The 68997-nt window shown below is 43.2% G+C and overlaps 8 protein-coding genes across 14 annotated transcripts; 3 read left to right on the top strand and 5 right to left on the bottom strand.

Annotated features, from left to right (window-relative positions):
* LOC8082145 (ribokinase) lies at positions 7782-10751 on the top strand. The gene is made up of 5 exons (XM_002468410.2): positions 7782-8265; positions 8779-9026; positions 9160-9451; positions 9860-10012; positions 10126-10751. Exons 1-5 carry the CDS (start codon positions 7897-7899, stop codon positions 10507-10509), a joined length of 1446 nt encoding a protein of 481 aa, XP_002468455.1. The 5' UTR covers positions 7782-7896; the 3' UTR covers positions 10510-10751.
* Positions 10973-14864, bottom strand: LOC8082144 (probable myosin-binding protein 4). 2 transcript variants are annotated; one of them, XM_002465767.2, is made up of 4 exons: positions 14536-14864; positions 13108-14418; positions 11612-13031; positions 10973-11291 (listed from the first exon to the last, which is right to left on the bottom strand). In XM_002465767.2, the coding sequence occupies exons 2-3, from the start codon at positions 14081-14083 to the stop codon at positions 11635-11637; spliced, it is 2373 nt and encodes a 790-aa protein (XP_002465812.1). In that variant the 5' UTR covers positions 14084-14418; positions 14536-14864; the 3' UTR covers positions 10973-11291; positions 11612-11634. The 2 variants fall into 2 exon arrangements, with proteins under 2 accessions (XP_002465812.1, XP_021307262.1); XM_021451587.1 differs by having other exon boundaries at positions 11612-12980.
* LOC8082142 (DNA topoisomerase 3-alpha) lies at positions 23009-32273 on the bottom strand. The gene is made up of 24 exons (XM_021455761.1): positions 31889-32273; positions 30493-30671; positions 30340-30412; positions 29907-30029; positions 29713-29834; positions 29567-29639; positions 29348-29464; positions 29137-29220; positions 28526-28705; positions 28283-28411; positions 26847-26921; positions 26450-26539; positions 26205-26309; positions 25679-25713; positions 25467-25596; positions 25242-25294; positions 25070-25166; positions 24934-24972; positions 24726-24804; positions 24547-24618; positions 24321-24404; positions 23975-24133; positions 23773-23887; positions 23009-23421 (listed from the first exon to the last, which is right to left on the bottom strand). Exons 1-24 carry the CDS (start codon positions 32183-32185, stop codon positions 23190-23192), a joined length of 2742 nt encoding a protein of 913 aa, XP_021311436.1. The 5' UTR covers positions 32186-32273; the 3' UTR covers positions 23009-23189.
* LOC8059842 (pentatricopeptide repeat-containing protein At5g01110) lies at positions 34996-39270 on the bottom strand. Of its 5 annotated transcripts, none has more exons than XM_021458810.1 (4): positions 37067-39270; positions 36628-36796; positions 36294-36360; positions 34996-35676 (listed from the first exon to the last, which is right to left on the bottom strand). In XM_021458810.1, exon 1 carries the CDS (start codon positions 39158-39160, stop codon positions 37211-37213), a length of 1950 nt encoding a protein of 649 aa, XP_021314485.1. In that variant the 5' UTR covers positions 39161-39270; the 3' UTR covers positions 34996-35676; positions 36294-36360; positions 36628-36796; positions 37067-37210. The 5 variants fall into 5 exon arrangements, with proteins under 5 accessions (XP_021314485.1, XP_021314483.1, XP_021314489.1 ...); XM_021458808.1 differs by having other exon boundaries at positions 36294-36408; positions 37109-39270; XM_021458814.1 differs by having other exon boundaries at positions 34996-35491; positions 36294-36408; positions 37109-39270.
* Positions 40099-44703, top strand: LOC8059841. Its single transcript, XM_021458817.1, has 4 exons — positions 40099-42316; positions 42854-42985; positions 43432-43802; positions 43887-44703. The coding sequence occupies exon 1, from the start codon at positions 40324-40326 to the stop codon at positions 41131-41133; it is 810 nt and encodes a 269-aa protein (XP_021314492.1). The 5' UTR covers positions 40099-40323; the 3' UTR covers positions 41134-42316; positions 42854-42985; positions 43432-43802; positions 43887-44703.
* LOC8082141 (protein CHROMATIN REMODELING 35) lies at positions 44904-51462 on the top strand. Its single transcript, XM_021458798.1, has 7 exons — positions 44904-45311; positions 46320-46944; positions 47136-47228; positions 47725-47913; positions 48291-48461; positions 49195-50951; positions 51063-51462. The coding sequence occupies exons 2-7, from the start codon at positions 46321-46323 to the stop codon at positions 51064-51066; spliced, it is 2838 nt and encodes a 945-aa protein (XP_021314473.1). The 5' UTR covers positions 44904-45311; position 46320; the 3' UTR covers positions 51067-51462.
* On the bottom strand, positions 51982-55798 carry LOC8082140 (BEL1-like homeodomain protein 7). 2 transcript variants are annotated; one of them, XM_021451985.1, is made up of 7 exons: positions 55519-55798; positions 55363-55410; positions 55068-55135; positions 53868-54707; positions 53342-53721; positions 53193-53253; positions 51982-53085 (listed from the first exon to the last, which is right to left on the bottom strand). In XM_021451985.1, exons 4-7 carry the CDS (start codon positions 54564-54566, stop codon positions 52453-52455), a joined length of 1773 nt encoding a protein of 590 aa, XP_021307660.1. In that variant the 5' UTR covers positions 54567-54707; positions 55068-55135; positions 55363-55410; positions 55519-55798; the 3' UTR covers positions 51982-52452. The 2 variants fall into 2 exon arrangements, with proteins under 2 accessions (XP_021307660.1, XP_002465808.1); XM_002465763.2 differs by lacking the exon at positions 55363-55410 and having other exon boundaries at positions 55519-55797.
* Positions 62622-68625, bottom strand: LOC8082139 (beta-galactosidase 5). The gene is made up of 19 exons (XM_002465762.2): positions 68458-68625; positions 67967-68062; positions 67764-67876; positions 67562-67628; positions 67377-67469; positions 66883-67026; positions 66338-66426; positions 66059-66164; positions 65873-65960; positions 65565-65683; positions 65317-65478; positions 65015-65193; positions 64698-64810; positions 64500-64609; positions 64307-64417; positions 64118-64231; positions 63838-64040; positions 63359-63692; positions 62622-63255 (listed from the first exon to the last, which is right to left on the bottom strand). The coding sequence occupies exons 1-19, from the start codon at positions 68623-68625 to the stop codon at positions 63136-63138; spliced, it is 2529 nt and encodes an 842-aa protein (XP_002465807.1). The 3' UTR covers positions 62622-63135.

Raw genomic sequence — 68997 nt, 5'->3', positions numbered from 1 at the left:
CACCGGGTCCCTTGAGGACCTGCATGATCAGCGCCTCTGATATCCCTCGGCCACCCCCTCCTGCGGCCGCAACCTGCAGCAACGGCCTCGCCGCAAGGATCACGTTGCAGAACTGCATCAGAAAAAGCAGCAAGGCCACCATCACCACCCTCGCCATCGTCGCCGGCTGCCGCTAGCTAGTATGGAAAGCTTCTTGCTAGTAGTTAGTTTTGATCGAGTTGGTTTGTGTTGGTTGAGAGGGAAACATGCACAACGGTGCCTTTTATAGTATCGTGATTCGTGTGACACTTGCTTAATATTGCCAACCTCCGGAAAGGTAAAACAAAGGACCAGGTCATCAGTTCAACTGTGTGTTAATTCAAGTCATTTGTCAGGTCAAGCCTAATACAAGTAAGTCTTATAATTTGAAGTCCATGAACGAAAACCATGACACACGCGCGCGCACACAGACACTCCAAGATGTGGTTTCATTCCGTGTGTGTGTGTATATATATATATATATATATATATATATATATATATATATATATATATATATATATATATATATATATATAGGATTTGTGAATTCTCGGTCGACCGGTCGTCTATGCTAACGGTTGGATCGGACCGACGCATGCACAGATATATATATACTACTCCCTCTTCAATCAATTTCTAGAGTTGTTCTAAGTTAAATTTTAAAATTTTAATCAAATTTTTAGAAAAAATAATGCTAAGATTTATAGTATCAAATTAGTATCATTAGATTCATCATAAAATATATTTTTAAAGTTTGACTGACACGGATTCTAGAAATTAATTCTTTCGTGCATGGAGGGAGTAGGTCGGTACTGTGTCGTCATACCTTTGACGTAGTACCGTCATCGTGTTATTCAACGATGGAGCCCTGTGCGAGGGGTCGGATTCGTCAAGTTCACAAGCCGCTATTGTTCTGACTTGTTTCTGCCGGCCGTTACTGCAGGCAAGGGTACATAAGCTTCCTAGAAAGTGGCAGCGCTAGCTGGCCGTTTGTTCAGTTTGTTGGTAAATGTACTGGGCGACAAAGTTGGCCAAGCAGAAAGTATAGGAGTAGTTTGAAGTTCCTAGTTCTGATCCCCTGCGGTCTCTGAAAACATCCGCCACGCCTGCATCCATCTTATCTTATTATACTATTATTAATTAGAAATTAGAAATCTAAAAAGGAGCCTCTATATTATAAGTTTATAACCCTTAAATATGCTAGAAAAAAAATGCACCTTATAAATTCTCATAGAAATCAGATATATAGATCTAACTATCAATGTGGTAGACTCTTGTATTATCACCATATAGATAAGCCAAAGGATGCTAGATTAGTTGGTCTAGAGTCTAGGCACTCCGGCGGCACCTCCCAGGTTCTGAGTTCGAATCCCAGTAGGAGCGAATTTCAGGCTAGGTTAAAAAAATCCCCTCGCTCGTCCTCATACCAAAACACTTGGGGCCTGGCCCAATTCTCACTTGGGCGACAGAAAGACCACCGTGTAGAGAAAGACCACCGTGTATGGATGAGGGTGGGAGGTGGGGGTTCGAGGATTTTCTCGCTAGGTGAGAAGACACTTTCTTCTTAATTTGAAAGCTGCGGCGGTATTCTTAACCGCCCCGGTTGAGTTTTTATCACCATATAGATAATACAGAGTAGTCAATTTTGGCCATCCAAGTAACCAACTATTGGCTGAATTTATTTTTGGCCATGCAACTTTTAATAATCAGGAATCTTTGGCCACTGAAATACCAATATCACACATGGTTATCAACTAGTTTTAAAAGGTGGTTTGTAATTTATAAAAACTTGCTTATTTTCTAAAAATTGGGTTTGGGGTTCCCACATGATGACGCGCGCGGGTAATTTAGATATAGTTTTACGGATTACTTTATGTGTTTTCATGAGAACATAGGTAGGTAAACTTTTAGAAAATACAAAAAGTAATGTATTGATAATTATTATTATTGATAAGGATTATAGTTTACCAAATTGATGGCTATATATTAATTTCTGTTTTTTGGACAATTTTTTAGATTTATCTTTTTCTAGCGTATCTAAAGTCTTACGAGGATCAATATGAATATGCTCTATTAGAGCCTGCCACTACCGGATGGGAGGATTTCGCCGTGTGCCAGGCGCACACGGCAAAACCCAAACCGCATATGGAGAAGGTTTTGTCGTGTGTTGCTTACGGCGAAGAACACACGGTAAATTCTTTTACGGTGAACCTTACCTTTACTCCCGGCTAAATTGTAAGTACACGGTGAAGCTTTGCCGTGAATTAATCTTGACAGACGGTAAAAAAAAAGGTGACAGACGGCGGGAGACAGCTTGACGGCAGGGTTTGCCGTGTGTCACCTTGCAGGCACACGACAAAGTTTCAATGTTTGTCGTGTGTTAGGGTTGGGCACACGGCAAACCCCAAAACGAAAAAAATCCAAAGTTCTAATTTTTTTCCGTCTTTGCGGCCCATGGGATTCAAACTCATGACCTCTTTCTCGCGTGTCTCCGCTCTTAACCACTGCATCACACTATGATTTATGTGTATATTGCATTTCGGTTCGTCAAATATTATACCAAATTATGTGTAAAATAACATTTATTTGAATTTTTGAAAAGTACCGACGCACGTTCGGCGTCGTGTCTCTTAACCACGGCATTTGAAAGTCATTTCCGTTTTGAATGTGTGTTGTCATACAAGGTTGGGTAACATGAATATCATTTTTCCAATATTTTTTTCCAACTATTTCACAGACTCGTAGTTCAAATTTGACCACATCCGGAAAAATAAAAATAAATGTTGTTAATTGCAAAAATATAGCAAACATGTTTCAAATTTTATAAAATTTGAGTATGGAGTTACAAATAATGAGTGTGTAGAGAAGAAAAAATTTAGAGGACAAAATCTGAAAAAAAAAAGATAAATTGTTTGCCGTGTGCTGCACCCCTGGCACACGGCAAAGTTTGCCTCAAGCACACGGCAAACCCAGGCTTTTGCCGTGTGCCTAACGGCCGCACACGGAAAACGTTGACAGCTGGGATGGGCGTTAGCGTGGGGTTAACTTTTGTCGTGTGCCCTGTTTTTGCCGTGTGTTGGTCACGGCAAAGGTTTGAGTTTGCCATATGTCTGATGTTTGCCGTGTGTAACACACGACAAAGGCCAGATATACCATGTGCCTGGTGTTTGCTGTGTGCGTAGGCTGGGCACACGGTAAACCTAGCCTTTGCCGTGTGTTACTCATAGCAAACAGGCGGACACACGGCAAAGACCGGCTCTCATAGTGTGCCATTATTCTTAATAATAACAAGAAAAGCTAGAGACAACGAAGTATATATCTTGTTTTTTAACAGAATCTCTAAATATTTAGACAAAGGATTTTTCGTACTTATAAAAAGAATAAATGAACAATGAACGAATACAACCACAAATGCAATTGGAACCTTTATTATAATAATTACAACACTAAAATAATATTCTAAGTTGTTGCTTCGTATCAGCAAGCTAAAATCAACGACGGTGCAAACTTGCTGATTGCAACTTTGCAAGCCGAGCTATGTCAGAGACTGCTTTATTCTCGCAAATTGTCTGTTCTAACTAAATTTATCTTATCGATTCTACCGTAATTAAATAGCTTTTAAAAATCAATTTTCCATGAACAACCAAGATCAATAGGACGGCGTGCACCCGAGCAGCTATCTACGACGATGGTTAGGGCGAGCTAGCTAGCAGCCGGGGTTCCCGGGTTTCGTCCAGTCGCAGTTGCCGGAGCCGGCGCCGCCCGGCGACCCGCTGCCGCCCTTGTCTAGCACCTGCATCACCATCTTCTGCCCCAGCTGCCACCCGCCGTCCGCCACTGCCGCCGCATTCAGCAACGGCCTCGCCGCGACGATCACGTCGCAGCATTGCATCAGTAGCACGGCCACCACCACCGCCTTCACCATCGTCGCCGCCGTCGTCGATGCCATGTCGATGGTACGTTTGATTGCAAACAAGCTAGGGCAAGGTGACTAGGTGTGCGTTGTTGCTACTTGCTAGCCAGCTAGTGAAGAATATATGTGCGTACGTGGAAGAAAGGCGTCGAAGTGGTTGGTTTGTTGGAGGGAAGCATGCATGATGTGGCTTCCTTTTATAGAGTTCGTTTCCTGTCTGATCAATGCATGCATGGCCGAACAAACATACTAGTACATTATGGACCGGGTCAGCCTAGTTACACGGTTTAATTTTCAAACTGTTGATTGATCAGCGCGGTCCATTTGAGTTCAAATTCTGAAGTTTGAAGTCGCGTAACGAAAGCATGAACGAAGTCCGTAGCTAGACCATATACGAACATATATACGATCCAACCGTGAACGATACTAGCTATCTGTTTCCTCGATTCACTATGATCGAGTCTCTCTTGCCCCCACGGAAATGGTATTCGGCAAGGCTTCTCATTGCCTTGTTGCTAGGGTTCGTGAATTCTCAGTCGATCTCTGCTTACTGTTGGACCGGTTCATGCGTGAATGTTTGTGACGACTTTGGACTTTTGGACACGGTTCGATCGTATTCTATGAGTCAACACGTACGGATTAATCATCATCGTCGATGTTCATGTGTCCTCATGTGCCGCTAGGGTAGCTAGCTGCAGTGCTGCTCGATCTTATATTACCGAGTAGTATTTCTATAGTGCATTAATTAACGATCACAATAGTAGTACTGTAGTCTGTAGCTTTGGAGAATAAAAGCAGCGCGCGGCGCCTTCATCAACGCGCATTTCTTCGCGACAGTTTAATTTCGCCGATTAGCTGGTCGATCAGCCTTAACTGAAATCCCCGGGCCGGGACGTGTGCAGGCGTCCAGCAAGTTCTTTTGTGTTTATTTTTATTTTTAAAAAAGAGGGGTTTCCACTTTATTTCATCGAGAAGTGAAGTTCTGCAAGCGTATTATCATGAAGCACTACCATATTGGTGGAGTTCTCCTAGTGTTTTTAATTAGTAACAAAACACTAACACTAGTTATAGCACTAGGGAATCCTCACTAGGAGACATTTACTAGGAAAAGTTTATACTAAATTTTTGAATGCTAAAACACTAGGAGAAGCCCACATTACTAGGAGAAGTTGAAATTTTTGGTTGTGAGGCCCGCCTGCCAAAGCAACATAAGTTGCATCAGCAGCCCACGTAACACCTTTCCAAACCGGAGATTGGATAGTGTGGGAAGCTACTGAAAATATTACAATTAGGGTCATCCCAAATCTTTGCATCCCAAAACTTTTAGTTGTAAACTTTACATTTAAATAGGTGTTTGTGCTTCCTTTTTTTTTTATCTGCAACACAGAAGACACGGGTCCCTAAGCAAATTTTCACAGTTTTGGGGCTTCAAGGTCTCAAATTCCAAATCTTTATAGCCCAAGTTTTACATACTCCTGTTTAGATCGATTCTTCCAAAAAATGCTCATTTCTCCAAAAATTTTGACTGTTTGACTGCATCTAAATAGAGACTTATTGGGGTTATACTTGTAATGGTCCACGATCTGTCTCGAGAGGCTAGGAAACATAAGTTTAGATTTCCTAACTCGGGAATACCCAGCACTCCATACTCTTCTTTGGACAATAAGTTGCCAATGTGCTAAGTGGTAGTTGTGCTTATTCTCTTGATTGTCCCATAAGAAATGCCCACCATATGAGAGTTAATAGACTCAACAGACCCAATGAATAAGTTTATTGTTGATAAGTTTTTTTATTTGAAGTTATTTAGAGTATTAAATATTTGTTTCAAATTCACATGCATGTTTGAGATTTTAATTTTTGAATTTTCAAACAGTGTTGAATGGAGACATCTCGTATACCTAAGTTATAGTGCTTTTTAAAACTTTTTCCATTTGAAGTCATTTAGGATCTAAGATATTAAATATAAGATTAGAAAATGTTCATATAAAATGATAATTGTCTATATATAATAACAAATGGGTGTGTAGTCTAGTGGCAGAGAAGCATTATATATGTGCTGAAGTTTTTTTTTTAATTTCTCACCTCTGTTAATTGATTTTACAGAGATGGACATGCACCCATTTTGTAGCTAGAAGTGGCCCTTTTTTGAGCAAATCTAAAGGTGGCCTATTAACAGAGACCATTTAGCAGAAACAACTTTCGAATAGATATTTATTGTATCGCATCTGAAAATCCTTTGTGTAGTAACAGGTTGCGAGGACCAGAAAGGAATGGGTCGCAAAACAAGCCCATCATCATCATATAGTAAACACACATTTTAGTAGTAGCTTTAGAGCAATTCCAAGAGTCACTTTAGATCCTATGTTACGTTATTGATAGTGATAAAGATTTTAATGAAAAATATCCAATAATTTTTTTATTAATTAGATATCCAAATATAAACCTCATGTATTCCTGATGTATTGTTAGCCAAAGATGAAGAACGAGTTGGCTTTCTAGAGTGCACACAAAATATAAAAAAATTATTGGAGGATGAAAAGATATAAATAGTGATTCCTATTTAAATGACTTTCTAATAAATAATAATTTAAAGAACGAGTTTTGGAAAGACTCTTAGAGATGCTCTTATTTTCGACTTTGTTTGTCTCCTTCAAAGGCAGCTCTGTTCTTCATCATCAGTACTCAGTAGTACACCAAATTGCTTGTATAAAAAAAACACCAAGTAGGCTTCAAGAGACGTTGCTGCCGATATGCAGTTATGCACACCATCAAGAATTCAAGATTGAATGCCTTTGCAGGAAAGAAAGGGTGGAAGTGGAACATATGCTTGATGATATAATGCGATTCCTTCCTTCTTATGGTCCTTTCTTTTCAAAGAAAAAAAATTAATAATTTGAAAAGGGCCCTTTGTAGTTGTACACAAAAGGCTCGTGGACAATCCGGCATATATCCCCAGTCTAAATCAAACATTATTTAGGTTAAGGCGGAACAAATTTTCACAGTGACATGCATAAGTGGCTTCACTAAATTTTCTGACATTCCAGCATTTTTACATCTGTTTTCCTCTCTTTTTCTTATTTAGGCCACTTGAAATGATCAGTATGCCCCCTGAATTATTTTTCTTTGTGTATGACCTAATTGCTATAGATAAGATGCATTTTCACATGTGATGCTCTGGAAACAAAAGCTTTTCATGAAATAAGTCGCTTGAGCTTATCAGTCGAATCTACCAGCCATTCAGCGGTGTTTTTCTCTCACAATAAATCAGCTAGCCAAACGAACAAGGCAGGACAACAAGATACATGATTGAGAATAAATCGAAACAATTTATAACATGAAAATGAAAAATGCAGCACGCCACATTTTACATCATAATAAAGTAAATGCTGACTGAATTTAGCCACCATGACAGGTTCGTAGCACCACATAGACATGTCATAAGGACGTGTTTAGTTTGTGAAGTGAAAAATTTCTCGACACTATAGCATTTTTATTTGTTTGTGGTAATTATTGTCCAACCATGGACTATCTAGACTTAAAATATTCGTCTCGTCAATTCCGACCAAACTGTATAATTAGTTTTTATTTTCGTCTATATTTAATACTTTATACATACGTCTAAAGGTTCGATGTGATGAGAAATTTTGAAAAATTTTAGATTTTAAGGTGGAAGTAAACAAGGCCTAAATGTCAGTCAATATAGCAATATGCTTTTCCTATCGGAATCAATCCGCCGCAAACAGAATCAGAATTTCAGAAAGAAAAAAAAATTACACCACTCTCCATCATATCATGTGATCAATTCACCCTCCAAAATGAAAAAGTCACCCCAACCCCATCCCCTTTTCCAATTTTGCGGCTCCCTCCCTCGACGGCTGGACGGTGGACGCTTCGCCTCCTACAGGCTCCGACTCCGTCCGTCCTCACCCCCCCATCTCGGCGTGGCGCGGCCCCCTCCCAAGATGGCGCTTCAAACCCTAAACCCGCACCGGCACGCGGCGGCCGTCTCCCCGTCGCCGGCGCCGTCGCCCGTCCCGCGCCGCGGCCACCCGCCGCCGCAGCCTCTCCTGCACCTCCCTCCCCGCCGCCGCCTCGCGGGCGGCGCCGCCCGGCCGCGCGCCGTCGCTGCCGCCGTCTCGGGGGCCGTCAACGAGGCCAGGAGGCGTGGGGCGCCGCAGGAGGGCGGGGAGGACGGGAGGAAGGACACGGACCTCGCCACGCTCGGGAACCTCTGCGTCGACGTCGTGCTCAGCGTGCCCCAGCTCCCGCCCGCGCCGCGGGAGGAGCGGAAGGCCTACATGGAGCGCCTCGCCGCCTCACCGCCCGATCAGGTACGGTCAATAGTGCTCCCGAGCTACTTATTGTTTGGAACTTTGGATTTGGCATTGGATACGAGCATAGCGTGACGAACCTGAAATGTATGGTCATTAGCTGTGGGATTTTTTTAATCCGGTTATTACAAATTCCTCTGTTGACTGGAAGGCTTGCGTTGTTTCCGCTTTATGTCTTTTTTTTAGCTGGGTGGAGGATAGGTCCAGCCTTAACAACTAGATGTTGACGGTTCAATATGGATAAGCTTGTAATCCGTATCTGTTTTTGTGAGGTTGATCATGATTTCAGAATGGAGTGCCAAAAATGTAGTTGGTAGCTATATTTTTGGTTGCTAGTTTCTAGCGAGATTCATCTACTTGGGAGTTGGGAGAAATGTGGAGAACCAGATTGTATATATCAGTATGTTTACTGTTCACTGCACGCGACTTATGTCTAACTCTTCATGAGCCCCACGTAATGCAATATCTGGTTTTTGTATGTTCTGAACATTTTGTATTCTATCACTTTAACAGAAATTTTGGGAGGCTGGTGGAAACTGCAATTTAGCCTTTGCTGCAGCTAGGCTTGGGCTTAGCTGTTCCACTCTGGGTCATGTAGGAGAGGAAATATATGGAAATTTTCTTCTTGATGTGCTTCAAGCGGAGGGCATTAGTGTTGTTGGGATGCTTGAAAATACCAATGCTGCTGCGTGCCGCCAAGCCTATGAAACACTTCTATGTTGGGTTCTTGTAGACCCATTTCAGAAACATGGTTTTTGCAGGTTAGAAAATGATTTTTGGAACAAAATTCTTATTCATGTTTCAATTACCGTTAAGAAATTCATGTCAGCTAATCCGTTTTCCTGGTTTAATGTGCGTGGTCATTTATCAGTGTTGCTTTCTTTGCAATGCCAGCCGTGCAGACTTCAGTGAAGAGCCAGCATTCAGTTGGATACGTAAACTCCCAGCAGATATCAGGACAGCTATTCATCACTCCAAAATACTGTTTTGCAATGGCTATGCTTTTGATGAGTTCTTCCCTGATGTGATCGCATCCTCTATCGACTGTGCAATTGATTCGGGAACAGCAGTGTTTTTCGATCCTGGTCCCCGTGGGAAATCTCTCTTACATGGGACCTTGGATGAGCAGAGAGCACTTGAGCATGCGCTCAGGTTCAGTGATGTCCTCCTCTTGACATCAGATGAGGTTAGTTGGCATACATGCTGTAGTTCTAATTTACTAGTCTACAGGCAGGTGCTCTTTATAGAGGAATAATCAATTGGTCATATCCAGCACAACATATCTCTAGTAGTCATTTCTTTATGAGACCAGATTTCTCTAGAAAAGGCCAAGTGAGCTCTCGATGATTTATGTCTTGTTGTCTCTCTGTGGTTCTTTTCTAGTTGGCGAGATCTGAATGATCGTCTGTGTTTGCTTCTCGTTTGTTTCGTAAAAAAGGACTAAACTATTTTTTAAAAGATAAAATATACTGCAAAACATGGATACACTTTTTGAAAGAGTTCATTGCTGAACTAGGCCTCATTTGGAACACAGTTACTGATTGTTGCATTTTCTGCTCTTAGCTTTTCTCGTATTGATGTTATTGTTTCACAGGCTGAATCTCTAACCACCATCAGAAACCCAGTTCAGGCTGGGCAAGAGTTGCTAAAGAAAGGGGTCCGCACAAAGCAGGTTGTCATCAAAATGGGTTCCAAGGGTTCGATCATGATAACTAAGAGCACTGTTTCCTGCGCGCCTGCTTTCAAGGTACTCATTGTGCTGATATTTAGCCTTCATTTGTGAAGTAGTATGTTGGAAGTAATCGAAGTTACTCTCTGATTTATGGAACTGTTAATACTCACTATGCCTGTCTTCATTAGATCAACGTTGTGGACACAGTTGGATGTGGAGATAGCTTTACTGCTGCTATAGCCTTTGGGTTCCTCCATGACTTGCCAGCGGTTAACACATTAACCCTAGCAAATGCAGTTGGTGCTGCAACCGCCACTGGCTGTGGGGCTGGCAGGAATGTTGCTCGCCTGGATAAAGTACTACAGCTCTTGAAAGAAGCCGATCTCAATGAAGAAGACACATGGACTGAGCTGATTGAAGGAAATTCTCTCTGTATTGAGGTCTCAATTATGTCTGGGATGGCAAGAAATGGTTTTGGCGAGCGCATTGTGCATGTTCCTGTTACCAAAGTGGTTTCCGACATTTTGCCTATGTTCGAAGCAGTGTCAGAGCGAAGCGCTGTCCAGGCTTGATTCCATACTGAATAGTAGATTGTTGTATTCATTTTGTCATTCACATAGATTCTTCTTTTACTCTACGATCACACGCCGTTTTCTGGTGATGAGTGGTAGTTGGAGGCTAGCCTCCAGGTAAAGCTACTTCCTGAACAGAATGTGGTTGCTGAAGCTATTGATAGCTGTACAGCTATGGTTGCGTGGAATGATGGTACCACCTGAAGTTTTGTTCTAACATGAACGTGATTGATGCTACAATGTGTCTCTCTGTCTCTGTAGTCATGTGCTGATGATTGTTGGGTTGCTCTGATCGTTGTTGTTGAGGCTCTAAACTTGGTTTTCTTGAGAAACTAAGGCATTCAGAACGCAAGTATAACAGAACATGTCGCTTGTATATTGTCGATGTGAACGTGCTACAGGACCTGCGTTCCAGTACTAGTCTAGAGGCAAGCTAATCTACCATGATCAATAACTAGTAAACTAACCGAACTGATGTCAACAAAGCCTGGAGATTTTAATTACACTGACAACCTAGCTCCTAACAAGTAACAGCCACCACATCCAGATGATACAAGAATATCCATTTCTCTGTAGTAAACTATTCCGAGACATCACCAGTGCCTAGGGATTTTGAGCCTGTTCGCTGGTTTGAAAAGAGCATGTTCTGCGCTCCCATGTCGTGCAAAATCACATCTAGGTGATGCTCTACCCCATTTGCCAAATCTCCGAGCTGGAGCATCATGCTACCATGAAGTTGGCCATCATAGTGCAGTAGCAGTAATGGCTCACGATGACAGAAACTGAAACACGAGGTTGGGTCAAAATCCTTAGATTAGGAAACGTAATTCGATAAAATAAAAATGATGATGAGATTATGAGATTTCCTACTTGCTACTGCAGATTGGAAAGAAAAAAAAAGAATCAAGCAATGCCAACTACTCAGTGATAGAGCAGTGAGTGACCAAAAGAAGGTGTCCCTATGCAAGTTCAGCGATTTTGAAGAAACTTTGACCGAATTAATGGCCAATCAATGATTTTGAAGATTCTATGTATTCCAGAACTTGTTCTAAGACATTCATAATAATTACTCGTTGCTAACCATTAAACTATAAACAGTTACCTTCATAGTGATCAATCATGACCTCATAAAACTGTCATTTCCCTTTGATCTGCCATGATTCTTCTCATCTCTCGCAAATGGCTAGTTATCTCCTGGACAAATTGTACTCCATCACTGCTAACATTAAGAGAACTTAGTATTTGCTTGAGAAAATCCTGATCTGCTTCAAGTGCCTTGAATCTTGCATTAAGGAGAGAAATGTCATGTTTAATGCTTTTCATAGTATCGGTATCATCTATGTGGGAACATGAAGTAACATTCTTTTGCTTCTCAACAAATTCATTCTCATCTTTTTTGTGACTGTGACTGTGCACGTATCTAACAGATTCCTCCTCATCGTTGTGCTGAGAAGAAATTGACTCACTAATCAAGTCCTCCCGAGGCAATGGTGAACTTTCCAACTCTGTATTTTCTATATACTGGCTACTGCTCATTGAGTGATCACTCAATAGACTGTTCTGTAGAGTATCATTTGCATCACCCATATCAAGTCTATTTGTGGAGGGCATGCCTAGGGTTTCCTCCAATCTATGCAAGGACTCCAAAATCTTTGCCTTTTCATCTTCAAAATCAAAGATGGTATGCCTCATGAAATCTGAGCTATCCAAGACTCCAAATGTCATAGCTCCACCAGTAGCACCAAATTTTCCAACATCAAACGGTTGATCATGAAGCTTGCTCTGGTAACCCTCAAGTTCAGCTTCCAGGTCAAGTAATTCTTTCTCCCTTTCTGTCAGCAAGTCATTTAACTTTTCAATTGCTTCTTGGTCATGATCAGCCTGCTCTTCCATCATCCGGAGATACTGCAGTGCTTCCATGTGCATCGAAGCCTTTTCCTCTTGCAACCTGTTGATCATAGCCATCGCTTCGCTTGCTGCCACCGCTGAAGCACTTCGTTCTGCCTCGAGCTCCTTATAAAGCATACTCATTTTTTTCCTGTTAATTTCAGCCTGCTGCTTCAACCGTTCCATGGAACTTTCACCTTCGTCTTCACTAGTTGCATTGACATCAAATGGATCCAGATTTGAGTTGTTCCTATCAAGAAATGGTGCCATACCAGTAGCATCATATTGTCGGTACTCATCAATCTGTATGCCACTTCTGGGGCTAGAAGTCATCTCATTCAAAGAGCCATCAAATCCTCGTGCAGTAGACAATTGTGACAGAAATGTCTTCACTTCTTCATTTGTTTTTGAATTGGTGTCCCTGGCCGAGATTATTTCAGATAAACGAGGAGATTTAAGGTAGCCTCTGCTTGCAGAAGCATTTTTCATGCTGTTGTTCCGGCTGACATGAGTGTCTGCACTTGAGCTTGTTCCAGCATTTCCAGAAGTAGCGAAATCCTTTGCAACTTCCACGTCAGGGCTTCCTGAAACACCCTCAAAAGAATCACCAACTTCCTCAATACCAACTAGAAAAGCTACAATGCAAATTTGACATACTCAGAAATAGTTCAAGTTAGATAAGGATTACAGCGTGTTAGATAGCATACATACTTTTCTCTTTTGGGAGCTCTGCTGAAACTTGTTCAGGCACAGCCTTCGACTGCATATTGATACTGTTGTCACTTGCATTGATTTGACTCCAGCTGATATCATCCAAACCATGGCCAATAGCACGATCCAAAGATTTTGCAACCTTGGTATCACTAGACTTACTGTCAGTATCTCTTGCAGTATTCAGCGGTGGCTTTGTCATAACAGTATTATCAGAAGGAAGCATTGACGAGCCGATGGCATTGGAGATCATTGGTTGCAGCTGCACATCACGACTTGAAATGTGATGGGCTCTTTCTCTAGCGTCATGAGGTACTGCATTGCTCTCATCGTCATCACTACCTGAGATGTGAACCTCAGATTCAGATTCGTAGCCAACCTTCAGTTCTCTGTATCCTTCATACGGCAAGTGATCAGAGCCTTCATCTGAAGAATGCTCAACACTAGGCATGGCTATGCTTCTTTGTTTTAATTTGCTCATATCATCATCTGGAAATCTGTTATTTGCTATGTCAGGTAGCATGTGTGAATCCCGTTTCTTCTTGAACCGCACAGAACAACAAGAGCACAGCTGTTTGTGCCTAGATCTCGACCGAGACTTCACCTTATCCCTAGCATTGATGTTTGTCAGGTTACAGGTACTGCAAGAAAGCAGACACCTATCACACATATCATCAGAGCGCTCAAGCTTCTTGTGACTCTGGCAATACGACAAACGTGATATTTCCAGCCTGTGTGCAGCACAAACTAGTTCTTCAGAGAACCAGGCCTTGCCATGTAGAAACCGATCTAATCTCGAGCACAGCATACACGGTGACCGGAGGCTGCACATGCGTGCGAACCTTGTGGCCATATATGACAGCACGGCGGTCGCAACGAGCATTATGATCAAGCAGCACTCGCTGATGGCATGGCGAAGCACGGGCCAGAATTGCCGCGAAAAGTTCCGCGGCCTTGCACGAGCTTGCGCAGCCATGGGAAGCTGAACACACCCCCAATACGCATGTAGGTCGCTGTGAAATATATTTTTTTCCTATGAAGTTCCCATCAGTGAGGCACAAAGATACTAAAATCACACCACATTGTTGATGAAGAACGAGCAGTGTTAGAATCTTGATCACCCATGCTAATCTGTGGTTCCAAAAGATGAAACTTCCAAAGGCAAACTTCACCAATGCGACAAGAGGCAGCAAGTGCCCTCGCAAACTTTAGCAATGCAGAAGAAGCTGCAATTACCAGGTTGCTCTGAATCGCATGCCAGGGTTCAAACAAATAGATAGATCGCCAATTGATCACAGGATCCGATCTTTCCTGCAAAAAAGTTGCATAAATGTACAATCTTTTTAGCAATTGTAAAATGTAACATTTAGGGTTTCACAATCGCACCAGATTGTTCAGATTCAAAGGGGAATTCATTTCGGAACATACCAGTGCTGCAGACCTTCGATCAAGAAGCTGGATTTCCCTAAATCACCGATTTGGTAACATAATGGAGGCAAAGGACGAGACCGATACAGTGGAATTCAACCAAAAGGTCCAGAAGTGTGGGGAAAAAATCCCGAGAAATTGGGGGAAAAAAGTTTCTGGTTGCAAAGAGGAGGCAAAATGGTTCCCCCTCTGTCGGTGTAGGATTCCGGAGGAGAGAGAGAGAGAACAGATGCCCGCCGTCTCCTCCCTAAACCCCGCATTTCTCTCTCTAGCCTTTGCATGTAATTTGAGGTTGAGAGATTTAAGCATGGCCTCTCGTTACAATGGGGAAGAAGACCACCAAAAGCTGAAGAAAGAAAGCAAAAGAATGTGTAGTGGAAATCAAATCGACATAGTTTGTGATATTAAAAGACATATCATTGAAATCATTTGCTGAAATATTTGGCTCACAGCATGGTGATACTTCCTGGAACTGCAGTAACTATTGGTGCTACTTTGCTGGATTTTTGTTTACTGTTTTATGCACACAAAAAAATCCAAAATGCAATTTGGTTCACTCAAGTTTGTTCCAAAGCTGCCTATTTGGACTATATTTATAATCATAAAAAATATTTTCATAATATAAACGGTACTTACTTTAAGACAATATACTTGTGTAAGTATTATTCCCTTTTTTAAAATTTGTTGGCGTATTTCATTTTATTAGAACATACCTTTGACCAACAATTTCTTTTCTACCTCCAACTTACACAGCAATCCAATTTTCAACCTTAAACTATAAAACTGGAAGATATCCTGCAACTATTAGATGGGACAAACACTACAGCAAACATGTGCATAGTGGTTCCCAAATAGTTTTATTTTTAAAAAGATCATAACTAATTTATTTTAAATCATAAAAATAGGGATCTTGTAGCATTTTTATAAAAATCTATTTGAACTATCATTTAAACTCTAATTTATGCTAATTACATGACTAGTTGATTAGTTGAAGTTTGAGACACTACCTTAGCAGTTGACATGTAATGTGGGAATAGGATCTATATATGTGGTGGAGCATGGCTCCGAGTCTTCTTTCACATCTTCCAGTATACTCATAATTTGCAAGATCCTCTTGGTTGATCTTTGTACGGTGCAAAACGATAATTTAATTAAATAATGAGCATGTTTATGAGCAATAAAACAATAGGAATATAAATAAATAAGTTTTAATAATTATAAATAGATCATCAACAAATAGAAAATATTAGTTTCATATTTTCTAATTTAAAATAATTAGTTATGATTTTTTTAGAGATTAAATCATATTTCTATTTTTTTTCAAAATAGAGAACCTCCTTGGAAACCACTTTGCATTTGCTTGGGGTGGTGTTTCATTCGGTTTCAACAGTTGCACAGTGTTCGGTACCCAGTTTCATAGTCTAGGATTGAACATTGCTGAAAGTTTGAGGTTGAAAAGGAATTAACCCTTTTTAATGGAAAATATTATTATATTTTTATGAAAAAAAATATTATTAAAAAATACAGAATCGGTCTTGCCATTTGGAGGGTTGTTCTGGCTCCTCCACAGCCTTCAGGCAGGCTTACAGCTCGCTAAATCCCAGCCCTACACAAATCAAGAACTCTCCATCAGTCCCTGTCATACAAGCAGGAGCCAGCCAAAGCCTAGCATTGCTACTCCATCATTCACACACTGCTATGTCCTTGTGCAGAACCAAAAAGCAAAAACTCCCCACCAAAGCCTGCCATTGCTATCCTATCATTCACACAGCTATCTCTTTTTAATTTGTGCAGAACCCCCAAAAAAACATGCAAGTAATTAGTTCCACGGTAAGAATTATATCATTACAGGTTGTTGTTGCACTTTTCTTTTCACCGCGTCCTCCCTACCACCTGTTTGCATGCTCTGGTCTTTCACACAGCCCCACAAGAAGAAAAGCTCTCTTTGCTGCAGCATGCAGGCGATGGAGTTTCTTCAGCGCTAAGCTTGGAATCAAAACAACTGGGTAGCATGCAGTGCAGGCAGGGGCGCAACAAAGGCCATGCAGCCCAGCGCGTGGATGCAGTACGTGCAAAGCAAAAGAAATCCTTTGCTTGGGAATAAAATCATCTACCTTGCATGCACCCTTCAATTCGTTCTTTCTCAAACAAAACAAAGTCCAGCCTTTTTCAGATCGATGACGCTTCTTAATCTGCATTAAAACGTTCTGCTAGCACAACTACACGACCACCATACGTCTCTCTTAGGAGATGTAGATTGTTTGTCATCGTCTTGACTGGCGGCTAAGATACAAAGTCATGAACTCATGATGATTTTGACGACGACTTATTCATGTCGGGATCGATGTGTGGCTATAAAACGTCGTATGAGAGGTGGCTAGCTTGTTTGACTCTGAACTACTAGCTAGATCGTGATCAGCATGCTAACTTAGGATGAACAGTACGGTTTTGATATGTTGTTGGTGCAAGATGTGGTGTGAAAGCGACGACAGCGAAAGAGGCATCTTGTGTATCCATCTGCCATAAGGCTGTGGAAAGCACGCACCGACCTTGCCCGGCCGATAACAAGCTTCCCTGCGGCCTTGCTAGCTAGCTAGCTACTTCTCTCTCACACTCTTATCTTAATCTCGTTCATATAAGTCATCCTCCATGAACTCTCTCTTCCTCTCTCGATCCCCACAAACAAAAAACGCTTGTGATCTGAATCGACATGCATGAACACAAGCTTGTTCTGCTTGATGATCGATCTCGCTCTCTCATATATGGCAGTTGAGGGGAATGTTGTCTGGTCGGAGACCTAACACCGCGAATCATCCATGGAGCAGCATGCATGGTGGTGGATGGTTTCGGACCAGGCTTCATTCCCCCCAACTCAATACTCAATGTTCTTCTGTCTCCAAACTGAATACACCGCGGACAACGACGATGGCCTCATCAAGGACGATTCAACTCCCTACAGAAGGATCCCATGGTTCAACTCTCCAGGTACTAATTGCACCAATACCACCCAAATTTCTCCTCGGTATAAGACGGCATCTCGATCTCCTTGATCCTGTCATAAATTATCTCGTCTTATGAATAGTGTTGCAACTGCAATGCTTCGATTCTTTGTTGGCTCGCAGGTCACTCTGCATCTTTAATGATAACTTAGTGGTCTTCTTAATCGTTTAACCTCTGATTTGGCTCATATATACTACTTGTTCCAACACTTTCCAATGTTGCCTCTTTCTATTTCCACATTGGCTTTTCAAGTTTCAAATTTGAATTCGTAATTTCGTATGTATATATGTATGCCTGATGCCTGAAGTTTCTATCTTTCCCCTCTTTGGCATGCATGGCGCGTATGAGAGAGAGCATAACGCCCCCAAACATATATAAAGTCGCTTTGCACTGGCGTACATATATATATAATTATATATATAGGAGCTCTTTCCAGAAAGAAAATACATATGTGGAAGCTTACGTACAGTAACATGCAGACGAAATGAGAGTAACAATGCAAGAAAGATCACTGATGTGCTTCAATAATAATATACTCCTAGGTATATATGCACAGCATGCATGCAGTAGCGTATATTTCTTGTTGCAAAGAGCTTTACTAGGTGGGCGTGGGCAATAATGATCACAAAACTACTTTAGCTTGGGTTGGTGTCGTCCTCGTTACGAATCTTTCCGATCATGGAAATATCGCTTCCAAGATTTTCATGTGCGGTAACTGAAGCATCTGTGCAAAGCCATGCATGTGTTGCCGACACCGTTAGGTACGGCGTGGAACCCAAGCACCAACTAGTGCAAAAGCTCCTCATCTATATTCCCATCTTTACCTTCAAGGCTTCAATATGCAACGAGCTTAGATACACCAGATTGATTTTTTTTAAAAAAAAAAAAAACTCGTTATTACCTCCCTTCCAAAAGTAGATTTTTTAGTTGTCATTATCAGTCCAAAATGTAGATTTTTTTCTGTCAAAAAACTAACCCACCATGACGTGGATTCGGCTTGTAATCAGATCGCTTGTTCTATTTTAATACAATGATGCACAGTTCTTCTGCGTGTTTGAGAGAGAAAAAAGTCATTCGAATTTCCCTAAATTTAACTAATTTTATAGAAAAAATTATTGAAAACTACTATGCAAAATAACTGCAACATATTTCATGGTGGATTTAGTATAAACCAATTTGATGTTATAGATGTTTATGCATTGTTCTAACATGAGTCAAATTTAAAGAAGTTTAATCTAGGACAAAACTAAAACCACCTATTTTTGGGCATAAGCATATACAGTTTACGATAATAATAGGATATATGCATCTCTCTTCTCTTGTAAAATGTTGTGGATTTGACCATCATAAGGCCCCTTTGAAATTGAGGGATTTTTTAAAAGAAAATTGAAAATCTCTATAGAAAAGTGTGATCACTGCTTTTGGGACAAAGGATGTTGCTACATCAAAGATCCCTCTGAAATTCATATCGATTTAATTAATAAATAGGGATTTTTGAGATATTAAAACAAGTGCAGTACATCGATAATGTCTCATAAGTGGTTCATGAATTGACTTATAATCTTGAAATCAATGTCTTAAAAAAACAACTTCTACAATAGATTATTGCCTTTTTATGTCGTCTTGTAATGCATCTATAATTTCTAAATTTATGCATATAGATATAGATAAAAAAATGTGAGTTGCAAACAATGACAACTGTACAATGGTACAAGAGTAGTTCATTATCCTAAATGTTTGGCTCATAAAACCATTGTTTTTAGGAACAAATTCTTTTGCATTCTCTCCTTCACATTGTAAAAAAAAATCATACATGACACAGATGACCTATAAGGTTATTGATGATTTTTTTTTCATAAGTTGTATGTCTATGCTCTTTACTTCTTTATATCACAAACTAGTGTTTTTCATGTGTCAAATCTAAACATTTTACATTTTTATGTATTATAAATTCCCTAGATAGGCTAAGGCCATGTTCAGGAGGCTAGAGCTTTTTCTGAATCGTACGTTTTTATGTGAAATTGAAGAGATTCTTGTGAAATCTGTATGATTCTTATGGAATTCCTGTATAAACGGATCCTTAGAAATTTGACATCCCAATCTTGCTTTTTTTTTTATTCATGCATTTCGATCGGCTCTTGCCACAACTAACCAGATGTGTCTAGCTCGGTTAGATCATGATAATGATTAGACTCACAGTAAATCGTACTAGTTAAAAACATATATCATGTAGTGGATGTACTAGTCAAATAATATCTAAGAATGCGACTTGACAAGAACAATGGAAATAGTGCAAGGAAAAGTTGATACCTTGATCCAGTTTTTCCGCTGAACTTTTGACTCGAGAAAATAAAACTCGAGTGGATTGGACAATACAATTCTGAAGGGGGGAGAGGGAGCTATGAGGATCTCAACTGTTCAGACGAGCTTTACAAGGACGTCCCATCTCACTCTCACCAAATGATGATATTTCCCAAGGTAACATCACTTCATCATCGCACAAAGCACTCTGGGTCGCAACAGTTTTTCATCAGGAGTTGAGAGCGCGGTCCCAGGGAGCGACCCTATCAAACAAGCAGTCCGCTGCCCGCGGGTACTGGGCGCTGGCCACTGTGCTCCAGCTCCAAGCCATCGCCCCGCCGCCAGACGGCCAGATTCCTCACACCTTCCTTCCACTTTCGCAGGGAGACTACTCTTGGGTTGATGCGCAACGCTTCTGGATTCTGTGTACAGTTGTATACACGGTCCGGAAGCCTTCACTGTCGTGGTATCTAACGGTCCTGCTTTGCACTTCTTCTTCTTTTATTTTTTTGAAAAAAGTTCACATTACCTCCTTTAATTTTCATGAAAATCCAATTTTTCTCTATGAACTCCAAAATCAGACAAAATATCTCTCCCAACTTTTAAAACCATTCATCTTATATTTATAGCTCTATTATAAGTAGTTTTATGTTTTAAAGGCGGTTTTGTCTGTTGAATCTTTAAAAAATAAAAAATTATCAAAAAAAATTATAAAATAAAAAATCTAATTTTTTTAGACTGCACATGAGTAGATCTACACAGTAAATATATAATATGGTATACTATTATACAAAATTTTTGTTGTAGTTTTAAATCTATGTTTTTCTGTAATTAATTGGAATAATTCACAGCTGCAATTTATATGATCCAATTGTGATGAAATTTTTATGGTGACTAAACTTATTAGATCATCTATAACTTACTCATAGATTTATTTATATTTAACAAGCATAAACCTAAATTAAATCTATAACTAAGATATATATGATCTAATGAGTATAGAATTTTTACTACAGTTTAAGCATATAATAATTAGCCTATCTTAAAAATTTCACCATAATTGGACCATATAAACTACAGCTATGAATTATTCTATTTAATTACAGAAAAGCATAGATGTAAATCTACACAAAAAATTTATACTAAAGCATGTCATATTATATGTTCACTGTGTAGATCTACTCATATGGAGTCTAACAAAATTAGATTTTTTATTTTACGATAGACTTTCGCGAAAACCGAGAAAGGTAATTTGGATATTTTCTTAAATTTTTATTCCATTTCTCCAAAAAAAAAAGGCTTAAGCATATACATGCCCCGTTTTTTAAAGCTAAAATAGTGATTTTTTTTATCTTGTTTTTAAATTTTATGATTTTACCCTTGCGTTTTGGAACTGAAGGAAGAGTTTATCTCTATTCCATAAAGTCAAGTTAATGACGTTAACTTTTGAATGAATAGACAAGTTTTTGCTCATGTGATGTTACTCTTGTTTTGTTAGAGAATGTTGCTATTTTACCCATATTTCAAGATCAAAGTTTTGACATATTTGCTGGTAGGGCTGTTGGCAACACAATTAGACACAGATTTATGCATTCATTTTAGTATATTATATAAATCTATCGAAGGTAAAAATTGTCAAAATTTGCAAAATTTGGACAACATATATGCTAAAATTTTGCCACGAACGCTGTCTTCGGGAGCCGTCCTCGGCATCCTTAGACGCAGCGACGCCTCGTCCATGGCCGCCTCCACCGCGCCCTTCGAGCTCCAGGCGGCGGGACTCGGAGCGTCGTCAAGGCCTTGTTTACTTCCCATAAAATTTTGCAAAATTTTTCACATTCCCCATCACATCGAATCTTTAGACGTATATATGGAGTATTAAATATAGACGAAAATAAAAACTAATTGCACAGTTTGGTCGAAATTGACGAGACGAATCTTTTGAGCCTAGTTAGTCCATGATTGGACAATATTTGTCAAATACAAACGAAAATGCTACAGTGTCCATTTCCCAAAATTTTTCGGAACTAAACAAGGCCCAACTCGTCACGCATCCATTCCGGCCGCAAGTTCATGGCCGTCAGCCCCGCCGCACCTTGGCTGCACCATGGACCTATGCATGGCCTTCGCATCCAACTCCAACATCGGCTCTCCGCGTCGTCGAGTCGTCTGCATCGCCTGCACCGATGCGTGATGCCTCGTAGTATCCGGCGAGCGACACGACCGTCGTGGAAAAAGTTGCAAAGCTGCCAAAGAGAGGTTATCAGTACAAAGTACAAACACGCGATTCAATTCAAGTAAACCGGAAAGACTCTCAAACACTCAGTTTTCTCTGTTCACGCCACAAACAGCTGCTGCATGCTGGGGTCGCGCGCAAGGGCACGGCGGTGGCACTACCGCGCCCAGCGCTGCTGCTGGGGTGGTTGTACTTGTACGGCGGCGGCCGCGACCTGCTGCTGTCGCTTCTGGTTCTGCTGCTCCTGCAAGAAGACTCTGCGGATGTACGAGGCGCGCCACTCCGGGTCCACGGCCTTGTTCCGGTCAGTGCATCTCCACGAACCTGGCCTCCAGCCTCTCCCCGCCCTCCTTGAGGACGTCGTCCCCGATCTCGGAGGCGTGGCTGATGAAGAACTCGACGACGAGGCCCTTGAAGTCTCCCCATTGCTTCAGCCGCAGCACCGACGACCTCAGGAACGTCGAGCGCGTACCGGGCCTCGTACGTGCCGGGGTCCCCGCCACCAGCGCGCACACGTCGATCTGGCTCTCCCGCCTCCCGGCACAGCCGCAGGAACCGCTGCTCGATGGGGTGGGACGCCGGCGGGAAGTTGGGCCGCGCCCTGTCGCCCAGGTACGCGATCGTGCGCCAGCGCCGCCGCGTGCGGGTCCGGGAACGGCCCGATGGCGCGGCACGAGCCCCGCTCCGGGTCCACCAGCACGCGCGCCATCCACCCGCCGCCGCTCGGGCCTCGTGTCATCACCCCGGTGTACTGCAGAACCGGACTGTTTGTTCCTGGCCACTACTCCTACCAGCCATGCAAGTTGTGGGCGGCGTCACAGAAGTGTGGGCGTTGGCGGGGAACCAAACACCGCCTTCGAATCGACAACCTCTCTCCGACTTCTGCTCGAAAAAAAAGGCGAGGAAACGGCCCAAACAATGCGCTTCCGATCCGACTTCTGTCGACCGCGATTGTTCCCCCACGCATTTTGTTTTAAAAATAGTAACTGTCTCGAACATCAGTGAGCAGGAGTGCAAGTACACCTGAATTGTATGCACCTCACCTTGTACATGAAAAACATCCGAATGGCGGACACTGCCAGTCTCTGTACACGCATAGCGAGCAGCTCCCTGATGACTATCTCCGGTTCGGGCAGGCGTTGGCGAAGTGGGAAGGATCGCCGCAGGTAAAGCAGCAGCCGGGCACGGTGTCGCCCGTCGCTGAAACGAACATCCCGCCGTCAGCGTTACGGCCTCTCCCCCTCCGGCCTCCGCCTCTCCGTCCTGCAGATGCAGATGCAGTCGCCTGCCTGCTGCTACCACGCCCGCGGCGGCCTCTCCCCGTACCATTGTCCAATTCGTCTTCCCATCTGGGTCCACAAAAAAATCAAGTGAAATGAGTTGGGCACTCGTGTGATCTAGGAATCATCAATGACGTAGTAAGCTAAGGTTGCTAGCACGAAATGAAATGGATCTCTAAAAAAAATGTAAAACCAACAACTTAAAGACAAATGTGAGAGTAAATACATAAATTATTTGCTCAAAGTATATAACATGTACAAGAGCAAGTTATGCCACCCTTGCCGAACCAACTACACAGATGATATGCAACGTGTATAGCACGGGTTCAACTGTATAGATAAACTAAATCTATTCCCCATGGTATCAGATGAATATGCACACGGCAATGTAATATGCTAGAGGTCAAGGACACCACATACTTGAAGAAGCCACAGCCAGGATCTTGACATTTGTAGAACTTCCTCCCCCTGTTAGCCTCTGTATTAGCAGTTAGTGATATGCAAGCCGCTCCACATGAGGTGCACAGCACTTGACCTGCATCCGAATGTAACTCGTGAGTCGTGAATAAGATAGCAGCTTTGTGTACCATTGCGGAAAATAGCAGCATAGATAGTCAGATACCTGGTGCATTACTTGGATTTTGGGTATGGGTTGAACGAAAACCTTGAGAATGCATAACCGATGGGTTCTCATTATTAAGCTGGCCTGCCGGACGAAAATTAGTATGTAAATCCTGTCTTGGAGTCCTCTGACCCACACCATTTGGAGTTGGTCCTCTTGCTGTGAAGTAATATGGTCATAAAAGTAAATTAATATTTTAGAATGAAAATAACACTGGTTGTTTTAATAGCACAACATGGATACTGGAGACAGATGAGGTAGGTTCAACAAAAACAGTGCATTGCAGTTAGAGCAATAAAAAAGATGAGCCCATATATCAATCAGAGAGCAGAGATTCAACAGAAACCTGGTGTTGCAGCCTGGCTACGACTTCCAAACCTACTTAGCTCCATAAGCTCTTTGAGGATATCATCACATCCACCAACACAACCTATCACAAAAACGGCTATAAGAGTTAACAACAGTACTCCCAAATAAAACCACACAGCATAGGAAACCGATAGATCTAATCATAAAGAAAAAAATAATAAAATTGTGTCTGGAGTCTGGACAATGCGTTTCGGACAGTTTACCTAGGTGATCAACATCGAAATTTGGTGGAATGTCCCTACGACGGAACTTGAATTGAATCTTATAGACAGGGCCTGTAGGTGTGGTAGAGTTGTCATATCATTTAAGCAGAATGGCAAATGAAAACACCAAACAATAACCAACATAAATCGGGGTCAGCAAATGGGACACTAAAGATGACCTGGTGCACAGATAGGACAAACTTGATTAGTTACAGCTGCTTCTGAAAGAGATCCTGGGAGCCATACCACGTTTCTACACTGAAAATTCAACACATTTAATGCCAAACTCGTTGCAGAAATTCAAATAACATCAGTGAATTTAGTTTTACATTCCATTTTCCGGCATAATAAGATAATTTAGTTCTATCAAAAGACCATATTACTCACTTGTGGGTAACTTCGGCACCCAACCATAAATTCACCAGTCTGACAGAAAAGAAGAAAAGTTCAAGAATTTATATAGAGTAATGCCAGTTTCTCTAGAAAAAAAAATTAAGAAAAGTGTCACAAGGAGACAACTTACCACCCTTCGCTTAAGCACCATTTCAGATCCATTGCACGCCCCACAAGGCCTCACAACCTCTACCGGATTTTGAGTTTCATTTATAGGTCTATTAGACCTACAAAATAAAAGGGCAAGTTCAAGGTAGGAAGTCATACAAAGTAAAGAATGACTTATGAATTCAATCAAACACCTTGCGAAGAATGTCCCCATTGCATCAAGGAGTTTTGCTTTGTTCACCCTTGCCTGTGTAGCACCAATAATCACCATAGAGTCAAATTACAGTAGAGTAGTATAGAAATTCAGAAATGTAGCTAATAAAATAGTCACAATGCCATTGATTTGCTTCTTTTGCAATGGTTTTAATGTTACAATAGTCTGTACGTGTATCATGAAATACAAGAAATTTACAGCTTACATCAAGAAAACAGGCCTTCATCTGCTGCAAACAACTCTCGAGTACTTCTGATTTACTCTTAGTACCCATGCTAACTGATTTCATATCAGCTTCCATCATTGATCTTAAATAAGGCTTCCACAGCTCATACCTAGAAAGTAGTCTTTGAGCAAAGCAATCATACCATCCTTTATAGATTTCAGTAAGTGCAGCAACTTTAAGAGTCAACTCACCCCATTTCATCATATCCCATCACCAATGCCTCACCCTACATTTTTCCCAAAAATCAGAAGTTTGTTTCATTATTTTTTTTTCTCGAACAGCGCAGGAGAACTGTGTGTCATTTCATTAAGGTAGAAAAATGGTACACGGATCAACGAGACCCAACTCACACACCCCACACCTCGAACACTAAGTTATAGACTCGCCACACAAGAACTGTGCGTCATTTCCTAAGTTTGTTTTATTATTAAAAAAAGAAAAGAGGTAATGTTTCAAGACAAATGCACTCAAAAGTTGGCCATGTTACTCATGAATTGAAACAATTAAGCTTATGTAAATTGGATTAAGTAATTGTGATCTCACTTCTAATTCTAAGCTTATTTATTTTTTTAGCATATTTTGTTCAAGAAGCAAGCATTCCATAGTGGAGACTGTCGTTGAAAAAAGAATGATCAGATAGGATAGTTACATGACATCTACATGGAAATGTATTATAGGTTACCAATAGTCAATAGATAGCCTTTTGGAATGACATACAAGATTTGTCGGGGAGAAACGTGTGTTTTCATCTTTGGTTGCATAACAACGGTCAAGCAACTTCTTTATGTGATCATGCATGGTTGCATCAGTGCCAATTCCTGCCTGGAAATAGAATAAGAAAATGCCAAAAAAATTATGGATATGTAGATGCACTAAGTGGCACAATCCACCAATTCTGAATACAAAGTTATTGCCAGAAAAAAGAATATATCATGGATTAAAAGAAGGATTTTTTTTTGTACTTTATCCATACAGCTAAGAAGGTCAGCTTCAGCAAGAAGAGGGGGTGGCCGAGTCACTCCAGAATCAAGTGTTAAAGTTGTCGGAACAAACTGCATGATGTTGAATTGATAGCTCAAGTTAGTTTTGTATTTCAGTGATAAAGGATACAAAAAGTTGGATATCAATGTTATTCTCTAAGATAAATCAATCAACTGACCCAACTAATACTGAGCAACTCCTTACATATTGCTACGAATTACACACTGCTGCACATATTGCATATTTTTACATATACATCTTTAGTAATATTAACTTATTAATAGACAAGAACATATTTTCAATTCAAATTATGAATTAATCTACAGTCTTTAACCAGTTTTTGTAACCATCATGCACAATAAAATATTAGTAACAAACCTGCTGCCCAATGTTGTATGTTGGAAGTAATGTTCCACCCCATGAGTCAAAGCGATAAACATCCAGATAATTTTTCTACAGAAGAAGAAAACATTTCTTTGAAAGAAGATCAATGCCAGATTCAGATGAAGCAGCTAATGAAAGCATCTTATTATCAACAGGAAGTTTGGTGATAATACAGAAATAAATATCAAAGTGAAAAAAAAAAAGCCACTTGCTGAGGTTCCTTGGATACAGCAGTTTTTCCTTGTATATACGGTTAACTGGTTTGCTAATAGACTTGTCAAATACTCCCTCCATTACAAATTATAAGTGTTCTGGCTTTTCTAGTTGCATAGCTTTTGATATGCATCTAGATATACACACGGTCTAAATACATAGCTTTTACTATGTATCTAGAAAAGCTAGAACAACTTATAATTTAGAAAGGAGGGAGTACATATTTAATGGATACTATACTTTCAAAAAAATATATTAGTGAATACTACCAAATTATATACAAAAGAATAGAAGTCATTCTCGCTTCCCAAGAAGTCAGCCCTTTTAAACTTTGATCAATTATATACAAAAGAATATTAATATTTATAATACATAATTAGTATCATTAGATAGATCACTGAATATACTGTCATAATTCATAATAAATTTATTTGGAGATACAAATGTTGCAAGCATTTTCTACAAATCTAGTCAAAGTTGAGAAAGTTTGACCAGCACGCATCCCATAACGTCATCTATTCTGAGACGGAAGGAGTATAAGGAAGGAACAATTGTGAATCAAGCATTTGTTACCAAAATACTCAGCCCATTCAAAGATATCAGGTATTCCCTTCATTCCAAATTATAAGACGTTTTGGCTTTTCTATATACATTATTTCTACTATGTATCTAGACATAGACACATAGTGTATATCTAAGTGCATAGCAAAAGCTATGTATCGAAAAAAGCCAAAACGCCTTATAATTTGGAATGGATGGAGTATAACTGACCCAGCACAATTGCATAATTGAATTGAACTTTGACGCTTCTCACAGCAGATCAGTTAAAGCTGTATATTCAATTGAAGGAACTTTTTTTTTTGAAATGTACAATTGAAGGAACTTTCAAATAAAACAATAACACTAGCAATTTTTTGTCACTAAAATACCTTTTTGGACATTTCTTTTCCATTTTGAATAAATATTAGCACAACTTTGTGTACCCAAAAAAAAACTATTCAGGCCTTATAGTGTAGCTTCACATTAACAAAATTTGCTAATGCTACATCTGTGTACTAACTAGCCTCATTAGACCTTGCTGATTACATATTTTAACCTACTACTCTACATATGTATCAAATAATGGCAGAAGTAATTTTTCAACAGATCCTAGGACATGTAGAGTTTTGATAGTATTGGTGGCCAATTGAAGGGAAACAACAAAACAGGATACTCACAGCAAGTATAACACGCCCTGATGCGTTAAACTGTTCACCAGCTATGTCAATTTCCACAGTTGTTTCAGCTCCAACAGCCGGTTGAGAACAGCATGCAAGGAAATGTCGGACAACAAGCTCATACAATCTCTGGACGCCAGATATAATGAGATAAACAAAACTTTATTAGAGCTGTATAGGAAATTTTATAAACAACACTTGAAAAAGCAATTGATTTGTCAGTTGTTCAGAAACACAACATACAATGTGGTCTGGGCTCCAGTTTCTTTCGCCTTCTGAAAATTTGGTTGGATGAATAGGAGGATGTGCCTTGTCATCATGACCACCGTTACTGGGATTTCTCCAAAGTCTTGCTTCAGGATTTAGAAGTCGCTGAGCATATGCTCCCCAAACTGGATGATTCACTTGTTCACGTACAATTGCCTAGGTCAAGGATAGACATACATTTAAAAGGAAAAATGATACAGCAAGAGCAACAAATTGAGAAAAAATAAATAAGGAAAGGTAAATAAGTGCAATCATTATGAGTATGACACAGAACATAACAATGTTCTTAGTGGGATTTCATCAATGAATGACTAATAATGTGATGGAAACAACCAGGAGAAACATGTTGCTGTGACTGACAAAAAGGTCAAAAATAAGATCTTACATACTCTGTAGACCAACTGTCTGAACATATTTCTTATCAATTTTCAGAAAAACTAGTGTTGGCATATTGTTTAAGTTTAACAATGTCCATTGTCAAGCAAGGTTATAGGTGTAAACAAAAAACTGTTAACTGTAACCAGATCATCAAGAAAACAGAAGGAAAGAATATGAAACAAGTCAAGCTAGTAAAATCCAATACTAACATGCAGGTCAGTGTTTGGGGAGAAGTTATCAGTTTCTGTCCTCGGATAACTAATGAATCCAGCTTGATAAAGTTCTTCAGCCACCTGGTGTTGAAAGGGAAGAGACCACCAAATAAAAAGCAAGCAAATAATCAAGCTATAGAGGTATGCCCATTATTAGATAGTGGAACTGGAAGGGAAATTAGAACAATAAGAAAAGATATTTTTAGACCTTCATTGTGTGCTCTGAACTCATTCTAAAGTACCTAGAAGCACGTTTCTGAAGCTCCACTGTACTTAGTGGATATGGGGGGTATTTTAGTTTCTCTTGATTCCTAACATTTTGTACCTGCAATGAACAAAAAAAAAGTGTTACTACTGATCCATTGTTAACGAAGACATTTGAATTTCAAACTATTGATGTTAACAGAATAGATCAGAAAGCACTCACTGTTGCCATTGGTTCTGAAACACACATTTCGTAGATACTAATAGCACATGAATAATCAAACAAATGACCACGTCTGCCAAGAACAAGAAAAGGTCACATGACTTCCATAACAAACATGTCAGAAGAAATTCTAAAGGGTATCTTACATCCAACCAAAAGATGCAGTGCCTTCATCTGAAGTATGAGTACAATTTATAGTCCAGAACTCTTCAGGTTCATGAGCTTGAATCTCCCAGAAACGCTCAACAATGAATCCTAGGGTTGGAAACTGCAATGAATAAGAAAATTTTAGACAAGATGGAAATCAGCATACGTGTAGTAGCTTTGATAAGTGAAGTACCTGACAAGGACCATAGCTCAGAACTAAATTCCTGTCATCCCCAGTCACATTAATTACAAATGCATCTTTTAACAGCATTGTTTGAAACCTTGTGAAGGAGGCACCAATGCGAAGGTCAATTTCCTGTACGGAGTTTCTTATTACTTATCTTAGCTTATCAAGAAAGCAAGAATGAACAGGCAAATGCTCATCCATTTGACAACAAAATTGGCAAGAGAAAATATACTAGCAAATCTGCTGCTTCAGATTTATTTGATTGGATTATAAAGCTACAGGTATTAGAGGAAACATGAAGTAAAAAGCTCTTCATGGAGTTCAACCTGATAAAGAACCAGAGCATTTTACATTGGTTGATAGTAGAAAGTTGTGATTCAAGTATGTGAAACATCAACAGCAATATTTAAATCTAGTGGCAAGTGGCAACTCAAATCACCTGTCTTGCATCCACAGCATCTGCAAAGAGCTTGTTGGGCCTGCCAAGATGTTGCACAGATTCATGTATTTCCCTGCAGTTTCATAATATTTTTAGAAAATCCTTGTAATAGACAGAGGGAAAGAGACCATCACCATCCGGAGAAATCAATACCTGTCAATCAAAGCTGAGAAGCGAGCCCTCCAAATGTTAAGATGACTGTTGGCACCTGTACAAACATCGATCACTTCATATGCTATGTTCTCACCCTCTCTATCACAATCAAGCCATAGCACCAGCCACTGGCATCTCCTAGCTTCTTCTTCCAAAGTCTGTTTTATGGCCTGCTTGTCCTGCATATTGAAGGGACAAATTCAAGAATATATCTCAACTGCAACAACATCCATGAAGTTATAATAATATCATGACCATGCCACAATCTTTATCTATGAAGAAAATAATCTCAATATATGCAAAATATGACAGCCAAAGATAGACAAGAACATGCCAGTCAACTCATGCTTGGATGTTCATGAACAAATTCATCCATACAGGGAGAGAGAAGTTTACAAGATAGAAGTACTAAAATGACTGTTTGTGTCATCATGAAGGACACCAAGCAAGCATTATGTTAGCACCGAATCCATGGCAACATATTGGTGGAGGTGGCCAATTATGCTCTTAAGTCTTAACTACATGAATGGTGCAAATCATTTGACCTAAAGCGTCCAGTTATTTTTCTCCTTGTTAGCATAAATATTTAGCTACATGCAGACATGTAGTGCAGTTGTTGCTAGTTACGAGGATATCATTCTAGGCTAAAACCCTGCAAGGACTACATATCAAATGATTGTGTTAAATAAACTTTGATCTCTATGTAACCTGTTTAAACAAAGGCCCAGATGATTAACTGCCAAATGGGCTGATCTGCACTTATCATACAACCATCATGATATGCCTGCAGTTACAAGTTTAGCATTTAAGAGCCTATCTGCTTGTAATCTAGGCAGCTTTGCCTGGTGCAGCATGCATTCCCAGGCACCCAATTTTGGATGCCTAGGGCTGGGGTGCATGCCTGGTGGGCAAGCTGCCTGGCAGGCCACCAAGCAAACAGCCCCTAGTGTCCCTCTCCTAATGGGACAACGACTCCAAATATCAGAGATCATTTAAGGGCTCGTTTGCTTGGAGGCCTCCCAGGCAAGTTGCTGCCCATGGCCTGGCAGCCATGGTAGCCCCAGCATCCTAAATCGGACGCCTCAGGGCACTGCTCGCGCCAGGTAAAACGTTGACTGAAGGGCAACCAAACAGCCCAGTCCGCCAGGCACACGATACTGTACACAGCGAAACACACACCCACTGTTCAGCGGGATTCCCGCCCCTGACACCAGCACATCCACGAGTGCGGAGCGCAACAATAGTATGGATGCCGACCATGTAAGACATCATCACAACCGATAGGAACCCACGCACTAACCAATCAAACCCGAACCGCCTTACGCAGGCCTCAAAGACGCGCCCGCCATCTCTTCGGCGAAATGCTCGTGCGGAACGGAGAGAACGAGCAGCATACCTGGGGCACGGACTTGCGGACGGGGGCGTGGAAGAGCTCGGCGGGGTCGCAGGAGTGCCAGCGGCGGAAGCGCTCATCGAATTCGAGCTCCATGAGGTGGCCCGTGACGGAGGTGACGAGCATGTGGCAGGCGCGGCCGTTGATGGCGTAGTTGAACTCGAAGATGCGGTTGTACTGGGACCGGCCCGCCCGCGACTGCATTGAGCGGCGCGACAGGATCTCTGCCACGGCCTTCGCCACCGACGGCTTCTCCGCCACGTTCAGCACGCGGATCGCACCGCCGCCGCCGGGCTGCATCGGGAGAGGGAGGGGTGGCGCGGCGGGGTGAGGAGGGGAAATGGGGAACCCGTATGGGGCGGGACGTTTTGGAATGGTTTTGAAATTTCCAGTTTGGCGAAGCGGGGTGCCATACTCGCATACGCATATATGAGTGGCTGTGGCTGTGGGGGCGCTGGCCATTAAAGTTATGCTTGTGACGGCTCCACTTTATTAGTGAAACTATTTTTATGGGTTTTAGCTCTATAAACAGTTTTATTGCTGTAACTAAAGTTGTTTTAATAATTGTTTGGTAAAACAGCTCCACATATAAAGTTCTTTAAATATATATTTTACAGAATGCTATGTAGGATGAGGTAAAATCGGGATAAACCGTTATTTTTTTCTTCTTCCCCACCTCAATGCTCTGTGAGAGCACGTTTTTAGAGGCTTCATCAGTGACTCCATTTTATTTTACCATGTTTGGCATAAAATGGCTTCAAACGGCTTGTGAAGTCGCTGGAGAAGCCCTACCACACGGGACCTTATAGATGGCCATCAGGTCGTGCCGTGCCGTGCCTGCCCCGGGCCGCGCCGTGCCGTCGTGCCGGCCGGGCCGTGCCACCACCGTGCCTCGTGCCGGGGGTATGGCCCAAGGCACGGCCCGCGGGCCGTCGGGCCGGCCCGAAGGCACGGCGGGCCACCGGGCCAAGGTCGTGCCAGGCCAGTAGCAGGTCTATATTTTCTTTTTTTTGTTTAGAATTAGCAAGCCACATTTCTTAACAGGCCAATTAGAATGGATGGATGAGCCAACAGACCTATATTTTTTTTTTAGAATTAAAAAGCTATATTTTTTTACTGGGATATTAAACATCGGGCCGTCGGGCCGTGCCTGAGCCGTGCCACGGGCCACGGTGGCGGCCCAAGCACGGCCCGGTGCGTCGGGCCGTGCCGGCCCGGGCCCGGTAGTAGTCGGGCCGTGCCGTGCCTGGGCCAAAGTAGGTCTGTTTGATTTTGTCGTTGAGCTTAATCTAATTTTTCTTCTAAAAATCTAAAATCAGATATCGTACCCTTAAAATCTCAAAATCATTTGAATCACATCCATGCCCTAGTTTAGAGTAGTTTTGAGGAAATCAATTAGATATTGGATAAGGTCTAAAAAGACCACATTAAATTATCTAAACTTCTAAAAATATCGATAAAAAACTAAAGATAGATTAGGATTCAAAAAATCCAAATAAAACATTTATATCTCATAAAAATGTCTCTAAAATATTTTAAAAATTTTGATTTAGCCCCAGAACAATGAAAAAGTGTCTAGAAAAATCTAAATAAAATACCAAAACATTCTAATTGATGTTTAAATGCATTTTTAAAACTTCCACAACAAAAATAAGATGCAACCAGCATGTATACATTCAACATTAATGTATGTCATATCCATATTGCTTGCATCTCATATTTTGTCATGGAAAGTTTCTATAAAACACATTTAGACATTGATCAGAATGTTTTAGATTTTTAAATAATTTTGGATATTTTTCCAGTTTTCTTAGTGTTAAATCTAATTCTTGAAAGTTTTTAGAGATATGTCACAAGTTCTTGGTTTCTCACGCCGAAGCCCTGCGCAACCGAAGCAATGATGCTGATAATTGATCTTGCCGCCGAGTCGCTGACCTAGGGAAAAGCTCAAATCAGGAGAACGTAGTCCACATCCCCCCCCCCCCACCCAACACACACACACAAGGCGTATTTAGATGCCTTCAAAATTCTAAAAGTTTACAAAATTCTCTGTCACATCGAATATTTAGACATATGTATGAAAGCATTAAATATAGATTAAAAAATAACTAATTATATAGTTTATCTGTAAATCACGAGACGAATCTTGAGTCTAGTTAGTCTATGATTGGATAATTATCAAATACAAATGAAAGCGCTACAGTATCCAAATTTCAAAAGTTTTTGGATCTAAACAAAGGCCTTGTTTAGTTTCCAAAAAAAATCAAGATTATCTGTCACATCAATTTTTTTGACGCATGTATAGAACACTAAATATATATAAAAGAAATAATTAATTGCACGGATTGCCTGTAATTTGTGAGACGAATCTTTTGAGCCTAGTTAGTCTATGATTAGACAACAATTATTAAATACAAACGAAAGTACTACAGTAGCCAAAGCCAAAATTTTCCCCAACTAAACAAGACTTTAGGCCAAAACCACACATACTTGGGCCTTGTTTAGTTGTAAAAAGTTTTTAGATTTTAACATTGTAACACTTTCATTTGTATTTGACAATTATTGTCCAACTATAGGCTCAAAAGATTCGTCTCTAAATTACAGACAAACTATGTAATTAGTTTTTGTTTTCGTCTATATTTAGTGCTCTATGCACGTGCCACAAGATTTGATGTGACGGGAATCTTGAAAAGTTTTTGAATTTTGGGGTGAACTTGTTTAGTTCGCGAAAATTTTTAGTTTTAGCTGACGTAGCACTTTCATTTGTATTTAAAAATTATTATCTAATCATGAACTAACTAGACTCACAAAATTCGTCTCGTAAATTACAAATAAACTGTATAATTAGTTTTTATTTTCATCTATATTTAATATTTCATACACGTGTTCAAAGATTCGATGTAACGAAGAATCTTTAAAATTTTTGGAACTAAACCCAGCCAGCCACAGACACACAAAGTCAGCCCCATAACCGCGGCGGATACGCGTGTCAGCCGGCCGAATTTGGCAAGCCTCACATGGAATCTGCGACGAAATAAGGAGGTTGACTTGACATTTGTAGAACCTTACGAGGCACGCATCAGTGATACTCGAGTGAAAGGCGATAGAACTGATGCAGAAGTTTGGTTGTATTGCTGTGGATTTTTTCAAAGGAAGAAAATTGCGACATAGTAAATTAATTATCTTATTTTTCTACTTCTGAAATGCATTGTGCTTGTGCAACAGAGATCCTTCTGTGAACTTGTTCACTGGACGACTCTGTATACAGCGGTCAACCTTGCGAATACTCCACGTGCCAGAACTGTTAGAACGCGTCAAAACCGTGATCGCCAAGGAAACCAACACGGAAACCATAAACTCAATATATATAGCCTCGAGTCCTAGCTTCGCACCTCACTTGATAAAGTTCACAAGATACCACGATGTTCCAAAGGAAACAAGTTCTGCCTCTGGTTCTCATTTTCATCCTGGCCCTGGCAGCACAAGCCACCACCATCGCTGCGTCCCGGGTCCTGAGAGAGACATCACAGCCACAAAGAGGAAGCTCGGTGTCCTTGACATCCTCGATGCCTGGAGCGTCTGGCTGCACATTTGATCCCAACAATCCTGGAGGAAGATGCCCACACCCATGAGAATCTTCAGACATGTACAGTAGTTATTGACTGTTCTTTTATTCATTTTTCCATTCATTCAATGTTTCTTTTGCACTCCTCTAGAGCTCAGACTGAAGGGAAGATATTTAGACCTCCAGTCAAATTTTGTTTCCTTTTTGTGCAGCAGTTTTGCTTAGTCTGCATGCAGTGTAACATTGTACATAAGACAGTGTACGGCTATTGTTAATATGACAGATGAAATATAATATTTTTTATCAATTCCACTTTTACCATATCTGCTATCACAAGCCTTTTACTCACAAGTAAGTTACACTGCTCTCATGATATCCAGGCTTTAAATTTTAAGAGCAATTTGATTTGCTTATTCAATTTCAGCAGTACCCAATCAAAAAGGCTCAGTTTCAACTCAGGATTTTTAGGGTCATCAAAATAGCAGAAATCATCACATAATAAATTTAGTGGTGCAGTTGTGTAACATTTCCTGATCAGGTAGGACTTAGGAGGCACTGTGTTGCTTTTTGTACTAAAACAAACTCTCCTAATAAAGGGTCAAAGTGAAAGATGAGATTAGGGCTCGTTCGGTTCCCAGGTTTTGGTGGCCTGGAATCATTCCAACCAGAATTCCTTCTGTAATTTATATAGCTATTGTTTACAGGGAATGATTCCGGTTGAGAACCACCATAACCGAACAGCCCTAAATGTGAAGAATAATTACATGGTCAATTAAGATGTTCTTATTTCATAAAATCTTACCATGTCATGGAATCTTTAGAACATAGTTGGAGGGACATTACCATATTTTGTGCAGTCTCTCCGAAGTAATGAACTTCAAGCCTTCAACAATTTCCCCTTTTTCTGTATCTGTCCCAGAACAGGAACGAATTACAGGTGTAGATAGAGGATCAGCAACTGTAACAACAGGTTCATAAATACAATTAACTGATATACAGTGCCATTCAACATACATACGAAGCTTTGTCAAATAGATTCCTTGTAAGATTATTATTAAAAAAAAAACTAATGACCAAATTGAAGCACTAGGACCTAGCCGAAAGGCAGCTTAGTTTGTAAAAGGTAGAATATATGCGGACGGAACACATATCTGCTGGTGCTGGTTGAGAATAGTACCTGTGAGGTTAAGGTTTTCTAGACTTCTTCTGTGCCCAGAAAACAAAAGCATCATTCATGGATCTTAGTGAACAAAGCACTTCCACAACACAAAGTTCATTTGAATGGAACATTTTGTTTCCCTTGGGTTTCCCATAAGACAGAATTTCCTCAGAATTTCACCACATCCCTAAGAAAATCATTATCGTCAGTATGCTGGTACCAGGTCACAAACCTTGTAGAATGGTAAAGCACCAAAACAGGTCAAAGAAAAGAAAAGAACATCAACTAAACATCACCAATTATCACTTCCACACATACTTGTGCAGAAAACAGTTTTTTCTTTTTGCTTGGTCTGAGAAAGGACACATTTGTTGAATCATGCTCAAATATGTAAAGCTGATATCAATTCTAATGGTTGTTCCACTATGACAATAAGTAGAAGAGTTTAAATGCAAACCTTGATGTTCTGATGCTTTATGCTAAAATTTCCTGTGCTCACCTTCGATGCTTCGCAATCTGTGGAGGTGTGATTTTCAAAGACACTGGCAAATGCAAAGCACATGCATTTCTCTTGCTTATGTCCAATAGGGCAGAACTGGCCTCAGAATTTGTCGTCAGGAGCAAACCCTCTATGCATCATCTCATCATGAAGCTGGAATGCCTCCTTCGAGTTGCCAGCTGTAACATGACCATTTATCAGAGACATGTATGTATATCTATCCGGTTCAATTCCACTGGCACCCATTTTCTTGAAAACACGGCCAGCTTCTTCCATATTGCCTTGTTCAGAAAACCCATTTATGATCATATTATATGTGACAGCATCTGGTTGTACCATTTCCTTCTCCATTATATTAAACACATTGAAAGCTCCATGCATGTTTTCTTCTTTTATATAACCATGGATCAGGGTGTTGAAAGTAATCAGATCTGGCAATATGTTATCTTGCATCATCTTTTGCAAAAACTGCTGCCCCTTTTTTACATTACCTGATCGGCAATAACCCTTGATGATGGAATTATAGGTCATGATGTTTGGTAAATTGCCCTTACTGACCATTTCATCCAGAAAACCGAATGCTTCTTCAACTTGTCCCTTCTCACAGTGGCTGTCTATTAGGATGCTGTAGGTAACATGATTGGGAAATATTTCTCGAGCATGCATATCATCCCATAGCTCATTAGCTTTGGCCAGATCACCTTTTCTGCACATTCCATCAATCAAGCTATTGTATGCCACGACATCTGGCCTCAAACGCTGGTGCAACAGTGTGTCAAACAATTGCAATGCTTTCTCAAAATTACCATCCCTACAATACCCATGAATCAAAGTTGTGAAAGTGCATAAATCTGGTGTAACCCCTCTCTCCTTCATCTCATTCAAAAGCTCCTCTGCGTCAAGCAACCTGTGCTGCTTACAGAGCCCATTCAACAGGGTATTGTATGTTACGACATCTGGCAGACATCCAAGGCCAACCATCTCATCCCTAACTCGTAGAGCCTCTGACATTGATCCAGCCCTACAAAACCCACCTATGACCATTGTGTAAATCACACCATCTGGCACCAACCCAAGCCCCTTCATTTCCCTCAAGTATGCTGCCGCATGGTCCATCTTCCCCCTCGTTGAGAATAATCCGATCAGACAGCTAAAGCTGACCACATCTGGTGTAACACCACGCTGTTGCATCTCCTTGTAAAACTTCATCGCCTCCTCAACCTCCCCAACCCTACAAAATCCTCCGATCAAAATATTGAAACTCCGAACATCTGGCGCAACACTGCACTGGTCCATTGCCCTGAACACCTCCTTTGCCTTATCGAATCTCCTGTGCTTACACAACCCCTTCAAAACCGAATTGAAGGTCACAATCCCAGGCTTCAACCCCTTATTAGCCATCGAATCAACCAATGCAATTGCTGCATCCACATCTCCGGCACGGAATCTGGCATCAATCAACACATTATGTGTAACCACATCCGGAAACACGCATCTCTTCTCCATCTCGGAGATGACAGTGTCAGCCTTATCGAACTCTAGGCTTTTACAGTAGCTGTGGACCATGATGTTAAGCGTGTAGGCGTTTACCTCAGAGTCGGACGAGAGGACGAGGCGGTAGGCCTCCTCGGCGAGGTGAGGCCACCCGGCCCGGGAGAGCGCGGCAAGGAGGGCGTTGGACGCGGAGGCGGGGACGGGGACGCGGTGGTCAAGGAGGAGGCGGAAGGCCTCGAAGGCCTCCCGGGGCTTGCGGGACTGGGTGTAGGTGCGGATGAGGAGGTCGAACACCTGCGGCTGTGGGGTGGGGGACGAGGCGAGGAGGGAGGAGACGATCTCGCGTCGGGAGGCACCGCGGCGGCGCGACATGCGGAGGAGGAGGGACTGGCACTCCGAGGCGCGGCCGGCGGCGGCGGCGTCCGTCGCTGCGGCAGCCAGGGCGGCCGTTGAGGGTCTCGCGCCGGTTCCGCCGATGTCTGCGGCGAGAGTTCCGGCCGACCAATTGGTGGCTGCGGCGGCCGCGGGAAGGCGAAAGAGGCGCCGGGGAATCGCCATTAGCGACGGCGACAAGCAGTGGACTCTCCTCTGCTTTGAGATTTGGAAGTGGCTAGAAAATAGGGGATATATAACTTTTTACCATTATTAAGTTTAGCACCTCTCCAAATACCAACTTTAGAATGGTAAATACATTTTTACCATCAGAATCACGAATTCGATACAAATATACCATATTTGCCTTGGTGGCAGTCCATATCAGCTAGCCAGCATGGAGGATGAAGGGAAAAAGACCTCCTTGCCCCTGGCGCCTTGCTCACACAATCAGCATTGCAGTATGTTTTTTTTATATTTTCAGCAAACATAATATCATATAAATGATCACATATAATGAATAAAAAATTAACACATATAAATAATCACATATAATATTCACCACTACAGTGCTGATTGTGCAATCATTTAACTGATAATATTCACATATAATATTCAGCAAACACAAGATCCAATATATGTGTGATCATTTATTTGATCTTGTGTTTGCTGAAAATATGAAAAAAAAAACACTGCAGTGCTGCGTCCTAAGCTCAAGGGAGAGCAAAACGCCAGGGGCAGGGATGTCTTTTCCCCTTCACTCTCTATGCTGGCCAGCTGATGTGGACTGTCACCAAGGCAAATATGGTATATGTGTATCGAATTCGTAGTTCTGGTGGTAAAAATGTATTTATCATTCTAAAGTTGGTATTTGGAGAGGTGTCAAACTTAATAATGGTAAAAAGTTATATACCCAATGAAGGCGTCCCGTGCTCCCCCGCCTTGTCCCTTGTGCAGTTGTGCTCCCCGAACAAAACTCCCTGCGGCAGTGCGGCCGCTCGGAGACGCTCTCCGCCGCCTTGTGCTCGTCGGACGATTCCGAAAGGGCAATTGCGGGCCAGAGAAGTTGGGTCGGAGTCGGAAGCGCGTCGTTTGGCCCTCGTTTGGGGCTGTTTCCTCGCTTTTTTTTTTTCCAGCAGAGGAAGTCGGAGAGGGGTTGCCGATTCGATTCCTAGTCGGTTTGCAGTTAAGCAGCGGCGTCAGCCCTTGAAATACCCAGGTCCGATCGCAGATTTGGCAAGCTCGTACGCCGCCTCAGCCTCGCATTGCCACCACAAAACCGTACTTGCCAACTACTTGCCGACGCGAATCCCTGCCGTGCCTGCGTCCTCGTCGATCGAAGCCGCCGCATGACGACGCCGGCGACGGTGAGCTTCGGTGCTCCTGGTCCTCGTCCTGGCGCTGCTGCAGTCCAGGCCCAGGGCGGGAGACCACCCGCGGCGCCTCAGCTACCAGGCGGCGGCGTGCCGCGTCCGCCGCGTCTCCAGTACACCGGGGTGACACGAGGCCCGAGCGGCGGCGGTGTGCCGCGTCCGCCGCGTCTCCAGTACACCGGGGTGTCACGAGGCCCGAGCGGCGGCGGGTGGATGGCGCGCGTGCTGGTGGACCCGGAGCGGGGCTCGTGCCGCGCCGTCGGGCCGTTCCCGGACCCGCACGCGGCGGCGCTGGCGCACGACCGCGTGGCGATCGCGTACCTGGGCGACAGGGCGCGGCCCAACTTCCCGCCGGCGTTCCACCCCATCGAGCAGCGGTTCCTGCGGCTGTGCCGGGAGCGGGAGGGCCAGATCGACGTGTGCGCGCTGGTGGCGGACCCCGGCACGTACGAGGCCCGGTACGCGACGTTCCTGAGGTCGGTGCTGCGGCTGAAGCAATGGGGAGACTTCAAGGGCCTCATCGTCGAGTTCTTCATCAGCCGCGCCTCCGAGATCGGGGACGATATCCTCAAGGAGGGCGGGGAGAGGCTGGAGGCCAGGTTCGTGGAGATGCACCGGAACAAAGCCGTGGACCCGAAGTGGCGCGCCTCGTACATCCGCAGAGTCTTGCAGGAGCAGAAGAACCAGCAGCAGGTCGCCGCCGCCGTGCAACCACAGCAGCAGCGCTGGGGCGGCAGTGCCACCGCCGTGCCCGTGCACCCCCAGCAGCAGCTGTTTGTGGCGTGAACAGAGAAAACTGAGTGTTTGAGAGTTTTTCCACTTTTATGTGCCGTCCTTGTGTAAGGTTCGCCATCAAATTACTTGAATCACGTGTCTGTATTTGTATTAAACTGTGAATGTACTACTCCATATTGTTATTATATACTACCTCCTCAGTGAAAGAATGCAATCATGGATGTGTAGTCAAAGTAGTTTAAATCTCTACAACTAAAAAGACTCAGATGATATCGTCATACCGTATCATCGGCCTGCCTCACCCGCACTGCCCTTCCTCTCCCGTCCAGCTCCACCACGAAGCTCTCCTACCACTTCCTCTCTGCGCGCGATAACCGCCGCGCAGCTCCCCCACGCAGCTCCCCTAACCCTTCCTCTCCTCGATTGCTGCCGTCGCCGCCGCCGGACGGCGCTATCCGCCGCGCAGCTTCCCCACGCACCTCCCGTATCCTTCCCTTTCTGCGCGCTCTGCCGTCGCGGCCGCCGGACGCACGCCGGGCTGCCCCACGGTTCAGGTCAATCCGCTCCTTCGTCGTGCTCATCCACGCCCTCACGCCGCCGCACCGCCTGGAGGGCGCACCGGTGACCAATCCGCGCCTGCACCGAAGCCTCGAACCCGTCGTCCGCACGCTGCCGTCGGCGACAGCTGCGTCCGCGCGAGCCTCGTCCTCGAGCGCCGCCCGTGACCGCTGTGATCTCGGTCGGCTGCCGTCCGCACGAGCCCCGTCTCGACCGGCCGCCGTCCGTCCGCGCGCGCCGCCCTCGGCTCTGCTGGACACCAGCCACGCTGGGCTACCTGCTGGTGAAGGAACGGTCGAATCCGGCCAAGGAACGACAACGGCGGTGAAGGAACGGCCGGACCGGTGAAGGGACAACTAGATGCGACGAAGGGAGGAGGAAATCTAGTGCTTGTTCACTTGATGAGGACACGGAGGCAGCAGGTCCGGTGCTGGAGTGAGCACACGTGGAGGTCACGGTAGTGGAACTTGGATTTGTGGCAGAAAGACTCCTCTCCTACACCGATGATCTCGATGGCACCCTTGATGTCAGCATCGACCTGATGTCAACACGCAGGTCAGTGCCTGAGAACGGTGGTGAACACCCCTATGACGGCGGTGGCGACGGGCGGCAAGGCAGGAGGGAAGGTGTCCTTCAAGATCATCCTCACCTTCGACCCCAAGTTCCCTTTCAAAATGTGAGTACCACCAGATCGATCGATCACTATGGCTGTCTGGATGCCTCTGGCTTTTGCTCCCTGATCTGCGATTAACCTGACCCGATCTGCGATTTAACTATTCCACCTGCAGCATGTCCACCTGCCGCAGTCCAATTACCTCAAGATGCTGCTCCAACATTATTCGCTTTGCTTGTTGGATTTCATTATTCTCTCCAACATATAGCAAGTAGCATATGTTGTATACATGGCGTAGAACTCATGCTTAATTTTCCATTGTCTAATTATATATAGCAACTTGTATGAGCACTGCAGTAGATGGGGCTGCAAATTGATTGCCAAATACAGTCGAATCAACTATAATTAATATAATGTTCACATTGTTATGTATATATGATGCTCATGACTACAAGGTTGTACCCATATATGATTATTATGCTTTCAAGTCACAACCGTTAGGAAACCTGAATCTTACTGCAAAGGAAACAACATGTATTGTCCATTCATTTTATTACTGAACCACAACCACTGATAAAAGCTTTCATTTGCAAACTGTAGTGCGTTTCCTACTTGATGCAGCTAAATTCTGTGGTGAATTTGAGAGACTAAAGGTTGTTCTAAAGGAGGTGGCTGCATCTTATGGGAAAATCGTCTTGTTCGTTGATGAGATCCATACAATTGTTGGTGTAGGTCTGTACTTCTAATTTTTGTCTGCATTTCAGCTATTTACAATTTTTTATGGTACTGAGCATACATCTATACATTTGAAAATATTTAATCAAAACTTTATGTTAGTAATTAGAAAGATCTACAACAGTGCCTAATATCACCTCATGCTCCTCAGATAGAGTTTGAAGGCAACTCTGTCAAAACACGAAAAAAAAGACTATGAAACCATGATGTCTTAGTTAAGATCTTGGAAGCTTTCCGAAAGAATATTAGGCACAACCAAGTCTTCTTGTTGCATCTTAAGCTATGATCTGTTAATATTGTGGAACCATTTCAATCTGATGATTTCTTAGAATAATGGATTACATATTCAGGCACTCAAAACAGTAGCGGTTGCTCTTTAATACTGTGTCTGTAAAATCGATAATGAGGGATGATCTGTTTTTTTGTATTTTATTGTCTGACAGAAATGGATGCTTTGAGAGAAGATGTTTTTTTTGTATTTTGGAGGAGGCAGCAAAGTGAAGCCATGCCGAAGAGATGCACAACCTATGGCCATTTCGCTAAAATTTCAAGAGTTTTTTTTTATCGTCATGTTCTATTTTCTTCTCCGTGTGAGTACTAAATATTGTGCATGGTTTGGTTGCATTTTAGACACAGAGGAGGAACAAGATCATGAGAAGATAAAGGTGCTGCAGTGTTTCAGTCTTGATGTTTTTTCCAAGCACAGACTGACAAGGAATCCACGTGGTATGTTGCAGTGTGGCATCGAGCCACCATCCCACCGAGGAGGCAGGAGCGCCGAGCAGCGAACAACAGAATAGTAGCAGCCGAGCAGGTTTGAATACTCTGAGTCTCTGATCGATTGCTGCACCAACTATGAATCGATTAGCATCCTGAACTCTTTGTAGTGCCATTGCAGATGTATACACGCATGCACGTCCTTTTGATTGCCTCTATAGTCTGTAAGCTTGGCTGCTTGGCTCTGTGGTCTTGGATCCTCCTCTTCAGGCAGCCAGGTTCTATCTAATTCGATTTGGTAGTTAACTTTTCTAGCTAATGGTTGTTAGTTGTTGTGAAGTATATGTGTGATGCGTGGCATTTGAAGTTTCAAACGTGATGTGCCACAACGCAAAAAGGACTAAGAATTGAACATTAAATTTTGTTCAGAAAAAGAGGAAATAGTCAACGAGTGAATAGGAAACAACAATATACTTAGATTACTTTACTAACTTTTGTATCTCTGGATCTGATGGCTTCAGAATTATGAGAAACTAACTATTGCCTTATTTGCGACTTTTTGATAGAAAAACAGTTGGAAGAACTTATTCTCATATATATACGGTATGGATTTCTCTATCTCAGTTACATATATTGATCCTGACAAATGTAAGATTAAACAGGTTTTGATTTTCGTTGAGTATTTCCTTTCCTTCTCTTGTGTACTCTTGACAATTTATTTAGTGTGTCTTGCAGTTGAGACGGATCTACAAACTGGAGCACAGTATAAATATGTGGTGTGGTTGTTGCTTCTATCTCGTATTTCCACTTGTATGTTATTTTCCTCATTTTTTTTGTTCCGTATGCCGTTCCTATCTTCCTTTTAGATTGAGTTTCTTCCAATCAATAGAGAAGCCTACGATACCGCATTATCCGTGATTGTATTGATTTCATAAACTTTGATTTTTAGAGTATGTAATTTTAATACTAGAATTTAATTGTATAGTATTGTTATCTTATCATGCGATCCAGGTGTTTTGAGTATAAAAATTTTATTGTCCCGTAGCAACGCACGGGCACGCTACCTAGTGTGACCAAAATATAGTAAATATTATTAACATTTGGGAACAGGCTCTATAAAGATTTTTTTATGAAAATATATTCTGTAACTAATCTAATGATATTTATTTTGTATTATAAATGTTTGTATATTTTTTTATAAACTAAGTTAAGATTTACTTCATTTGACTTCTCAACGAAACGAGAATTGTATTATTTTGTGAAGGGTACTTACGAATGAGAACTGACGTCTGCTTGGTCATTTGCTTAAATTTACAGTGTCCTGCCCGAGCCTACCTTTGTTACCTTTCGTTGTCACGCAACGAGTGTGCTCATGGCACGCATCACGCATGTCACACATTGACACTTGATTGGCCGCGTTGTATTGGTTAGAAAACAAAATATTAGAGCGAAAAGAATTGGAAAAAAAAAAGGTCTTGAGTTGCTAATAATTTGGGGGGAGAGGCTACATCTGCTCTGTCACAACTGTCACAACTCACAAACAACGCCCCGCGCCACCCAACTCTTCTCACTTCCCCACCGAGCATCACGGGACGGCTTGCTTCAGGTTCATCGCCTCTCCCCCCAAATGCTGCATGCACTCTTTTATTTGCATTTCTGTATCCAATACATGTGTTTTTGTGCAAAGCGCAACCGGTTTGTTTGGGGATTGTTCTGATTGAACTCCATTTTCCATGTGAAAATCGCGACCTTGTGTGCCACTGGATGAAGGAGTTTTGTTTGTTTGAGATCAAAATTGTACTCATCTCTTTCCCCGTACACGAATTCGTCGCTCGCTGCTTCTGCTTGGGTACCTTCTACATTGCATTGCGATAGAACTAGACGTTCACTGCAGCGAAGACGAAGTCAGGGTTCCCTCTCTCTTTGGCTTCCGGGCGGGGGAGGGGGAGGCTGCCAAGCGCTAGCAAAGGTCGGGAGCAGCCGGCGGCGGCCCGACGGGTCACTCACCTTCGTCTTCGTCTTCCCTGCCGTTATGGCCCGCCGAGCCTAGCAGCTAGCGGCACCCCGTTGCAAGGATGGGCGCAGATTCAGTAACTTTGCTTCGGCAAGTCAGGCTGTAGGATGCGATCAAAATGGTCGGGATTGTTTACATTTTCTAACCAAACAAGGATCTCTACCACTCATGCATTTACTTCATCCTTTCCATTTCCTGTTTGGGGTTCAGGTGCTGATCTATTAACTTCAGTCTGCTAGTCAGTGCGTAATTCGGCACTTCCATGACTAAGACTTCCTTCCTAAACTAGAATAGCCGTGCGGGGAACTGAAATGCATAAATCATTGGTCCCTGATGATTTTTACCTGTTTCACGAATTGATGGTCGCATCAATATTTCTTTTGCTTGATATTGTTCACAATTATCACATTCTTGATGGCATCATATTCCTGATTTGTAATTTCCCTTTCACCATGAATTTAAGAGGTGATTATTTGTCTGACAAATATACAAGGTGGGTGGCTGACACAATTAGGAGTAATACCAAAGGCATTTTCTGTTTAATATTTAACATACTTGCACTATGTGCCTAAAGCATTTACTGTTTTTGTTTTTCTGAAGGATGGGTTCTGCTGGCCAGAAAAGGCAGAAACTTGGCAGTGAGCACACTAGCTCACCAGGGACCCAGTCCCAGTCAAACATCTTCCTTGCTAATAAACGTCTTCGTCTTCAATTTCTTGAGCAAGTCAATGAGTTGAAGGCTTGGAGTGTCACCAAAGATCTCAAGGCAATCACTGCCAAACGGCGTGAACTTTTTGGCATCATAGAAAGGCTACGACAAGTACCTATTGAACAGCTTTATTCCAGTCCATTTCCCAAACCATCAGATGCAAGACTAGATAACTTTGGAAAAATGGAGAGCAGTTATAATCCAGATAATGTTATCAACTTGGATGCAGACGAAGAAAATGTTGAATATCACACCCAAGTTAATGCAGGCAACACTGAGGCTGATTCAACAGCTTCCGCAGATGATTCAGGCGACAAGGACAGGGTTAAATCCTTTGGTGATGAGAATTCATCTTCTAATCGAAATGATAATTACATCCAACAGAACCCGCTGCTCGAGCACCCTGTAGGACATCAGGAAATCACCAGGCCGGACAATTGCAATAGCAGTACTGAACCACAGGCTTTAGTTAAGCAAGTGAAGGACGCCATGGACAATGACAATGTTTCTGCTGAAGTGCGTTCAGCTTGCCATGAATGCACACTGTTTTTACAGGAAAATTGAAGTTGTACATAATTTGTAGTAGATGAGGATACTGCACATTCATGGTTTCCTTAATCAGCCAAACGATTTACATGTTCTAGTATTTAGTAAATTAAATTGTGTTGAATGCATCCATTGCTAACTTCTTGTCATTCTGTTTCAAGGCCAAAAAGATTGTTCTATTTGACTGCCACAGTACTTCTGAGCAGCAGCCATTGATGAAGCAAGCACGTGGAAACATAAAGACTAATACTGAGGTGTGCTTTTTCTTCATATAAATATGAGGGTTTTTTCTCGGGGAAAAAAAGAAAAGAGGTTTACTTAGCTTCTAGCCATGATATGTTAATCACTATGGTTTATAATAAATTAGAGAGCTACAACTAATTTTGTGCCTAAAAACTGGACACTATCATTCCTAAGTAGTGTAACAACTACAAGTCGCTACTCATTGACCAAGTAATGCATGTATTGGTAATGTAATGTTTCTCAAAGCAACTGAATGTTGCCTTTTCTGTAAAGTTGTTATATTCTTTATCCGATAGATCTATATAACATATATTCCTGATTTTGCTATATGGGGACACAAAATTCATGTGTACTTTCTGCATCTTCTTCTTCACATAGTATATGACTAATCAAGCTAAAAAATCATGACCTGCATGATATAGTGTTGATTCTTTATAAACTGAAGTTTAAAGGGTGATAAATTCAGCCATTTCCACCCAATAATGTTCACCCTTTTCATTTGAACAGAATGGTCTTAAAGAGAAAGGAAAGATTGGAGGAACCATAGCGAAACATGTTGGTTCTTACGAAGTATCTTGTGAAATTCTACAAAATGAACCACACAGCAACGAGGGCAATCACCATGATAATGGTAGCCCGGTTGGTGAGCTTGATGATCTGTGGATAGGCATGTCGGTTGCACTTGCATGTTCAGAGGTACTCAAATCTAAAATCAGTCTTTTTTTTGTAACAATATCAAGTTAGGCCGTTCAAAAAAAAAAATCAAGTTAGGATTCTAGGTTTATGATAGGCAACCTCAGTACGTAGCTCTCAGTTTTCTTTGTGAATTACTTAGTTGCAATTTCATATCCACTTGTTGGTTCCCATGTCCACAATGAGGAATTTGTTTTCACTAGATGAGTCCCTTTAGTCCAATCTTACTCACCCTTTTTTATCCTTTGACTCTCTTTTTGACATTTTACCATCACAGCAGTACTGGATTATTTTTATCAGTACCGTTACATTTTGCTTACTTTGTGATTTGCTATTAATTGTTTTTTTCTGTGACTTGATTCTAACTCCATTTATTTCAGAAGAACAATCAAGTTAATCTGAGTATAGTTCCATTTGTGAGTAACTCTGAGGAAACAGAGGATGCATGTAACCATGACTTCCTATTGAAAGATGATTTGGGCATGGTGTGCCGTATTTGTGGTCTGATCCAGCAGCGCATCGATAAAATTTTTGAGCATTCATGGAAAAAGGTATAGAATTTCTGGTCTAAAATAGTTTAATCAATTCCCTTGTTGTCAGAATGCTTCAATTACTGAGTCTCAAGATCATATTATTATACTATTTCAATCTTGGCCTCCTGCTAATCACATCATTACCGATTGATATTTAATACAATAATTAGTGATTTTGTTTAGCGTTTATCTTGATAATTGCCTATTTCATAAAGCATCATTTTTTACTCTGTTTCTTAAGTCATTTGAAATTTTATGGAGAAATTGATCTGTACATAATTACATACACTAAAATGATGTCATGGCATCACATAGAAAAAATGGAGCTAGTTTTATTTCTAATGAACAATTCCCTCCAACAGTTTCTCAAAATATGGTTCAGGGAAATTATATGTCCTTTCATCTACTCTACCAGTTACTACTTACCAATTACTGTGCAGTTTTGCCAGAGTTTGTTCATATGTTTGACAACTTGGCATAACTCGGAAGTTGTCTTATTGATCAAACACGCATTTTCACGCTGTTCCAAAAACTATGTTTATAATGTATTTCTGAATGAAAGCAAAACATAGACAGAACTTAAACTCTGTTTTCCAACATCAAGTCATACTCAATTTCTCATTTGCAAAACTTTTTTCAAATTTTACGTTGAATGCAGTTAGTTCTGTTTCTTGAATCCCTAGTTTTCCACTCTTTTTTGTGAGTTAGCACATCCCATTTCTCATCTTTTTTTTGTTCTTGCATGCACCAGCGCAATCAAGCGTACAGATCGTACCCAATAAAACAAAGAAACTCTGGTGATCCAGATGCAACTATGAATGCTCTAGGAACTATTTTAAGTGTTGCCCCTGATACTCTGTCATTGCATCCTCAACATTCAGAACAGATGAAACCTCACCAAGTGGAGGGTTTCAATTTCTTGATTAAGAATCTGGCAGATGAGGACAACCCAGGAGGGTGTATTCTAGCACATGCGCCTGGTTCTGGAAAGACATTTCTGCTGATTAGTTTTGTCCACAGCTTTCTGGCCAGGTACCCTGCTGGGAGACCATTGATTATGCTTCCAAAGGGTATACTGGGAACATGGAAAAGTGAATTTCTCTGTTGGCAAGTTGAAAACATTCCTTTGTATGATTTTTACTCCTCCAAAGCTAGTAGCCGACCTGAGCAGCTGAAAGTTCTGAAATTGTGGGAAGAAAGCAAAAGCATATTGCTGCTTGGCTATCAACAATTTGCACATATAATTTCTGACAACTCTTCTGATAGAGAAACCATAATGTGCAAAGAGAAGCTGCTGAGGGTCCCAAGCCTTGTAATTCTAGATGAAGGCCACACCTCGAGAAATGACCAAACAGACCTGCTCAATGCACTTGAAACTATTCGAACTCCTCGAAAAGTGGTGCTCTCAGGGACCCTGTTTCAAAACCACGTAAGTGAGGTCTTCAATATTTTGAATCTTGTCCGACCCAGATTCTTGAAGATGCAGAGATCACGTGCAATCATGAAGAGTATACTGACTAAGTTGGACATGTCAGGGATGGCTATACGATCGAAAATGATATCAGAAAAGGTTTTCTTTGAATTGATTGAGGAGAATCTTCAAAAGGATTCCAAAACAATGAGGGTGATGATTATCCAGAATCTACGTAAGCTAACTGAAAATATTCTCCACTACTACCAAGGTGAGATCTTGAAGGAGCTACCTGGACTCGTGGATTTCACAGTTTTGCTAAATATGAGTAGCAAACAGGAAGATATCATCAAAGGTTTGGCAGGACTTAAAAGATTTGAAGCACATGCAAAATGCAATGCTGTTTCACTTCATCCGTGCTTAAAGGATGTCAAGATTGTTGACAAGAAAAATAGGAACATCAATAAAAGGATGATGGATTCAATAGTATGTGGAATTGATATCAGTGATGGGGTGAAGGCAAAGTTCATACACAATCTGTTGTCACTTTCAGAAGCTGCAGGAGAGAAGGTACTTGTGTTCAGCCAGTATGTTCGCTCTCTTCATTTCTTGGAAACGTTGTTCACCAAAATGAAAGGATGGAAACCAGGAGTTAACACTTTCCTCATGGATGGCAGTTCAACTCAAGAGCAGCGAGAGCAAGCAATTGAGAGGTTTAACAACTCACCTAAAGCTAAAGTCTTCTTTGGTTCCATCAAGGCTTGTGGGGAGGGAATCTCCCTCGTTGGTGCATCCCGCATTGTCATTTTGGATGTTCATGAGAATCCTGCTGTGATGCGCCAGGCAATCGGACGGGCATTCAGACCGGGGCAGTCTAAAGTTGTGTACTGTTACCGCCTTGTTGCTTCTGGCTCGTCAGAGGAGGAGGATCACTACATCGCCTTCAAGAAAGAGCGAGTGTCGAAGCTGTGGTTCGAGTGGGATGAGCTCTGTAGCAATGAGGATTTTGAGCTGGCCAAGGTTGATGTTTCAGACTGCAAGGACATGTTCCTTGAAAGCCCTGCGCTACAAGAAGACATCAAATCCCTATTTAAGAGGTACGTCTTGATGGTCAATATGGATCTAATTAGACTTTTTGCTATCTGCTAGTATAAGGCTGGAGTTCTGGACATATTAATGAGCACGCCAGCTTCCGCTTTGTTATGCAGGTGAATGTGGTATGTGAGCATTGATGCTGACAGTGTGGCAAGTGACTCTACAGTACAGTTGACTAAATGTTGGACAGTAGAACGAACGAACAAAGGTAGGAAAGTAAAGTGAAGCATTACAGAAGTGTTAGGCAAATCCGGTGCGGTGTGTGTTTGTATAAAGCTGTACAAATATATTGTAGTACAAGCGTTATCACTAACTAATGTAAGAAGCAACTGCTTTTGGTTGAAATCTTGTGTTTGTGAAATGTGACCATAGGTTTATCGACATATTGGTTATATTGTATTTGTATGTTGAATTACTGGACACATGAACAGCTGCAGTTGTGCAAGTACTATATTTCTGTGCTGCCAGTTTGTGATGAATGAACATTCAGGTAGCCATATGGAAAGCTTATAACGTGTGTAGTCTTTCGTCTTTTGAAACCATAATATTGTGTGCTCTATCATCTGGGAAAAAAAGTGTTCTATCCAGTTTGGTTAACAGATTACTGCTACGGCGTGTATCAGTTTAATGCTACATATGGCTGTATAGATCAGCCTCAGCAATCTATTTCCAACTGAAAAGATGCATTTGCCGCTTCCTGAATCTGATATCGGTGTGCAGTGTAGCGATGGCCTGTACTCAGTTAATTCTTCCTGGATACCTTACAACTGTTTTACAAATCAGCTGCAGCTAGCGGCAGCAAGGAATGCCAATAAACGAATAAGCAGCGAGCAAGTTGCGTTAGTTGGGCGGCTGCCTAAATGAAACTATGAAATGATATAAAAGGTTGCACAAATCTGAAGTTTGCGTACATGCAATGCAACGTCATTTTCCGGATACAATTTTTGCTGGCCTGCCACATCTGTCTCAAATCAGATGTCACAAGAGGTTCAAATCATATGCTTGGTTTCTGCATTGTTGTTAGAGCTGAACTGAACAACTGCTACAATAGAAAACATGCATGAAACATTTGTGTCTACAATCTCCAAGGGGATCCATGGACTCACTTGATCAGGTCCAATGGGACCAACAACAACAACAACAACACATCATATCTGGACTTGAATCATCAGTAGACGAATCTTCAAGCTACCAAAAATAGTACGTACCAATAATCTAATCTTCTTTACAACAATAACCTACACTTTATACCACACCTCATATACCATATACAGTTTTTGTATACCCTCCTTAATTCCCCACTGCTACCTCACTTACCACGCCAGTATATATGTATATATATGTATGCTTGAACTTACTCGTTAATTTGAAATTTGAAAAGGAACCATGTATCCTGAGAAACTGTGACCATCGTATACCCACGCGGTGGCGCCGGCCGGCCATCCCAGGCTTCTGACGCCGTCCGCGTTATTCCCCACGCGCGCGCTGGCGCACCGCAGCCGCTCACGCGACAAAATCGTGCAGCAGCTGCGACGAGCCGAACCGCTGCCTGTCCTCGGCGGAGCCGTTGATGAACTCGAAGTCGCCGGCGTTGCCGTACAGGAGACCGCCCTGCTGCTCGGCGGGCACGGCGCCGGCGTCGTTGCAGTGCTGCAGGCCCAGCGTCAGCGACACGCTGCCGCCGTCGTAGCCGCCGAGGCCGGCCATGTCGCCGTACGCCTGCACGAACCTCGCGTCTCCACCGCCGTGGTGGTGCGCGAAGGCCTCCTGCAGGCCGTTGCCGACGACAGCAGCGCCGAGGTTGAGGCTGGTCGCGTACGGGCCAATGGCGCCGTCGAGGCTGGACAGGCCGACGCCGACGCCGACGCCGGCGGCGTCCATGCCACCGATCGCCTCCGACTTGAACGCGCTGAGGTGGTGACCTGCTGCAGCGCCGTGCTTTGCAGCGGCGCTCGACGGGCTCTGGAACTCGTCGTGGTCCTCCGAGGATATCGCCTCGTCCGCCTTGCCCTTGTTGCCCGCCGCGTTCTCCGACGACGAGTGCGAGTCCATCTCCGCCCCGAATTCCTCCTTGTACATCTCCTCGATCATCGGCTTCCACAGACGAACTCGCGCGTTGATGAACCAGTTGGACACCTACATTACAATACACGCACCATCTCGTGTTATCAGTAAGGACCAAGGGCAATGTAGGATGAGATCGATAATGAGCAAGATCGAGCTCGTATGTCTCTCTAGCTCACCTGACCCCTAGACAAGCCTGTCTGCCTAGCGAGCATCAGCTTCTCCGAATCTTTCGGGTACCTGTGCCATCGATCGATTCGATCATGGAGAGTGATATGGATACACGATCAATGGAGAAGGAAGGTTTAGGTTGTTACGGCCGCCTTACGGGTGGAGGAAATGCTCGAAGAGCCAGGCGCGGAGCACGGAGACGGCGGACTCCGGGAGGCCGCGCTGGGGGCGCCACGCGTGCTGCGGCTGCTGCATCATGCCGAACTGCTGCATGGCGCGCTGCTGCCGCAGCTGCTGGTCGATGTAGCGGAGCCGGGACAGCCCGCCGCCGTGCGCCGAGGTGTCCTTCTCGCCCAGGCTCCGCCGCAGCGACTGCACCTGCGCGCCCACGGCGTCACGCAGCGACCGGAAGTGACGGGAGATGGTCTGCAGCGCCAGCGCCGTGTACGGCCTCGCCGCGCCGGCGCCGGCCACCGCGTCGAAGGACGACATCACGATCTGCATCTGGTGGTGGTAGTGCCTGTACTTGCGGTCCACCTGTCATGGCCACCCAAATCGTTTGCGTCAAGTTCTGTTCTTGTCTGACCCAACTACGAACTGACTTGCAGTCGCAGCAAACACAACAACAACAGCATGCACTGCACCACGTAACCATGCATCAGCGACAGGGAAAAAAAAATTACCTGATCCAGCAGCGCCATCAGTGCCGACACTTTGTTCTGGAGATCTTGCCTCTCGGACGGTGTCAGCTCCGCCGCGGAGGAGTTCCCTTCGTGCTCGTCGGCCTTGTCGTCGCTCGTCTCGGCGTCCTTGCCCTCGCCGCCGGAATCCTTACCCTGCTGGTTCTTGTCCGCCCCCTTCCGCTTGATCGCGTCCCGGACATTGACCACCTCGTCCAGCAGCTCCCTCGCGGCCTTGAGGTACTTGGAGTTCTGGATGTAGATGCTCTGCGCGTTCCTGCTCGCCGCCGCCGACGCCTGGTTCGGGCTTAGCAAGGAGGCGGCGGCGGCCATGCCTGCCTGCTGCGCCTGGCGGTACTGGTAAAGAGACACCGGCACTCCCTGCGTGCCAAGGCTAAGCGACAGCCCCTGGTGCTGCACCGCCGCCGACGCGTTCGCCATGAGCAGCTGCGTCTGCAGGCCCATCTCGGCGCCGCTCGTCGTCCCGTCCCTTGCGTTTACGTTCACGTTCACGAACGCGGCCGGCTCGTCCCTGCCGTCGTCACCGCCATGCGCGACGTGGCCTTCCGACACGATGGTGGCGGGGAAAGGCATGAGGCCGCCGGCTGGTGAGTCTGAGTAGGTGTAGTGGTGGAACGACATGTCGCCGCCGCCTCCGGTGAGGTCCCTCTGATTCGTGGAAGTGGAGAAGAATGTGGCCATCGTCTTCAGAAGCACAAGATGAGGCCAGCTGACAGATCGTTACAAGGATGGCGGGAGATAGTGACTGTTTTTGTCATCAGAATCAGATTGGTGTTATCAAAGCTTCAAAGATACTGTATGCGGCTCCAAGATAACAGCTGGCTGCAAAAGAAAAAAAAAGCAAAGATTCCAAACTATTAGAAATTCGTCTTTGCTGCATGTAATTGGAGACAAAAGAAAAAGAAAGGGATAGTTTTTTTAAACATTTGTGATTGAATCAGAAGCAAAAAATCTCATGCATCAGCATACCGAATTCGTCAGAAAACATAGAGAGCCAAATACTTTTTGAACGTAATAATAACAGCAAATTCAGACAAGAGAATAATAACAGCAAATTCAGACAAGAGACTGCAAAAGAAGTGAAGAATATGTCTTCTATTGGGCGAGCCATCGAGCGAAGCCTGAAGAAAATCAGCACAAAACAACGAAAGAGTGGATCCAACAAAAATTTAAGGTATGTACCTGGGACGATAAACTTCAGATGACTGCACTTCCTCGAAGACGGTCACCAAAGCTTTTAAGATATCTACCTGGGACATAGAAAGCAATCGAAGCCTTTAAGTTATTTTGGTGAAGACATCACCTAATTGGAGTAAAACCAGCAGTCCAAATTAGTGGCTATGAAAGGAAAGGAATCCTAAAATTCGGCACACGGCCAGAAATCTCAGTCAAGAAGAACTAACTCCAGAGGAAAATTCAGTCTGATTTCAAAGAACCTTGACTAGTGCTTCAGAGACCAAGCCAAACAAGAACCAACCTATTCAGCTGGTGCACCCACCACCAAACACATGGAGCTAACTAGAAACTGAAAGCTCAACAAGCAGGAAGTAGAAACTAAGAATTCATCTATGACATATGTTGTTCAGATTAAGACGCAAAGGATAATCTAAGCCTGACAAAGATAAGGCTATACCTCTGCAAGAAACTGAAGCTGAGACTTAGAAAGAGGAAGAGTTCTTGGCTGTAACAGAAACCACCTAACAAGGGGACAGACAGAGCTGATCCCAAGGATTCAGAATGAATCAGCAAGATGAGAGAGGACTGGAATATGAAGAACAGAGCCGTGTCTATTCTTTTTGTTATTTTTCCCTTTTGGTTCCCTCTCTAGACTTGAGTTGTTCTAACCCCTGAGTCCTCCTACCTTGAGCAATAATATACTCCTGCCACCAATAAGGGCTGCCTAACACTATCTTCCTATAAATCTTAAAGAAACCCCACCACCATTTTTGTTTGTTTCCTCTCGCTTATTCCTCTCTATCTCTTTTCTCTACCATTTTATCTCATAGGTTTTAACTAGAATTTTTCACTGACTGTTCCACACTCCGGGAATAGGAAATTGGACGGATGAGATTCTTTCACTTGGATGATGCTCAATCTCAGCCCTCAATTTAAAGACTGTTTGCAGGCCTAAAGATTCTATCATCCATAGTTTGCGTCCTAGGATCAGCTCGGGTCCTTATCTCCTTCTTGGATTAGTGTCGGAGCTTCTGACAAATTTGCTGTTAATATAAAAATAAAAAAGAACAATGTTGCAAGGAATTTTAATATCATGTAAATGTTTTTGTTTTGCTCTCTTGATGAGCGATCAGATAGCGTTAAGTTGGTCAGCTTAGTTTCTAAGAACAGAAGCAATTTTAGTATTCCCTCCATCCCAAAAAGGACGCAATTCTACATAGTAGTATTGAATTTGACTAAATTTATCAGAAAAAAAAGTAGCAATATTTATGATACCACAACAGTATAATCAGATTTATCATGAAATATAGTTTCATAGTATATTTACTTGTTGTCTAAATACTGATACTCTTTTCTATAAATTTAGTCAACTTTGAGATAGTTTGATTAACTATAGAACTTTGATTGTATCATTTTTTTATAACAGAGGTAGTATTATGCAAAGTTTTTTTTTTCCTTTTGTCATAGACGAATCCATGTCCAAAGCTTATTCCTTTTGTCATAGACATCGGCGGATTGATGAGAGCTTTGTTTTCTCCACTATAAGCACAAAAGGAAAGCAGATGCCGTTAAAATTTCTTAGTTTTTACGCTTCTCGTAAATATTGATGTCATTTCACTTTCAGTAGTGCTCTTTCAGCAGAAGAACCCAGCTAGTTGCCTTGCCTAGTTCACTTCCTGGACAGAAAGTTAGCGCCCTCTCTTGCCTTTGCCTGGTGTATTTTTACCTGAAAAGGTTCCCAAGCTGCCAATTTCAGGTGATTCATTCACTCACTCCCATCCCTGTAGGGTCTTGATTAATTGCTGGGAGGCCGCCAATCGCTAGAGTAGGTGATGGGGGGTATCTGTTAAGCTGTATTAGTCTCGTAACCACCAGTTGGTGGACCTAAACCCTCTTTGCCTTGTGAACCTCCGAATCCCGGCCACAACTGATCAGATCATCATCAGATGCTCGGCTCGTGAGAGATGACGCTGACGTCTCACAGGACCAAGTGCATCAGCAACAGAAATGTACCACCAGATGCCTGTATACATTCATGCTGCATCTGCATTGCACGCCCAAAGGGCAAATCTCCTTTTTCGTTTCGTTTCATTTCTGGTTAAAAGTGCAGAGGCGGGTGCCCCTCCCTAACACCACTTAAACTAATGCCACCTTTATCTCAGTTTGGTGGCAGCAAGCACTTGCTTTTGGTATTGGGCATGTGGTAGTGATGTGCAAGGACGAGTGTCTCATTGGTCCCCCCACTCCAATAATGAATTTGACCCTCCAACACCTTCCATTGATCTGCTCTTGGTACAGCCACTGACATCAAAGCCCCAGTCTCCAGGAGACGGGATTCGGCGAAAATTCAGTAGAGAGAATGCATAATTGGGTATGTTGTTTGTAGATCATCCATATATCTTTGTTGCTCAGACCAAAAGCTAAAAGATATGCAGTAGTGTGTTCCTCAAGATTGTGACTGTTCATAGTTTTTAGCGAATGTGACGCACCCATGCTTGGGAAAATTCCGAAATTTTTCTTTTTAGTAATACCAGTTTGCTTCGTGTGATTATGGCAAGCTACATATATATAAGAAAATTAATATGTGTGGGTGTCATCGTCAGGCCTTAGCTGTCAAGAAGCATAGGTCACGTCAGATTTATTTATTCATTGGTATGGCACTCTGATTGCATTATCTAGAATTCTAGTTACTGCAGACCGGAGATTAAAGCGACCTCAGTCAGACAGAAGTTTATTCAGGATGAAAGCGATCCTCATTGGTTTAGATGAACATTCTATCGGTGATTCCAAATTGTCAACAACGTTTCGAGAAGAGACGAAAGAAAAGACATTTTGGTACATACTGATCGAGTCTTGTTGAAATCACCAGTAAGATACTGCTTGTAATGTAGTGCTAGCTACTGAAGACAAGCTAGAAATGTGAAGTTCATTTTTTTTAATATATATAAATGGAAAAGTTCAGGCCTCAAATAATACAACATCCGTTCCCCGTTATATTATTGTAAATTGAATGATACAAGGCCATCCATTGAACATAGAAAACTCCATGGCGCCAGAATACTCTAATATTTGACACGCCTCAATCATTTGTGAGCTACTACAATAAAACCACGACCGAGCTGAATAGAAACTGCAAGCAAGGTTTTGGGGCTGGCATTTTTAAAACAATCATTTGAATGAATGAGTGAGTATATAGAAATGTGAAGTTCACATCCCTTATCTCTGAAGAAACAAAACGCACGCGTCCCTAACAAACTTTAGTTATAGACATGCATCCCATCAGAGTGGGATCACCAGATATGTCGGTTCCTGAAACGGAGAAACTTGACCCGGTTGCGGTTGCGGCGCATCTCGTTCAGATGGATGGATGGATGCCCCTGTACCCTGTACCCTGTGCCACCCAACGCCATTGTCGGATCATGACGTGTGTCTCCCCTCCGAAACCAAGAAACTACTAGCTAGTAGCCGAATTGTTTATAACTCGAGGCCTCCCTTCCCTAGCGTCCTAGCCTGAGCCTAGCCTTTTTCCCCGATCGATCGTCCGTGCTCGATTCGTCCTCGCCGCTTATCCTAATCGATCGAGGTGGCCTGCCTCACCCTCATCTGCATTGTGTGTGTCAGATCGCCATTGGAGCCGGGTGTCGCCCCACCATTCGCCGTTGTCTTTTCCGGTGCCGGCATAGAAGTTTCTGATGACCCGGCTGGCCTCCGTGGTGAAGGATGGGATGGGAGAGACGCTGCTGTTGGGCAACAGGCGAGGAACTGCCCCGTCCGTCGTGCTTTCAGTTCCGGCGCTGTGGAGGAGCAGTCCGCGGAAGGGGCGCTACCTGTCTGGGATTCATTGACGAGCTGCGAGGCCGTGGTGGAGGTGGAAGGAAGCGTCGCGTTGCATTCAGACGAAACAGGTGGCGGCTTTAATTCAGACGCCGAGCGGGACAAGGCTTGGTGTTTCCAGGGTCAAGCCAGCGAGCTGTGCGTGCCCTGTCGTACGTTAGTGCAAGTGTGCGTCAGTTATTCAGATCACCTTCGCTTTAACACTTAACACAGTAGTGTCTGAATCTTTCCTGGAGGGGTTAACAGCATCTGAATAATAGCATACTAAGCTACGTACTATACTTAAGCAGTTGAGCTCATAATAACTACGTACTGATGATAAATCAATCGGAAGGCCGGCTTTTGCAAAAAGTGTTTCTTGCGGTGTTTAGTGGCGACCAGACCAGAAGAAAGGAAATAAACTAAGTTGGGATTGCGTTCTGAAATGGTGCTCTACCAAACGAGGACAAAGAAGAATTTTCTTGTCAAGTCACGTGAAACGCGCAGGGGTAGGGGATGATAGAGAGATATAATGCCATCCATGCATCGATCGGCTGACGGATGGGCAGGCACGCGCACATTGTCACCTAACCCGTCTGAACCGTCGTCACTCCTCACCTTTTAAGTTCATTTTCCATTCCAGAAGCAACTTTTTTTTGTTTAGTTAATAAAAAAAAATGATGCGCGGTTTGGTGTTGGAAGATGCCATGAATCGTCTAAGAGTATCGTTCGTTCATTCATTCATCGGCTACCATACCATACCAATGATTGGGTCAGCATCTCTGACTGAACTGAAAGTCTGAAACCCTTATCTAGCTCTCCGCCTTCACCTCCTGAGGTACGGCTGAGATAAACATTGACCCTAGCAACAGTGAGTCAGTCCTTGCCCGAGACCCAAGTACGCAGCCAATGATGCAGTGCCGACTGCCGAGTGCGCCACATATCCATCCATTACAGAGAAAAGTCAAATATGCTCTTAACGGCATATATATGATCTCGTTGCATTGGATGTGCAACAAGATACCTACACTACGCAGCATGAGAGAGGCAGCAAGATCGACGACGACCGGGCGGCGAACGTGGACAGGCAGGCCGAGCCGCGCCGGGACCGGGAGGGATGGTCCGGACCCAAAGCGCGAGCGATAACGAACACAGCAGCGTCGGCATCGCTCTTTTGCCCCGCGCGCGCTTTCTATCGGGATCGGGATCGGGTCGGGAGTTGGCGCTTTATTTCCTTTTCCACAAAGCGTGGGCAGAGGCAGCAGCGCACGCCGCCGCGGCTTCGGCGTCCCCGATCGCGCGCTTTCTGTGCGTGGTCGTCTGTGCTGTGTACCCGCGAACGCAACCCTTCAAAGTACAGGCGGCAGAATCGTAAACATTGTAGTAGTTGTTGTGCAGAGGGTGGAGTGGATACAAGCTAGACAAGGGGGCGAGACACGAGAGGAGGGCCACGCAAAATGCAACGAAACATGGGGAGGGACAGCCCCATGTGTGTTGTGCCGTGCCGTGTGGAGGAGCTAGCTGCTGCTGCTCGACTCGACTCGACCACTGTTGGCGTGGCGTGGGGGTACGGTGCAGAGGGAGGGAGATGGCCGTGCATTCGCCGGCGGGTCCCTCCCTCGTCCGTGGGATGCTGGGGTCGTCGTTCGTAGTGGGCGGCAGCGGCACGGCCGGCCGGGGTCAGGCTGCTGCGGGGACGGACGGACCGTGCGAGCGCGGTGCTGTGGCTGGGCCTGAGAGATAGGTGAGCCCTGGCTGGGCATTGATCTTGGGCTGTGGAATACGAAGGGACGGCAAGAGGCCTGCCCAATCTTTGGGCCGGTCGGCCTCCGTTCCAGAGACGGCCTTAATGGCCTGAAGAGTGGCGGCCCAGCGCTGAGGGTCCTCGGCCCTGTTACGGCCTGAGCCCTGAGCCTGAGGAGGCCGTATGCCGTAGGGCTGTTGCCCTGCATGCTCACCAACTACCGCGGAACATGGCTGGCCGTCGGCGCCTCGCGTCCTCGGAGGACGGACGGAGTATACTTGACTACTTGTCGGTGGTGGTGGTGCTGGTGGTGGCGGTGGCGGCGGCGGCGGCCGTCGCTCGTAAACGTAGAGCCGCAATAATAATGCCGCGACTTGTGGGGCACGGATGCCGTGGGCCCGCGTCGATCTGCCGGCAATCCGCCGCCGCGCCTCCCGCACGGCACGCGGGGGAATTGAAGAAGAAGAGAAGGCGTTTAAAGCGAACAAGGAGCGTTTCTGATGATCCGATCGACGTAACGTAAGCTTCCGCAATGCACTCTTCCCCGCTTCACTAACCAGTAATCACAAGAGGATAAACAGTGTCACGCTCGCACGGTGGGTCCCTAATAACCGAGCAAGCCAAGAACGCTCATCAAAATTCTCACGAATCATATCACGGTACACGTACTCGTAGTCGTAGTCACTCCGCACCAAGAACACAAAGGGTACGAGTACGACGGTCGCGGCAGAGGCCTGCGAAAGCCTGAGCCTAAAAGGCATCAAAAAAAGGCCACATAGGCTCACGGTCACGCGTCGAGGATGAAGACGGAGGATGCGATGACAAAATGCGCGCCCTTCCCTGCAATGCGTGGCCGCTCTGTTGCGCTAGGGATTTTTGGATTCTCAATTCCCCGTCCAGAGCAGACGATACGACGGCTGCACCGGCATGTCCGCTGGCGGCATGGGTGTTTTGTCGCAACCCGCGAGCGCGACAGGCGGCAGGCAGCAGCCTGCCCCAAAATCCAAAAGAAAAGGAAATCCAGCGACGAGGGGACTACGCGTACGGGAAGGGTGGGTGGGGGGAGCACATCGTCAACAAGGACCCCTCGTTCTGTTATTGCGATCGCAGATTCGCAGCGCAACGCCAGGATCTTTTTTTTTCTATTTATTTGTTTGTTTGTTTGTTTAGGCCTTGTTTAGTTTGAGAAAAATTTTGGATTTCGCTACTGTAGCACTTTCGTTTGTTTGTGGCAAATATTATCCAATCATAGACTAACTAGGATCAAAACATTCGTCTCGCGATTTACAGGTAAACTGTGGAATTAGTTTTTGTTTTCGTCTATATTTAATGCTTCATGCATGTGGAATTAGTTTTTGTTTTCGTCTATATTTAATGCTTCATGCATGTGCCGCAAGATTCGATGTGACGAGGAATCTTGAAAAATTTTGGGAACTAAACAAGGCCTTCCCGAAAAATTTTGCAAAATTTTTCAGATTCTCCGTCACATCGAATCTTTAGACGCATGCATGGAGTATTAAATATAGATGAAAATAAAAACTAGTTACACAGTTTGGTCGAAATTGACGAGACGAATCTTTTAAGCCTAGTTAGTACATGATTGGACAATATTTGTCAAATAAACAACGAAAGTGCTACAGTGTCCATTTCCCAAAAAAATTTGAACTAAACAAGGCCTTGTTTACCAGCAGTGATTTCACGTGCCGCTGACAGTAAACAATGCCCTTCGACTCGGCACTTCTCTGCGATCATTAGGTCCGGTAGGATTTGGCAGACGCAGAGGGGAACATGTTCATGGCAGCCTGTGCCCCTCCAATGAGGTGAAGGATCATTAATCTTCACCGCTGGTCCTATCCTGACTGACACAGATTTCTGCAACAATGATGGCGCTCAGCTGGAGAAAGCGCGAATTGCGCATCCAATGCTGACTGTATCAATGCGCGCCACTAGGAGTACTCCTATGTTGTTATCACGAACGAAGACGAATCCAGGGGTTTTTCATCAGAAATCAAGGCACTATTAAATCTGAACTTCAGTTATAGTCTTACAGACAATTCCAAAGCCTGTTCTTTAAACCTCCATCTTACCACTAGTAGTAGAACAAAAAAGGCACAATGCCACACTTCACCTGCATCTTTCTCCGTTTCAAGAAAGACGAGATGGCACGGGTACAACAGCTACCACCAAGCAAAAGAATGCATAATCAGTCTTCTGCCTTCACTCCTCTCTACACTCCATTCCTGGACCAGCTACAATATCCAGCTGGCCACTTTGAACAATTCATGGAGATGTAGCAGAGTAAACAATCCTAAATCTGGAATCTGACGACGAACAACGCTAAGCTCAAGACCTAATCTCTCCAGCCAGACACATCTAATCGAAGTCGATACTTACAGTTCCACTCTACCCACATTGGTTTCGGCCAATCTTTTTTGCCGACTGACGACTGCCTTCAAATTCATTGCAGAGATGGCGACCGACGACCGCCTTCAAATTCATTGCTTAAGAGAAGTAGGGCTAAGCAGTGGGAGAACATACTGCCTCGACCGCCACCCTCTTCGTCACCCTCGGGCAGGGATCTCCTCCAAAGCTCTCGGGGGAGATGGCGACGGCACATCTTTGGAGCCCAATGCATTTCTGTTCACATGAAACATAACATGATGTTATGGATCTAAAACAACATGTGGCTAAGTGTATGCATGTGCCAGTATTATATACAGGACTAGTGGAATTTACAAACCTTCTCTAGAACAGTGTGTGAGTTAGCTGAGTGGCAATCTCCTTGCTGGAAATTTCCACATGTTCCCATAGGTGTCCCAAAGCTTGCAAATTTGATTGCAGAAATAGACTGCCCAGGTGAGCATCTTAAATGCACCTTGGCCCTGTGGTACTCACGCTCGCCATAGCTTTCAATCTGCCAGTTCTTGATGTTTGGATGATCCTCAGATACATCGGCACAGACACTTGAGACTGACCTCTTCACTAGGGCAATCTTTGATGAATCCCCACCAAGTTCCTCAAAAACTACCAATAGGTTTCTGGTGGGTTGTAGCCAGGACCTTGGCACATGATACCTACACATACCACAATTTCAACCTTGTGTTAGAGCATAGTCGAAGCCAGGACCTCACAAACTGAGATCAGAGAACCATAACAATGAAAATAAACACTCAATAGGTGGTAGTTCAAAAATCCGAATGCTGTTACAAATGTCCTTACCAACGTTGCGTGGGCTGACCACAGCCTGCTTGACACTTGGGTGCCCGGAAGGTCCCAGTGTAACTGCACTCTTTGCAGTCCCCATCTGCATATGCTGTCCAGTAGCGTCCAATGCTTTGTCCATTTATCCAGATTTGGCCCTTGCCCATGCTACCCATATCCAGAGCCAATGGCTCATCTCCGCTGGGAGTTTCGAAGTAAGCCTACAAAACAGTGTGGTGAGAATAGGTGCAAAATGTAGCCACAAGTAAATGGTATCAACATGAAATTTTGTTCATACCCTATACCAGGACAATGGCTGTTGGTTTTGAGCTATCAACGACCCTTGCATCCATTCAACTGAGGTTGAGCCTTCTAGGGAGTTCAGATTCATCTGTTCACCTTTCAGGCCAACCTAGCATGGAGAAAGCAAGTTTAGCTTCTTTCTTGACAATAATTCATTGACAAAGGCATGTGCTGTTAAACATACCTGATAGGACCAAGTCTGCCAAGTAAGATCTCGTGATCCTTCATTCAACCCATGAAGCCCAACAGGACCACCAACACCAGTGTTCCATGTCTCATAATGCACTCCAACATTCTATATCAGGACAAAGATCTGAATAGTCATATACTAGGTTATAAGATGAGTAAATATAATTGAAAGTGATGAAAGGACGGACCGGCAATCCACAAGCAACACTCAGCAGTGCGATTTTGTTAGTACCAGCTCGAAGGTTAGCGTTACCATTATATTTAATTCTTCGATCTTCCCTGGTACCATAAGCAGAACCTACGGGAGTGAAATAAAAAGATCTGATTCACAAATCACATTCCACGACACTAATGTTCAGAAACAGGTGATTTTTCTCAGTGGATACCTTGAAGCTCTCCGTTGACAAAGACATGCAAGGCGTGACCAGCAGACAGCACACTGAGAGACAGAGGCTTGCCACCACCTTGTAGAAAGTTTTCAGATGGGCTGATGTCAACACTGTAGACATTAATAAGAGATTTTCAGATACAAAAACATCCTCATCCATATGGAGAAGTAGAGCAAGACTAAATAAAGAATAAAGGCCCCTGGCTACCAGAATCAGGAAATCCAAAGAAACCCTCGTGAAGAAAAGGGACCAATTGGAGATTATACATTTATACAAATTGGTAAGATATCTGCAAGACATGGATACATCATTACCTGGTTATGTACCACAGATAATCACTGCTGTCTCTCGTGACGTTAAGCTGCTCAAGCAAACCAGTTGTGGTGAGCAATGGAGCAGCAGCCAGAGAATCAACCTCCTCATCATACCTCTCCCACATCATTGATGAGGCTCCATCTCCCCACATTTGCATTTGAGATGTCTGAACACCAACCTGCAGGGGCAAACAATTGTAATCAGGTAAGCCAGGTCATCATATGGCTCTGGGGAACAAAAGGTGAAAAGTGCAAGAAGAGGAGAATGTGCCATACTGAAAATAAGCAAAAGTGAAACTTACTGTGGCACTGTTAAAAACTACATTCTTGCAATCAGGAAGGATGCTAATTGACCAAGGTGGGAGGCTGTATTGCTCATTGTTGAACACAACTTTCGCATAGGAGTTAGAATTGTAGTTTGCAAGGAAAGCTGCACAACCAGATGGAGATCGGAAGACATGGGCCTGATATAGATGGTATATGTAAGTTACACACCGATCAATATGATATACAGTTCACTGAGGGAGGAGAAAAGCTAACCAACACATACCTCTTGCATGGTTCCAAGGGTAGTAATTGCTGGGTCAACAGAAACCAAAGCCTGCTCACATAACTTAACAGCTCTGTGGAGTTCTTTAAGATGACTGTGCTTTGGTTCTCTAACAAGTCCTGGACATAACAAAGCAGAGAATGAGTCCGAATATTAACCAAACTTATAAAAGAGATTTATTCTACAAAAAGCAGTTACAGGCAACTTTCTTTTAAAAAAAATGATACACCATACACTTTAATAGGTAGAAAAGCACTGGCACATATAGGTCATGGTCATAAAAAAATCAAATCTCCTAGTAAACTTACCATATTCATCAATTGGAGCATCATAATCATAGCTTGTTGTGATGAAGGGACCCCCAGCAGTGCGCCCGAAATTTGTTCCTCCATGATACTATCGACAAAAACCAGTAAACCACCAACCATGAGTATCTCCCAAAGTGTGAGATAAACTTCTTAACAACAGTATAACAGCTTCTTTTCATGTCATACCATGTAGTAATTGATAAAAGAACCACCCTTTTGTACAAATCGAGCAACAGCAAATGCGAGATCTTCAACTGGTCGTTGGCGGATGGTCCCACCAAATTCTGTGAACCTAAAATGTGTGACATTTTTTTAGGGCAGATGTTGCAAATATTAGTGCATATGGCTGCTAAGATTAAACAAAAACCAAAGAGATCTGCACCGCATCAAAAACTATTGGATAAAATAATTTGACAAAAAGAGTAGCATTCGAAAAAAAAAAGAAAAGAAAAGGAGAAAACTTACCAGCCACTCCAAGCTTCAGTCCACATTGTGGGCTTGTATGGTTTGTTTGGAGAAAATGCATCACAGTAGAAACCATTACATGCATTGATCTGTTAGGAGTCAAAAGAAATTTCAAGAACTGGTTCTACAAGACGGACAAATTTGCAAAACATAGCATGCTACAGTGCACAATAATCATAAACAAATTAAGTGAGCTGGCACTGATTTGATCTTGGTCCTCCAAATGTGTGCAGGAAATGCATTGAGATTCAGTTTCCTTGTTACGAATTATGTAACTAATATAATAGAATGTAAGCATTTGAATAAACATCAGAAGTGACATTCTTTAGAACAGGCGATGAGCCCCCCTATTATGACTATAGAAACCACAGCATCATTTTTTCTAACAGGAATTATGCTACTGCAGAAAGTAAAGAAAGACAATGGACAAGCACCTGGGAATATTATCAGAAGCACATGCCAGACACTTTACTAATTTGACCACCCATTGAACATAAATAACACAGTGAAAATGGAGTTATTGGCATAGTGCAAGATTACTGTACCACTGGATCAGGTGCATCCTCCTCTTTGCACATCACCCACGGCACACCAGTGCCCAATCCGATGGCCATCTTTGCTGCCCAGTTGATATATGCCTGACCTGCGGCACCAAGCTCCTTGCCTTCTGGCCCATACTCATTCTCAATCTGTGCAATGAAATATCATTTAAGATGTAAGTTAATTTGCTTGTCTCCAGTACCAGTCGTGAGTAGCATGAACTACTGGGACATGCAAATCAAGATGTATCAACTAGATATCACTATCCACCAAATGCTAGTTTCAGACTTGTATCGAGGATTCTGGGTGTAACAGGCCAACAGCACAAACTAGCAAGAGCGCTGACTTGTAAATTTGCTAATACTAATAGTTAAAAAACTTGAAGTGTATTAAGCTATTAACATGATGTACTAGCCACTAGGCGCAACTGCTTATCCCCATATGCAGTAACTCCACCATAAACCTTTGCACCAAACCTAAGGAAAACGATTATACTTGCCTGAGAGAGGATAATAGGGCCACCTTGGGATGCAAAGAGTTTTTCGCTCTTCATCATTCCCACAATTTTCTCAGTGAAACCCTGCATTGCCGTCTGCACAAACAGAAAGCAGCATTACAATGGTGACAAAAGAAAAGGTGTCTTCAACTAGATCCAGAAATGTTGAGGTGATTTCACTGACCGACCTTGAAAGGTTCGTTGTCTGTCCTGAAGCTGATGCCTGGTACATACTTCAACCAAACTGGGAAGCCACTACGAAATTACATGCATCGCGATAGAAGTCAATAGACAGGAGTACTGCATGCATATAGTCATATACACCAAAACTGGAAACTTTAACTGTAATACTCCATTTTACGGAGGTGATTTCAGGAAATGGAGAAATACCCGAAGTTCCACTCGCCGCAAATGTAGGGACCGATGCGGAGATGTACAAACAGCCCGGCCTTCTGGACCGTCTTTATGAACCTGACCAAATCGTACCTCTCTTCGAAGTAGTACTACGCGAAGCGAAACAATACCATCCGAATCCTGTATGAGTTCATAATGACAGCGGAATGGAAGAGCAGAAGAGGTGTAAAAATCCTTACATTTCCAGGCGTAGGCTCATGTCCATTCCAAAAGACATAGGTCTGAATCACATCCAAGCCTCCATCTTTAGCCTTCTGAATCAGCCCTTCCCACATCTGATTTGAAAAGAAAAGCAAGAAGAAGCACTCACTTCAGAACCAATAGACTGTAAAAAATACCACAAAACCACCAAGAATAGTTTCTTTGGTCAAAAATTTCTTAGCTTAGAACACCAGAACACCCAAGTGCAGTGCAATGAAGAACCAAGAAACATGGTTGCTGGAGAAAAAAAACAGGGAAAAAAAACGGAGAAAGACAGCATCCCGAGAAAATCTCAAACCCCCTTTTGTAACCCCAACCAAGAAACTAACCGTGGAAGAAAGAGGGACCGCTAAAGTAGGAAAGCAATTTGCTTTCCAGAGCATTCACAAGAAACAGCTGAGCACAGCCATGAACCTCCCCGGGGAAGATAGGAAAAAAAAAAAGAGGAGATTTTGAAGAATGCAGTTACATCAGGGGTGCTCCTGGGGTAGTGTATGGATCCGGAGAAGAGAATCCGCCTCTGCCCATCAATCAGCACCGCCTTCTTGTCGTACGTCACCGCGCATTCCACGGCGGCCGCCAGAACAGCCACCGCCACTGCGCAGCCCAGCAGGGCAGCCTGCCACCACCTCCCCATGGCCCCGAAACTCCCCGCTCCAAGAAGGTGGTCAAAGAGGAAGACCACAGCACACACTGGGTGTGCGAGTGTGTGAGACTGTGTGGTCTTCACACACTGGTCTTCCCCTCCAGCACCACCTCCTCGGCTCCTCCTCCTCCTCCCTCAGACCTCCCCCCCTGTTTTTGTTGCTGCCTTTCTTGGATTCTAGGATTCTTTGGGCGGGTTCTTGGGAGGAACGACAGTGGGAGTGCAACCTGCTCGGCTCCAGTGGAGCTTTTGGCGTATGGCGTGCTATTATAATGGCTGTGGCCCTCCCAGGCCCTCCTGTCCGCTTAACAAGAGGGAGAGGACGGAGGAGAGAGGGAAAGGGGGATTGGAAATAGACTGTAG

The sequence above is a fragment of the Sorghum bicolor genome, chromosome 1 (assembly GCF_000003195.3).
Source record: "Sorghum bicolor cultivar BTx623 chromosome 1, Sorghum_bicolor_NCBIv3, whole genome shotgun sequence".
NCBI classification, from domain to species: domain Eukaryota; kingdom Viridiplantae; phylum Streptophyta; class Magnoliopsida; order Poales; family Poaceae; genus Sorghum; species Sorghum bicolor.
Note: the sequence above shows the minus strand (reverse complement) of the source record. Positions and strands in the feature narration are given on the sequence as shown.

Bases quoted from the DNA above. Each gene is read 5' to 3' on its own strand.
- LOC8082145 (XM_002468410.2), top strand. From the start codon at position 7,897: ATGGCGCTTCAAACCCTAAACCCGCACCGGCACGCGGCGGCCGTCTCC. The intron at 9,027-9,159 runs GTTAGAAAATGA...TTGCAATGCCAG, and splicing joins CAGAAACATGGTTTTTGCAG to CCGTGCAGACTTCAGTGAAG. The intron at 9,452-9,859 runs GTTAGTTGGCAT...ATTGTTTCACAG, and splicing joins TCCTCTTGACATCAGATGAG to GCTGAATCTCTAACCACCAT.
- LOC8082144 (XM_002465767.2), bottom strand. From the start codon at position 14,083: ATGGCTGCGCAAGCTCGTGCAAGGCCGCGGAACTTTTCGCGGCAATTC. The intron at 13,032-13,107 runs GTATGTATGCTA...TTTGCATTGTAG, and splicing joins AGAGCTCCCAAAAGAGAAAA to CTTTTCTAGTTGGTATTGAG.
- LOC8082142 (XM_021455761.1), bottom strand. From the start codon at position 32,185: ATGCAGCCCGGCGGCGGCGGTGCGATCCGCGTGCTGAACGTGGCGGAG. The intron at 26,922-28,282 runs GTGAGTATCCTG...CTTCTTCTGTAG, and splicing joins CAGGGCGTGTTATACTTGCT to AAAAATTATCTGGATGTTTA. The intron at 24,619-24,725 runs GTCATCTTTAGT...CCACACCTACAG, and splicing joins TTGTCCTATCTGTGCACCAG to GCCCTGTCTATAAGATTCAA.
- LOC8059842 (XM_021458810.1), bottom strand. From the start codon at position 39,160: ATGGCGATTCCCCGGCGCCTCTTTCGCCTTCCCGCGGCCGCCGCAGCC.
- LOC8059841 (XM_021458817.1), top strand. From the start codon at position 40,324: ATGACGACGCCGGCGACGGTGAGCTTCGGTGCTCCTGGTCCTCGTCCT.
- LOC8082141 (XM_021458798.1), top strand. From the start codon at position 46,321: ATGGGTTCTGCTGGCCAGAAAAGGCAGAAACTTGGCAGTGAGCACACT. The intron at 46,945-47,135 runs GTGCGTTCAGCT...TTCTGTTTCAAG, and splicing joins ATGACAATGTTTCTGCTGAA to GCCAAAAAGATTGTTCTATT. The intron at 48,462-49,194 runs GTATAGAATTTC...TGCATGCACCAG, and splicing joins TTGAGCATTCATGGAAAAAG to CGCAATCAAGCGTACAGATC.
- LOC8082140 (XM_021451985.1), bottom strand. From the start codon at position 54,566: ATGGCCACATTCTTCTCCACTTCCACGAATCAGAGGGACCTCACCGGA. The intron at 53,722-53,867 runs GTAATTTTTTTT...TGGCCATGACAG, and splicing joins TGATGGCGCTGCTGGATCAG to GTGGACCGCAAGTACAGGCA. The intron at 53,254-53,341 runs GTAAGGCGGCCG...TCGATGGCACAG, and splicing joins TTCGAGCATTTCCTCCACCC to GTACCCGAAAGATTCGGAGA.
- LOC8082139 (XM_002465762.2), bottom strand. From the start codon at position 68,625: ATGGGGAGGTGGTGGCAGGCTGCCCTGCTGGGCTGCGCAGTGGCGGTG. The intron at 66,427-66,882 runs GTACAGTAATCT...GACTCCTAACAG, and splicing joins AGGATGCACCTGATCCAGTG to ATCAATGCATGTAATGGTTT. The intron at 63,693-63,837 runs GTAAGGACATTT...TGGTATGTGTAG, and splicing joins GGTCAGCCCACGCAACGTTG to GTATCATGTGCCAAGGTCCT.